Source organism: Pyrus communis, chromosome 9 (assembly GCF_963583255.1).
Source record: "Pyrus communis chromosome 9, drPyrComm1.1, whole genome shotgun sequence".
In the NCBI taxonomy this organism is placed as follows: domain Eukaryota; kingdom Viridiplantae; phylum Streptophyta; class Magnoliopsida; order Rosales; family Rosaceae; genus Pyrus; species Pyrus communis.
The window spans coordinates 4,103,587-4,166,253 of NC_084811.1; the positions used below are offsets into that span (position 1 = coordinate 4,103,587).

Sequence of the window (62,667 nt, forward strand, 5' to 3'; positions counted from 1 at the left end):
GGTGAGACCTATCTCGAGGACGAGCGCGGTCACTCGAGGTAAGGGGGTTACGACCCTTCTACATACCAATGAGTGGGCTTTTGGTTTTCCGTATATACCTATATACTTATGTTTTTCCCAGAAAATGAAATGAAACGTTTATACATTTATACGCCATGCATTATGTTTGCCGTTGATTATGCATTTTTAGTTGGATATCTATATGTGTGTTGGTGCTGCGGACGCACAGGTAAGTGCCAGGTAAGTTATGGTTTATGTTTATGTTCAGTAGTGATTTGAGATGCATAGAGAGCTCATAACCTGCACTCCCGGTGTTAGTGCTCCCGCCCAGAGTTGGGCACAATCCTTCACGTGATGTTCACCTCCCGCACCACACGCTCATCTTGGATCCAAGTTAGGTGCACAGTCCTGTCGTGCAGACAACTTTAGGTGGTTCCGACTCGTAGGTGACCCGCGATTATTTGCCCAGCCTTCACGTGATCGTAGCACTTGAGCGTACTTATTATACACACAGTCCTGTCATACATACCACTTTAGGTGGTTCTGACTCGTGTGCAGGTATAGTTAGTGAGTTGGAGATTTGAGCTCTAGATTCAGCCGTACAGGTCACGTTAGGTGACTCCGGCTGACAGATTGCATGGCATTGTTTGGCATTACCTGAGTACTTGCATTTTATTTCGAGGCATTTGGCATGACATATTTCCGAGCATGATTTATATGTATGTATATATTATATTTTCTGGGAAGTATACAGGTTTTACGGCGAGGGGTTATAACTTTGTTTATAAAATGGTTTTTGAAATTTTTTGTTTTTGCCCACTCGCGCTTTTTGTTTTGCGCCCCTCCATGTTCTAGTTTGGCTAGCACTTTTGGTGACTCCCCAGAGGATTTTCCCGGCTCATCTGACAGATTATCACTAGTGTAGGACCACCCTCGGGTGTGTTTATTTAGTGTTGGTTTCCCGGACTGCACTAGGTCTTCCGTGCTCTGAACTTTGTTTCTCACACTTTCGCTTGCACATGTATGTTATTACTTTGTGTATAGCTGGTTTTTATTTATTCGTACTTTTATTATTATTTTTAGCTTCCACATTGTGCACATGGCTACGTCACTTCCACGTGACGGGCAGCATGCCCTGATCTCGGTCGGGGTGTGTCACATACAAAGTGTGTGAACAATTTCTCTTAATAAGTGCATATTTTTTTTTAATATTACATAATTACTGTTTTGCCTTCCTTATGTAAATATTGTGTATCAAAAGTGAGGGTAAAATTAGAATAATAAGTATATGATTGTCAAAAGATAAAATAGAAAAAATAGGGATATGATTGTCATTTGTCAAAAGTACAAAATTACTATTTTGCCCTCCTTTGTCAGTAGTGTGCATCAAAAGTGAGGGCAAAATAGGAAAAAAATTGACAATGAGTGTGCATCAAATTAGTGTGTATAATTCATTAAAATTAAAAATATTTATTATTATACACATTTTAATTCATTATATTTATTTTACTTCCTCTAATTAGTGTACCTAAACGTCTGTATCATTATATATTTTACTTAATTAGTGTACCGAAATGTCCGTACCTAAATATATTGTAGTGAATTAGTGGCACATAAAAAAATATGCAAAAACATAAGTGTACCCAAAAATTTCCGTATCTAAATATATGATACTAAACTAGTATTGAAATGTCGGTACCTAAATATATTATAATAAACTAGTGTACCGAAATGTCAATACCTAAACATATTATACTAACTTAGTGTACCGAAATGTTCGTACCTAAATATATTGTAATGAATTAGTGGCACATAAGAAAATATGCAAAAACATGTGTACCAAAAAATCTTTACAAAAATATTTTCTTATGTAAGATACTTACAATAATGAGAATTAAAATTTATAATATTTTCATAAAATTTAATTTAAGAACAACATAAAATTATAAATAAAAAAGAGAGACATTTAATATGCTGGCATTAAATAGAGTTTATGGATTAAAATCAATTTTTAATCTTGTATAAGACATTTTTCTAAACTTCATCTTAATCAAGGATTAAAATCTAGTTTTTTAAAAGTTTTTTTACTTAAATTTGTAACTTTGCTCATATGACATTGCACATATTGATCCACTGTAGGTATGTGCGGTTATGTAAGATTTTTCTCTCACAAACGTAAGACCACAAATAAGGCTTGTCGATTTGCCGAACACAAGAGCCGAGTGACTGTGTGTTGCAACATAGGCCATAGCCATTGATCTGCTCGTCAAACATTAGATTTTGCAGTAATTCTAAATTGTGTATCGAAGGACTTTAGAGCATGTCTAAGGGAGTAAGTAAAGTTTTTCTTTGTTGGCATGATGGCATCTCATACCAAGAACATAATAAAATGTCTATATAAGGTCAGCTATTACTTTTTCCATTTGCTAACTGGGTTGCTACATTCGGTGAAGGTGCATGGCATAACAAATCTAACTTTACTACCTTTTTATTTTATTTTAAAAAGAGATCAGCTAGTCGCTTCGCCAACGCAGTTTACCTTTTAGGGACCGAAAAGACTTACAAAGACATTTCAACCTCCTCCTGACCACCATTGTGCGGTTCACTACTTAATTGCTACCTCTCTTAAGGATACTCTTGTATATACATTTTATAATTGTAATAGCGTTTCGAGTCAATGATATAATCTTAACTTTTTTACAGTATAAGTATGACCGACAAGCATGTTAGTCTCTTTGGGTGTTGGCCCGTCCCTCCGCTCGGGGGTGAATCTCCTAGTTACTGGCACTAGAGGGGAAACCACTAGATTTGGCCCATCCTTGTGTGTGTGGTCCAGACTCCATCACCTTGGCCGTCTTCCTTTTCCTTCGGCATCATCTGCCAAATGCAGTAAATAAAGTTTAGGGCTGCTTTGCAGATTCTGTGAAATGGTAATGGGTTGGATTTTGATCACATTTCATCTCTGTTCAAGTCTCCAACATATTGTTGAGTGCAAACCTTTTCACCTGAATTGAGATCCGCTCCAGATCTCTGTATTTAAACTGACAGACCAAGAAATCCTGACTACTCAATTTAAATCTTGCGGACTCTACTAGCCTATCACACTAGCCCGCATCACACAAAACCAAGCCTTTAAAGTTTAAACAGCTTGAATCTGTCTCATAAACTGACCGAATTTTCTGGTCCGCCGGCTACGGACACAAATCCGGTGAAGATCTCAACTGCCTTTTCACTGACCTAAAAACGAAAAACAGTGTGAAACTTTTTTCTCTTTTTCTACTTTTTAGCGCTTACATGTAAATGCTATCAACCACGGGGTTCCTTGCGACGTAAATAGGTTATTGCTGTTGAGATGGGATTGCAAGTCTCTAAAAACCCGTCTGAAAGTTTCACAAAAGTAATAACTTTCAAACTGAAATGTACTAATTTCCTTGTTCGGATTTATAAACATAAAATTTAAAATCCAATGTGAGTAAAAAATCCATGCAATCTGGAGGTCATGAATCCTGAATTTTAAGCTTCATCTAAGTAGTGTCATTTCTAAAAATCCCAAGACAGTAGGAGGCTTAGGAAAAAAATCACAACAATATATATTCTCACAACCACCCTCACCACCTTGCCACGGTCACCAATTCACCATGCCCCCACCGTCACCGCCATTGCCGCTGGCATCACCCCCGCCCGTAACTTACAGGTTGATTGCACCTCCATCATGCCTTAGAAGAGAGCAATTTCTCTATCATCAGTCCATTTTGTACCGTTTACGGCAGCATGAGCACCTACTTCTTATACGTCGTATTGGGACCGGGGGTTGAAGGGCTGCCAAGGCTTCCACCGCCTCCGATTGAAAGAGTATTGGAATTTATCACCTAGGTAGTTTCTTGATGCTGGCCAACAAAAGCAATTGATATCGTTCATCCATCATAACCAACACCAGAAAACACAACTTAATCCTGCTCTCTTGAGCTTAAGGACTGAAAATCTAGTGATGCATCAAACAAATTGTATCCATAAGCTCCTCCTGCCAGAGACACACGCAAAGATTATAGGAATCAAATTTCTTTAAGGTGAGTCTTTGTCGGAGAAAATTTCCGATTCTGTCCATTAACAAGGAGATGGGTAGGAGTAGGCTACGTCCAGAGTTTCGAACCCTGATAGTGCCCAAAATTCAGGGCTCGTTTGGTGCCTAGGATTGAACCAGATAACTCACTATACTGAAGTTGAAGGAAGAAATAATGAAATTTTGTCCGACTTCGAAGGAAGAAAATGTATTAGTCCTGAAGGGAAAATCTAATCCCCTCAAAAAGAAAAATCGTCTACATCCACCTTCATATATACATTTAATCATAATGATTTATCGAAAACGAATCCAATCTTAGACACCAAACGAGACATTAGTTAACTGTGTATCTATTTTGATGTTTTTCAACATAAAATGCACGATCTATAAGATAATTAAGAGGCAAAAGCAGAGATTATACTGGTTTCTTTTCCAGACAATTATCTACTTCAAATTGGCAGCTGCTAGCCTAATTTGTATGTAAAAACATCTAGGCATTCTGAAAAGATTATAACAAAATAATGCATGAACTTCTAAAACATCTGGCTCAACACCTCATCATTACACCGGAAAAAGAAAAAAAAAAGAGATTCTCAAAACAGAATACAAGAAGTCCACTCAGATGACCAAAGTCCAGTGAAAACGGAATAAAGGTAGAAAAGGGCATACCGTAGATGCTCAACAGCATGACCGCAATATCTCATCCAAGATGCCGGTAAATGAGGCACCCCCGGACTCAGTCATTGGATTGACAAAGTTTTAAACTTTACATTCTACAATCTACACAATATCAGAAAGAAAAGAAAAAAAGTACTATATAAAAACACAATGTATGAACGAAAAATTACAAATTCAAAGACTTTGACCTCTTCCACTCCTACAGTTGATCAAAATACACTCCTCGTCTTTCAAATGTACACCCCATTTCTTCAGGAAGCGATGCAAGACGAATGTGGTTTCCATTTGTACTATAGGCTTAGATTTGTAATCACGCGATAAAAAGAGAAGAATATGTTCTTGAAATCAAATCAAAGCTTGGTTTGTCCATCTGCTGCCTAGATGCTGTCCTAAAAGCATATATTCTTAAAACCAATGTGCACCATCAAAACCGCCAAAAAGCACGGAAACTATCATGACACCGAGATCCAAAGGCTTTTAATTTCAAAAAATCCAAACACCCTTGTCATCGGTATCAAAATTTGACATCTTCCCCGATTCATTTCTAGAAAATTCTTAACGATCATCACTTCCACACAACAAAAACACCAAAAAAGTGCAGAAATTGATAATAATATCCTTCAAATTCAATCCATTTTATATGAGGAAACATCAATATCTAAGTGGGGATTGCAATCTTTGGAATAAAATTCATTGCTCTCAACAAAAGCTCTCAACATCCCAAAAGTAAAATTTGGGTGCTCAGGGTCACTGGTCTGAGACCCCATTGGGGAATCCAGAGTTGGGGATTGCGTGAAACAAAAGTAACAACCCTTATTACCACCACCATTACCGCCATCTCCTCCAAACCTCTTACCTGAAGAAAAAGCACAAGATGACTCAAAACAGGAAGATCCAGAAGCAGAAGCCCTTGGCTTGGCTTTTCTGGGAAGCTGCTTTTTGGATCTTCCAAACGGATGCAGGACCACCTGCTTGGCCTTTCGGAAATTTCTCGACAACCCACCACCACTAAACCCTCTCTGCTTCTTTGCCTTCTCCTCACTGCATCCGCATCTTCCGTGCGACCCACCACTACCACTACCACTGCCGCCGCATTCCTCGTCATCGTCGTCGCCATCATCGCCCACCACACAGCCACCACCACCACCACTGCCGCCAACAACGCTTGATATCTCCTTTTCAACCAAAGACATCAAATTTATGTATCAATTTCGATGCTTTTCACCAAAAGCAAACTCCAAAAAGACCAATAATTTCATCAAAGCTTTGAAATCGATCAAAAGTGTTGAACCAAAGGAGGAAATGGCGACGACCCAGATGAGAATTCGAATTGAATTTCCAGATCTTCTTGAAGAACGGACAGAAACTAGAGATTTCTCCGCCAATGTTGCAGGAAAAATCTAAACTTCTTGGGTTATAAATTTTCGGTCCTCAAGTCCCCAGTCCCAACCCACAAGAACTGTAAAAAGCGGGAAGAGGACGTGTGGTGGTTTTCTGGTGGGTTTAATGGCATTTGGTGGCGGTATGACATTGATTAGTTTAGTTTTTAAAGCCCAAAAGCCTTATCCTTTCTTAAGTCTTCAATAAAGCTTCATTTACACTCGCTTTGGACCTATATTTATAGGAATGTGCTATCTACACACTATTTTTTACTTCTCACACATCTCTTGTTAATTTATGTTCGTTGATTTTTTTTAATTTATCCGATCTAAAGGCCAAAAACTAAAAAGATAACAGAGAAGTAAAAAACGATGTGTAGATATCACAGCCTTTTTATATTCCTTAATACTCTTTTTCTATTTTCCTTTCACATGTTTACTTCACGGAATACGTATTAAGGTTGAGTATCGTGTTCATTTCGAATTCGTCTTGCATTTATTAGTATAAGAAATTAAAAAATGGGTGGATTCACAAAAATAAGCATTTGATCAATCAAGTATCATTTTTTTGACGAGAGGTTTATCAATGTGTTTGGAATATGAGACGAAACATTACATGTCATTAAACAATTAGATAGAAATTTTTTTTTTCAAGTACACCTCTAATTGTCTAATAACATATAGTATTCAGTCTTGTGCTTTGAGAAAAATCTCTTCCTTTTTCAAGATTTGCCTCATTTTGATATAAATAAGAATGTCATAAAAGTTATTGTAGTGAACAACGAATTTATATCTTAAGATAAAATACTAATATAAAATTGGATGATGCTTGCATTGTCCTTTTGGGAGATAAACTCATTCATCTATGTGCAAATAACGTATCTTCATTGTAAATGTTTCATAATTAGAACCGTTCAAAAAAATAATTTGAATCAGGTTCGTTTAGTTATCCAAGTTTATCAAATAAATCAATGGTGTAGGCACGGTGGGATTGTGATTTTTTTATTTTTTTTTGTGATTCCAACAGGTATCAAGTATCATATTCATGATAAAGCATCTATTTATTTGATACATTTAGATGACCAAACAAACTTCGTGTCGAATGATTTTTTTGGGAATGATCTTCGAATAAAAACTAAGACATTGAATGGTTTTTATTATGAAATTTTTTATGATGAAGATACGTCATGCGCAATTGAAAAACACAAATATTATCTTTTAAAATTCACATGTTATAACATAGGTAAATCTTATCGTCCTAATCATTGGAACTGTTTAGAGATGTGAATTGTGATTTTAATGTGTGACCATTTCTCCTGCTATTGTTTAATTTATCAATTGGATTACCAAAAATTTTGATATGGAGATACGAGATATCCAAAAGAATACATACTTTTTTTTTAAGGCAAAAGAATATACACTTTTAAGTCTATCATTATTTTATGATATATGAAAGGATGCGGACAATCAATTGCTTGAGACATCATGAAATCTTTTTGAATATGATTAATTTTTATATTGATTAATGCCGCAAACATGTATAAGCAACTTGTAAGCTCATAAATTTTAAGAGAGTTTAATTAACCTTTAAATACTTTACATAGATTTTTGAGTGAATTTTATTTGAATTGTAATGGAGTTTGTGAGAACTTATCATAGATTTTAACAAAGATTTTGATTGATTCTCGTGGATTTTTTGGTAATCCGTTATAAAATTTCCTCTAATTTCAAAATTTAAGTAAATTTAAGTAAGAGTAATGTTATTCATACCATGTTTTTATATCACATTTTTATACTACATTAGATGGCATCTGATGTGGATAGCCACTTCATTTGAAAATTTTGCAAAACCCAAGCAAAGGAAGGAGAAAGACTCCTCGTATACCACAATCATGATTTAATTAACTAGTTTTTCTTAATTATTAGTTTATTAAACAATGAACTAAATTTAAAAATCTGATTAATTCAAATAATGTGGCTGTCCACATATGCTACCTAAGATGATATAAAAATATGATACAAAAATATGGTATGAATAGCATTACTCTTTAAATAATGCAAAGTGGCGGTGGACCTTCATGTGTGATACTATCGGTGGTAATACAGGTAGAGTCATGGTGGCAGAGGTATGGTGGTGAAGGTGGAGGTGGTGGCGGCAACACGGTAGATGGTGGCGATTTCTTGTGTTATTAGCAAAGCCAAAGTAGTTCACTTCAAACACCACTTTAACTTCAAATGAACCAAGAAAAACAGAAACAATGACAAGTTACCAGTCATGCATGAATTGCAAAAGATTTCTGGTAGAAAGGTTTGGTGAAGGCATGACGGTTGGACAGAATCAGATGAGTGCGTGCATGATTTTGTATGTCCTCAATAACATGGTGTATTTTACAGGCTGGGAGATTGGTATGAAAGTTCTGTGAGTCCACTTTTTGGTTCCAACTTCTAATTAATAATAATAACTACGGAAATTATGCAATCAAAGGATGGACTGTGGTTTCAATCCTCAAGTTTCTAACTTTCTATCACACACACACACACACACACACACACACACACACACACATATATATATATATATATATATATATATATATATATTTCAAACGTGTATGTTAAACTACTCTAATTTATAAGGAAGAAAAGCCGATATCTGATATAAGGTAATGAGCATACTATCATCATCAACTCATATACAATTCAATCTCTTAATACAAAAGAACGAGCATACTATCGTGATCAACTGACCTAATCGAAATATACTAGTCTACTTTCTCTCATTATTATTTGCAAGGGGACACATCAGTTTCATAATTCCAGGAAACCATGAAAGTTGTAGCAGACACGTAGAGACCGGCCCCATGCATCCTTTTTTCAAGATATGTATATACTTCGAAACTAGAAAACATATATACTTCATGATGTTTCAAATAGAATAAAAGTTTGGTAGGTTTGAAAAGATTATCAAACAAAAGCTGATCATTATGATTGAACCATCGCTGTAAAGAGAGCAAAGGTTATGCCTTTTGCTCCCTCCTCTTTCCATTTCCTAGCTTTCCAACTAAAACTACAACCCTAACCTACTTTCTTAAACCCACCCTCCCTCCCTCTTCTCACGCCCTACATATCTCTCTCTTTATGTACAAACGAAGAGAAGAGCATTGATTGGTCCAAGTTTATTTTTCTTGTCCAAACGGAGAGTTACAGGTGATGAACTCCGACTTGAAATGAGAAGGGGATATCGGAAATTGTGGCGGGTGGTGCCGTGCATGAGCCGGAAATATTTTCGGACAGACTCCAGGAATGACATAGAGGAAATACTCAAGAGCAAGCTAGCAACCATTAAGGAGGAGCCAGAGACATGTGAGGAAAGTGTTACGCCGCTGCGACTATGGCGGCTGGTGAAGAAGGGGCAGAATAAGATGGGATCAAAGGTGGATGTGGCAAGGCACTTTCTCATCCCAAATTTCAACCTCAAAGAGACTTATTTTCTGTTCATCACTGGTTTTGCATCTAAAAGCAGGTAGCTTTGGTGGACTCCCTCCAAATTCCAGTGCTGATTGTCTTGTGCATTAGAAGTAGAAGAGAAACTTATGTTGGGATGCGACACATGTTGTATCTTAAGTTAATCACATATTATCCTGCTTTTTAGCTTTTATATATGACAATATGTATTATATAGTTTGGAAAACCGCGGTTGTGTGTGTGTGTGTGTGTAGTCCTTTGCCTTCACATGTGATTGGCATATTGCACTTTTTATCTATATTGATCAGTTTTGTATTATGTATTAATTGAAGTGGATTATATTTTATCATCATCATCATCATCATCATATTCCCATCCACATGAATTCACTTCTTTCATTATCTCTGCCACAAAATCATTCTCTCAAATGTCATGGATTTTAACTAGGGTAGTTTTGTTTAAAAGCAACAAAATGTTACAATATGATCACAATATATTGTATATTATGTTAAGTATAAATTGGTAAATCTAAAGATTTTATGGTACACTAATGCACCAGTTTCTCTTAGACCGTCAATGTTTTCTAAAAAAAATATAAAGTTACACTAATGCACCTAAAACAAACAGAAAATACATTGATGCGATTGCGTAACAACTCTCAGCCCCTTTTTTTTTAATTTTTTGATATTTATGAATAGTTAACCCGATTTTAGACTATGCATTGCATCATCTGTTCTGTGAATTCAATTTATTGTAGTTGAATTAATAATATCAAATGTTCGGCTAAAATTCAATGGTAGAGTCGGAATGCAAGGGGAGAGTTTGAATGAGGGGACTTAAGACTTTCTCTTATTAATTTTAGACCACCCTTTAATATAAATAATATTGTTTATTCTAAAAAATATTCTTAAGGTCCTTCCCTTAAATTATGTCAAATTTGACCCAAGAAATTGATGGCTCAACCAAAATTTGGGCTGATCAGTCCAGACACAAAATGGAATAGATTCTAGATTTTCAAGTCATCCTAAAATAAAATGCAGACAAATACAACATAAGAACATCTTTAAAGAAGTTGTCAAAATTGCCACGTAGACATACAACAGTAAAAAATAGCAGTAAACTCTCTCCAACCGAGCCTTCAATTTCTTAAGTGGTGCTGAGTCATTTGAAAGCAAGACCTTTTGCTGTCAAATTTGACAGTAGATGTCATGTTTATTAAAATTTTAATAGATTAATATAATATATAATAATTTTTTTATGTTTTTTTAATATTTGATTGGTTGCCTTAATCATTGGATTTCACAAAAAAATAATTTTTTTTTTATTAAACGACGTTTATTATTTAACATATCGGGTGGAGTAAAATATTGTACAAAATGTCAAATTGTCACATAAGCTATCAAACATCATTTTGATGTTTAAAATTTAACATCTCATTTGGAAATGCTCTAACCTTCTTAATTAAACAAAAGCTGCCAATTCCCAACCACTTGTTTAATTCAATCTTGGACTAATTAGACCAGCAGATGATAGCCTTGACTAGATTATGGACTCATTAGTGTAATATAATTAAACAAAAACAACTAAACCAGCTTTTACTTAAACATCACAACTGCAAACCTCACTTTCTTTAGCAAATATTGGATTTGATTTGCAACCCTAACGTGGACATCAATCATTTGCACATGCCACTAATGTTCCCAAATCTTCTGTTGCATTAATAAACTCAAGGGAGCAAGGGAGAGCAGCAGTACTGAGCCTGATCTAGTACTGATATTGTCCATAACTTTACTGCTCAAATTCAATATTACTGTGAAACTACGCACAATGAATCCATCCAAGTGTAAATCCAGGGTTTGTATCGAGCCACACAACCCCAACAACCACTATCTATTTGGAAGAACATTAAAACCAGATTCTGTACTCATAACCTCCGTTTAGCACCCACTAGCTCTTTCCCTTTATATAAGGCACAAGAGTATTAGAAGTCTTATAATCTCACCCTTTTATACAAATCACTTTATCTTCTTTGTCCTCTCAGTGTTGATGGGTTTCCAAGACATTGTTGGGGGAAGGCTGGGATGCAACTATGAGAAGCTAGCCAAGAGCAATGAGAAGGTGGGAAGGCCAGAAAGGCAACAATGGGTGAAGAAAATGAATGGAAGGCCAAGGGGTTTTCGGTTATCGCACTCTCGGAAGCTTACTCTGAAGATTTTTTCTGTGGTTGTATGGACAAGCAGGATTTCAAGGATATGTAGTACATTGTGAACAGAATGAAGGTTGATGGAGCATATCCAACTATTATCTTCTCCACTCAATGGGGGCTTCCAGTTCTATCTCGTCCTTCTGTAAGGAGATGCAGCATCAAATACTGCAGTCCTAATATTGTACCAATTAGGAACTGTATCAAATAGCATGATGCCTTCGTTATTCATGTTATTGTATATCCGTGTCTCAGTTTATGACTTTTTTTCTTTTCTTATTTGGTCCAAAATCGAGGCACTGGCGTCATAAAATTCATATAACCGTCTCCACTTAGTGAGATACAACTTTGTTATTAATGTTTATTTGTTTCTCACATAATTAAACTTTTACCCTCCAATTAAGTAGACAAAATTTTCAGTAGGTGAATTGAATATTGTGCACAATTGTCTTACAAATGCTCCATTTAATGTGAGGAATAATTTTGTATACTCGTTTGGTGCCTAGAATTGAGGTGAATTGGATAACTCATTATGTTAAGATATGTTGAAAGAAGAAATGAAGAAATTTTGTCTAACTTGAAGGTAAAAGATGAATTGCTCATGAAGAAAATTAATCTTTTTAAATCCTCGCAAATGGGTAAGATTAGAAGAATACGTGTTTTTCATGTCTAATCACTCACCTCTACCTTCACATGTACCATAAACTATATAAGTTATTCAATCCAATCTAAACCTAAATACCAACTGAACTCATAGATTGTTTTTTCCACTTCCAACGTTATCTTGCATGTGAAGAATAGGGTATCACGGGAATTTCCATAAGGATAATTATGTTTAAAATGTTATAATATTTTAAAAAAAGAGGTATTCATCAATTTATTCTCTGAACTTGTAAGGATTAGCCAATTTTCCCCCTCAACTCTCATAATTAGTCAATTTCCCCCCTCAACTCTCATAATTAGTCAATTTGCTCCCTATTGTTAATTTTTTTTAATTTTTCATCTATTCTTCCGTTAAGTAGGTATCCGCATGATTACCTTTGAAGGCCAAAAAAAAGTCAATTTGCGCCCTACTGTCATTTTCCGTTAAGTAGGTTTCCCTACACCTTACCAGAGGTAGACGAGGCCGAGGGAGGAGGCGACGGGGCGTGGACAGCTGCAAACTGCACAAGCAGCATATCAAATGGACTGGGTTGCAAACAACAGAGGAGGGAGGCGTTGGCAGTAGTCATGGGCTCAGCATGGAGACAACGAAGAAGAAGAGAAAGTTCGAAGAAAAGGAAGAAGATAGAATGTGTAGGGAAAATGACTTTTTTGCCCTTTAAAGGCAGTCATGCGGATATGTACTTAACGGAAGAATAGATGAAAAATTAAAAAAAAAAATAGTAAGGTGCAAATTGACTAATTATGAGAGTTAAAGGGGGAAATTGGCCAAAATTAAAGTTGAGGGGGAAAATTGACTAATTATGAGAGTTGAGGGGGAGGGGGGAAATTAGCCAAAATTAAAGTTGAGCGGGAAAATTAGTCAATGGTCACAAGTTTAGATGATAAATTGATGAATACCTCTTGAAAAAATATCGACAAAATTTATGTTAATTATAAACAGATCGATTATATTTTATAGTACACTAGTGCACCCAAAACAAAAATAAATTACATTGATTTCATTGCATAACAACCGACTGGCAGCCCTTGTTTTAATTTTTGATATTTAGGAATAGGGTCAACTCGATTTCAAACTATGCATTGCAATTTCCAATTAATTGTAGATGAATTAGTCATATCAAATGTTCGACTTTGGTATGAGAGGTTTCAGACTCGTGCACAATAAAATACCAAAACCAATATTTTTTTTGTAGATTTCATTAAAAGAGGCGAGGCAAAATAGCCCCAACCCCATCCTGAAGGATTCATTACAAACGGTCCTCAAGGACAAGATCAGTGATAAAACTAGGAGGGCAGACCAGCCAATCCTGACAGCTACCGATACTTAAGCTAAATCGGGCAAGACGATGAGCTACATCGTTGACTTACCAAAGCCAATATTGAACGTGACTAATTTGACTATTAGAGCAACTTCATCCTTTAAAAATGAGATGACCCAAAGTTCATTTAATCGATCCAAATGAATAGTAATTGACTTCAATGAACAGTAATTGGCTAAGTGCATCTTTATCCCTTAAAAATGAGATGGACAAGAGTCTAGTCAATTCATATTAAATATTATTAATTTTTTTTATAAAATAATAAAAAAATAATTTCACTTTTAATTTTGGATATAATTTTTAACCAATCTTGTCATGCCACGTGTCATTTTCCGAAAATACAATTTTTGTGAAAGATGGTTAGGTGTGTGTGTGTATATATATACATATAATCTTTTATTTTATTTTCTGTATTTTTAAACAATTTTTTATTAAGTTAATTAATTTGGACCGTTGAATTTCAAAAAAATGAAATCCAACTATTGGACACGCTCCCACGCGCGTGTGTATCCCACGCGCCAACGGCTAAAAAAAAAAAAACAAATTCACATGGCTGATGTCAGCCTGGATTCATGTAGACCGGTCTCTTGCTCACTCTATTATGTGTTAGGCTCAAAGCTGGCCTCCACTTTGGGGTGAGTTTTTTTTTTTGTGGGGGCCGGGTGGGCGGGCCTTAAAAAATAAACTTTTGGCTAGCACATTTGTTAGGGGTGGATGTGCTCTTAAAGTAGAACAAAAACTGCAACATCACAGTCTAAACTCAATTCATAGTTGCTTCATAACATAAACTAAATGCAATGTCTGCCTTGAGCTTGAATTAAAACAGGCAAAATCCGATTTCTCTTTCAGCCACCATCCCAAACACCTGAACTCTTTCTTCTCCCAACCCAAAAAAATGCCCAAAAGATTCACTTTTAACGTTCCAATAACAATACCCTTTTGAGCTCCTACTCATCAAAATATGTAAAGAAACGAGCCTTGAGGCAATGCAAAGCTAGACTTGATTCCTTCTCCTTCATATGTGCTAATTTATTGCTGATCGAGTTGCAGATTTGCATACTCATTAGTCATGACTCATAACCAACACTGATCGAGTTCCAGACCTAATTAAAATATCTCTTTGATTATGTCTAAAACAAAAAAGATGGTGTTATATACACGCTCATTTTTACCTCTCACACACCATTTTTTTAATTTTTATCTTTTGATCTTCTTCAATTCATTTAATCCGACAACTAAAAACTAGGAGAGGTGTGTCAAAAATCTCATTGGAAATCTAAGGTGATAATGACACGTGGAGGATACGATCAACAAAGTATGTGTGTGTGTGTGTGTGTGTGTGTATTTTCAATGTGAATAGTATTTGTGATTGACCTGCCCTTGCATGAACAATGGCAAAACAGGTGAAAGCGCTAAGAGATCGCACATAAGAAAAGTGATAAGTTCTGCCTCAGCATCTAATCACATGATGCTTGAAACCAATCAAACACTCTTTTACTCAAATTTTAGTTGTGCAAATTTTAGATGAGCAATCAATTAGGCACTTTGTCTCTCTCATAATATGATTATAATTGCTGAGTGGCTTCATGGTCTCTCTGATATCGTATAACTGCCAAACCAAAAATTAGTCACCCACAAGTGAAAGCTTTCTATCATGTTCTAGTTTTTAGGCTGATAGCCTAAGTTTAATCCCTTCAATTATCTCAAGGCCGGAACCAACCTTAAAACTATGGTGAGCGTTGTAACCCCGCGGCGTCAGGTTTTTGAAAAATCAAAAGCTTAGTGCCAATTTCCAAGTACACTGCCACTCTATGCTCATCCCATCCTAGTAAAAATTAGCCTAGACTACCCTAACAACTCACAACACCAGTCTGTCGCCAAAATTTTTAGGTGGTTCAGAGTATTTGGAGGGTACTCTGGATGTTTTAACAGTTAAATCTTGATTTTTGTATTTTTAAATAAAGATCTAACGGTTAAAACATTCAGAATATCGAATACTCTAAAATAGTCAAGAAAGTATTTTCAGTCATTTAGAATATCAAATATTCTAGAGTACTCAAGAAAGTTTCGTCAGTCATTTGCACATATGTAACACATTGAACAGAAAATTATAGCCCACCCCTATCGAAACTACAAAATCTGCCGCATGGCAAATGTTATAAACAAAGATTTCCTCTTACCATTGCAGTTTGGTTAGATCATATATAAATTATAAACAAAGTTTTCAACACGAACTGATTTTATTTTATTTTTGCTTAGCAAGTGTGTATGTATGTTACCGTTGCCAAGCCAAGCAGTCAGTTCTTAAATCTGGTTGACTTTTGAACCCAAAACCAATAGTATAATATCGTACATGTTTCTTCAAAGAACCTTTTTTCTTGATCCGAAAACACATGCAATAAGAAGTTATTCACTTTCTATTTATTGTAATTCTTAGACATATGTGTCAAACAATTAATCAAATATATTATTAATTTAAACTAAATTAAACATCACTGCTGCCGGCCCCGTTTGTACAGCCACATATCATTTTCTTCCGCAATCTATTTTTCCAGTGTGAATTGTCAACCGAGCACATTCAGCTTCCTGATGAGTTGTCCATGAAAGCAATGTCATTCAAGAGAAAAATTTGAGTATGACAACTTGATCACGCAACCAGTTTGATTATTCTCGTAAAATCATTAGATCATTAATTCAATATTTTTGTTGAATTCAACTCCAATGCTTAATTACAGGTTAATTTTATTTTATGTAAAAGATGTCATAATCAGACAACTTTATCTAAATTTTTCTATTCACACACTTAAATTTGTATCCCAAGAAATTGGATCCGTCTTTGTCAGCATGTGAAATGAAAGATTCTTCTTAGTTCTTCCTTCCAAGCCAAGCCATAAAAAAAGATGATGAGCAATTTGGTAAAGAAAACCCTTTTATACATGTGTCCCGATACTGCAGAATGTACCTAAATATTGATTAATCTTGCCCCTTCATTTTTATATTCTTAGATTTCCACTTATCTCTGACGTTGATTCCCAATAAAGCCATTAGGCATGCCATGTGTGATTATATTTATATTCTCTTTATATAAAGAGTAGAGCTTTGCTCCACCATGCAGCCACTTTCTTCTGTTCGTAATTTATAATGCACTAAAAGATTAGATTTTAAGTAAACGGTCTTTTCGAAATACAAAATTAATATTCTAAACTATTCTGATTCACGAAACATAATTGGAATGTAGATGTAAGGGAAAGACGCATCATCCTAACTTACATCTGCATATTAATAAAATTAAAAAAGATAGGCAGCTAGCTTATAGAACACTTAAATTAGTGGCATGTAGTTTGATTTACTCTTTTATTTGGTCTCATTATCCTGCCTACAACTTTTAGTGAAGGACGGAAATACCAATGCCCCGTGAATCAAAACTATATTGTAAATTTGTAATGCCACTTAATAGAAGTTTTCCAACGAGAAATATGAAGAATCAATCGACCAGCTACTCACATTTCGTAACTATAGCGCAAGATTTACTGCCCACTAGAAAAAACCCTGCCAGCGAACCGCTAAGAGAACAGAGAAAAAAAGAAAGAAAGAAAAAGTGTAAACAGAATACAAAGAGTCCAAGCAATATGAATTTGTGATCAACTTCAACAAATGTCACAGTTCCCCAATGTTGACTTTTTTGCTTCATATCTTTCATTCAAACTTGGATCTTTGAATTGCTTGACTTTTTTTGGGTTTGCAAATCCATCGAGACTCAAAGTTCTCAAACTTTGAACTTAGATTTGCACAATGTTTCTGTTTCCATTTGCCTCTTCCAAAAATGGACCTCAAAATTTGAGTAACCTAGAAACCAAACCCTAGCTGGATGGTGGCCTCCATTCCTTTCTCCTTTGAGATTCTCAATCTCATCAGACATACACTAAAGTTTTACTATTTTGGGATTTTCACACCAATTAGATATATAGTTATTTTCTGGTGTGGTTAACTGCACTTTTAAATGTGCAGTCAAGGTTATCAATGATATATCTACAAGATCATATTGAAAGATTAAAGCATCAACAATATTACTGCTATATCTACATTTTAAAAATACAGTTAACCGCACTATAGACAAATTTTTAGACCTAAATAAATAAATCACCCAAAAACTACTAAAACTCACCCTTTTCCTAGATCTCCCCTACCCCCACCCTTAAACTAGAGAGCAAAAAACCATGTCAATAATTAACAACTACTATATATCACCAAATAATTAGAAAGAAACTTCATCATGTATATAACTGGTTCTTTAACTCCTGGAAACAACATCAAATTGTGGTGTGAATCTACTGGCATAATTCTAATACTTTTCAAGTTCAAGCACTACTTTTTTCTTAGAAATTGCATAAATACAAAAAAAAAAAAAATAACCATCGTAATTTTAACATTCTTGTTTTAACCTCCTGCGCTCATTCTGCACCCGTTGGTGTAGAAAAGATATGTAAAATATTCAATTTGGAGCGCAAATGGTTAAAAAAAAAGAGTGCGAGAAAACCGCTCCCCAAAAACAAAGGGAGATAAAAGAAGAGTTAGAAATTGACATGAGTGAGTACTGGTACTCCCTACCAGAAGCAGTAGGAGTTATCGCATTTGCGGGCATGATGGTAATTATTCAGCAGACGGAAGAGTCTTCTTCTCCGGTAGGAAACGCCATATCTGAGCCTGAAACAAACCAACTTCCGGAGCTTCCTCGCCGACCTCAGCCGCAGCCATATGACCCTCTTGACTTTGTAAAAAGACCCTTTTATCCTCTCCGTCAGGCTCTTCTTCCTGCTGAACTGGTAGCTTCTGAGAAAAAGCTGCCTCTTCTCCATCAACGTGTAGTTGCTGCTTCCCTGCTCCATGAAGCTGTTGTTGTAGGATCCATTGCTAGTACTGCTAGCCAATGAGGTGCTTCTGCTGATTGATGGGTAGGTTCCGACGCGTTGAAAGCTCTGTCCCCACAGGTCGGCCATGGAGGAGAACTCAGCCGGAGAGAAACAACTGAGAGTTTAGAAAGAGAGAGAGAGAGAGAGAGAGAGAGAGGAGAGGGCTTTGTTGTCTTTTTATTTGGGGTATGAAATATGGAGGTTGAAAAGTAAAGGCGTGGTTTAAAGAGAAATAAAAAGGTGGGTGGGAGACTCTTGAGATTGTATAAATTCGACGTACCTTGGGTTGGTTAAGTCATAAGTTGGGTTTGCTTGGGAAGGCCATAGGCCAGCGAAGACTACGCCAAAGGACTTGTCGAAATCAGGAGAGAAACTTACCTACGGCTAAAAACACTGACTCATTGCTTCTTCTCTCTCTAAACTTAGAGTCCCCTCCTCTCTCTCTTGTGCTATATATTAGTCTTGATTTAACACGTGGTTAGGAGATAAGCTCGTGGTCTTTTTAGATGGACGGTCACGTGCCCTTCATGTCTTGCTTTTCCCTTTGCTTTCCTTGTTGGACTTTGTTTCTTCCACTCTATTTACTATTGCATGAGAGGCATGGGGAGATATGGTTAGGTTCTGTGATGATATGTTATGACATCATCCCTAACTTTTGTTTTTGTTTCTACCCAACATCAACACCGTTTTAACTTTTTAGGTTAATCAATATATTAAAATAATTTAAAATATTGCAGAAAAATAATAAGAAAGGTAAGTTAAGTGAAAAATGAACGGAGAAAACTTGGCTATTGAAAAAATCAGCAGCAACTCCTACTGCTAATGAATCACGGGTGAACACATGTTCAAGTTGTGATTAAAAAAATCAATTATTTGAACACGTGTTCATTTGTGATTTGCTAACCATAGGAGTTGCTGCTGAATTTTCAGCAGCCAAACTCCGTTCAAAATGAGCAGCCGTCTACAAAACCCCACACTTACCAAAGCACATCACAAGATACTTGTAGTTTAATTAATCAATATGAAAGTCAACACAACTTGGATCATTAGATTAAATGCCCAAATACCGATTAGAGAAGAGATTAACTGCCTAAATACCAATTAGTGAAGAGATTAACTGCCCAAACACCCGATTAGGGAAGAGATTATACCTGCCCAAATACCAATTAGAGAAGAGATTAACTGCCTAAATACCAATTAGAGAAGAGATGAAAGGCTTGTTTGTAATTGGTCTTAAAATAACTGAAAAGATTTTTATTGAAAGTATTTTTGGAATCAATCTTTATTAAAAAAATGCAAGTAAATCCTGAAAATGTACTTGAAGCGCTTCTTGCAAGAAACACCAGTTATGTGCTTGTAAGAAGCACTTCAAATGCTTTTGGAACCAAAAAACATTTACTCCAAAAGCGCTTTTAGTCATATTAAAAACGCTTCCAGCCAACCCGTAACTTCCGAATTACCAATTAGAGAAGGGATAGGCATCTAAATTCTTACCAACTCATACATTTTGCAATTTCTGCCTTCACAAGTTTACCACTTACAGGTAGATGATGCAATTTGTATAGTCATGTATTGCAACTCCCTTGTTATACACAACACCTCAAAGTTCAAATCAGATGCACCAAGAGTCATTGGGAGGACTTAACGTCTAAAAGTCATCAAAATATTTTCTGTTCCACCTCATCAAACTAGAACAAAATTCTAAACTAATCCAGCTAGCACAAGATATTAACAGCAATGTATAAAGAATTATATCCAGAAGCACATCGCTTTCGTTCGCAGTCAAGAAACCTGATAGTCATGGAGTTGTTGCCAGACTAACATTAGTATGCATCATTATCTTATAAAGAACATCACCATTGTCTCATAACAGTTTTTCAACCCTTTCGTCGAATAGAAATACTTCATCCAAGACATCAAGAGAGGTGGATTATAAAGTCCGATTGCTCGGTATGAAAGTAAAGAAAGAACAAAACATGAACCATGTACCAAGTTCCAGTTCAGGAAATATTTCAATATCAAGTCCAAGACATCCAATAGGCAACAGAACTCTTCATTGTGCAACAAAAAATGCGAAAAAAAAAAAACAGATCGATTTGTGTTTCCTATTGTGACCTAGCAAGTATGACAATTAAATTTTCCATATCTACAATGCACACTGAACTAACAAGACATTGAAAACAATCTCAGTGGGAAGCCTGATATTTGTGACGAAAGTGCATCAAACCAAGTAGAGAAAAAGGAAGTATACCCGACATCATTTTCACCACACTATTAAGCAACTGAGGCTTTCCCGAAGGCCTCAGGGCCCTTTTAAAGCTGTTTTCCTAGTAAGAATATTCTTCATACATGTCTACCACAGACTATTGTTGTTGCCTAGTGCCACCTTCATTTGCTGAAGGAACCTTTGAGGGGTAACTGTTCAGGTCTAAGTCGATGAGTGACATGTCATACGGCACTGATGCAGAATTCAAGTTGTCAACAAGAAGGGAAGACTTCATTGCATCTGAATTCTTAGACTCAGGTATTGGGCCAGTATTATTCGGAGTGCTTGCACTAGAAGATGATAGACTGGAAAGCTGTATGTCATCTATCTTGTTCCCAAACATGTTCTTGTTTCTTCTGACAGCATCCATCTCTGGGCCAGTCGGCACAAAGGTGCGTGACCGATATTTCCTCTTTCCCTCGTCACCCTCACTAGGGTTGTACAGTACATAATCATGATAAGTAGGGGCAAACTGCACACAGTTCAATATTCTCATCAGAAAGGTTGAGCAAAGCTTAAAGAGAACAATTGTGCAAGGCGATAGCAAACATAATAATTTGAAAGGCTCACCTGGTGGACTGTATCATGGTAAAAGTCATTCAACTTTACGGCATGCGATAGGCTTCCAGTCAGATCTCGAGGCCCGCCAATATTTGCACCAGCATACTCCTTGTAAGGAAATGCATATAAATGACCAATAGCAGCAATAAGCATCTCAACACAAATTATGAAATTTTGATACTGAGCTGCATCCTCTGCATTCTTTATCAAGCCAGATTTCGCAGCAAGGAAGACCAACACACCCTAAATGGAAACACGTTGAATAAGTTTGAAACTTTACTTCACTATCAACAAAAAAGCAAAGGGTAACAGACCTTAAATAATTTTTTTTTTCTTTTCTATAAAATAATAGGAATAAACGACAAAGTTATCTATTTGGTACATGTTTATACACAGTTACGAGTTAGTATCATATGTACGATCCAACATTATATGCACCAACTTTTATCCACATTCTGCTACTCATGAATCTATTTCACGGTAAAGATTGCACAGTTCCGCATTTTCAAGCAGCATTTGGCGAGCCTAAAGGAAAATTTTGGCCCCGAATAGTTTGTTTAAAATAATGTGGCAATAGATGTCATCCATACTCAAAAATTGCTTCTAGAAGAAATCATCTTCTGCTCTTAATGCCTAAGAATGTGATCATACACAAGCCACTGAACCATAAGTAGACTAATGTCGCTAATACAGTGAGAAAAACGTTTACCTGCCAATAAGTGAGGAAAACAACAGATTTGATTATAATAAACTTTGGAACTGGATTGAAAGGCTGGAGTAGATCTCTGCAAGCAAAGTAAAACAACGCCAAAGCATAGAGAGCTGTTGTGTATGAGATTGTGTAGATAATAGTGAGATACAGGTATGACTGTCTTGGACTGAAATTTCCATCTGCATATTTCCCCTTTGCATAAAGTATGAGTGTAACAACAGCTAATACAGGCTTCAGGATCACAAACTGCAAACATCCTTGTTTGCACCTACGTATAAAGCGCCTGCATTAACAGTTTCATATGTGTGAGTTTATCAAATAATCATCTCATACACACAATATGATGACATATCGTCATATACCAAAATCTCAATATTGTCCAGAAATCTCCTTAGTTATGCAGGGAATCTGCCTATTATGTGGAGAAGCCTAATTTTATGCATCCAGAAATTTAACAAGGTATTCACAAGTTAAAATGAAAAGCCAAGACCACCAGCATTTTGAAAATAGTAAACAGTTAACTTAACTAGAGAAAGCGATTCCCGAGTAATACAGAATTCTGTAATTCTTACACCACAAATTCCTGGCTTGCAGATGATCATATTGGTAAATTAAGCAGAGATTGTGAACTCACCCATCCAGGGGTATGGGAGGGAGGCAACATGTCATCAGAACCACGGAAGGCTTTAGAACCCTACCGCTTAAACTTAGAACCACAGATCCTGGACCACCAACCCATGCCAAGCACAACGATAAAAAATTATAAATGACCCAAGCTTCATAGCTGAAACACAACAAAAAAAAAAAAAAAAAAATAGCATGAGAATAAAATAATATTCAGACAAAATGATAATTAAGTACCAGAGTGTAATAAACAGGAGAGAATGAGTGAGTGAGAGAGTGACAGAGAACAAGGAAAATGGCAGATGAATAAACAGAATATTCCTAACAATCATTTGTGCAGTGAAACATTTGAATAAATGAAGACATACTTACGCTTCTCTAATGGAATTAAAGTAGATTGAACCAGCAGGAATGACAAGGGATAAGAACGACATCAACGCATATATCTGTCACAGAAAACACAGTTCATATTGGTTACATAACCAAACTCAACAGAAACTATCATTGGCATAGTGGGATCTTTAGAAAATCCTAAAACCAAGACCAATAAAAGAAACAAAAAATAGCTTGATGATCAACCAATACCCAAACAAGCGAAATTTCCAACAACACAGATTACAGTAACAAAGAATGCACAAGTTCAACCGATGCTATCACAATCTTCAAATTTCAAAACTTTTTTTTTCTTCTGGCCTAAGTTTGTCCATTCTGTAATGCATTGACCATAACAGGATCATTAAGGAAAGAAATCATGCAATCACACTATCATATTGGAAAATTAAATGGCCAGCTCATATGAAGCATGTAAACTGCATTCTAAGAATCCTTTTCATTGTATTCTCATATAATTTCTTTAAATTCAAATACATTGAAAAAATCCAAAAAGGCGAGAACAACAACCTAAACTGAATTCTTCATGTGACAATGCAGCATAAGTTAACATATTTCATATCATTTCAAAGTGGGATTTTTCTTCAAGTCAAGTACTCACCGGAACCATGAAGATGATGCGGACAATGTATCTCTGGTAAGTGGGTTCAGTGTAATTGATGAGGTGCCTGTAGATATGCATGATGGCCAAAGCCATGGCTCCAACAGTACAGAAAAAAGCTATAATGCTCAAGTATATTGGGGTCGATTCCGCCATTCTGAAAACTTCTAGTCCAATCAAACCCCTTTGCACATTAATTTCAACAACAATTCAAGAGTATTAGCAAAAATCATAGAAACCCAGGGAAACAAAAACAAAGAGCTTTTGAATAATCAAAATTCAAAACCTGTGGAGCAACAGCAGTGTATATTAGTCTCTGCAGAAGAATTTTGCTTGCTAAATGTGGGTGAATTCCATCGAAAGTGAGGGAAGGGAAGGGGAATCCGTATACCCTAACCCTCACGCTATTTGAAATTGCTTGAAACGCCTGCAACCGTCGGAAAAAAAAAAAATCCCAAAATTTAAAAAATTACTAAAAAAATGAGAATTGTAAACAGCTAAATTTAATTGGGTGGAAAATAGGGTTTTGACTGAAATTAATTGGGGGAAGAAAAAATTGAAAGCGAAAGCTTGAAGAAAAACTTTACCTTTCAAGAATTCCAAAAAATTAGGAATTGGATGGTGATTGCGTGAAGCCGTGAAGGTCAAATTTTTGGGGAGATCTGCGAACCAGATGCGGAAGCCTGGTCCGATAAGATCAAAGGAAGAAGAAGAAGCAGCAACCCACAGGAAATGCTTTACTGGCTGTAACCTAATAATGGCGGCTTCCAGTCCCGCTGTACTTACAACTAATCAAAAAACCCCCACCAAAAGAATTTTATGAAAATTTAGTTCTAACCTTTTTTTTTAACTTTTAGGAGTGTGATATCTACCCATCCTATTTTATTTCTCGCATACTTTTAATTTTCGACCGTCAAATTAGATAAATTGAAGAAGTTCAATAGACAAAAATTATCAAAAAATGTGTAAGAAGTAAAATAAGATGCGTGGATAGCACACCTCCTAACTTTTATTTTGTTGCTTCTTAATAATGCCACTTATTTAATTCGATTTTTATTTTTATTTTTTGGTTATGTTGGAAAATTGCACTATTATTATCGAAGAATTTTGTGCAATTATTGCTTAAATTAAACATTTTTTTTAATTAACTTATGTCCCGTGATGATTTAACCATTTTTTAAATTATTTAATTCTTAAATTAAAATTTTTCCAAATGCTTATTAATATATATATATATATATTTTTTTTTTTTGTTTTTGCAATGTTTTAATCACGTGCCACAAATTTATACTTCAGGTTAGCAAAATATGAGCTTTGCCTTTGCCAAATCATCACTCAATAATCAATCCCACGAATTGACTAATGGTTGTACGATAAGAAAATCGTAAGACGTTATATTAAATTGAAAAACATTCTATGTATTTAAAATAGGATGAAAACCTAAAAAGATAAAATATTATTTACGCTTTCAAATTCTCAACGTACGTACTTATACTAGGTCATATAAAAATCAAAATAGTAATTTTCAAGGATATTCTTGTCATTTCCAAAGTCCAACCATTTTCATTTTGTATTTTTATAGTTCAATTTCATTTTGTATGAAGTTTTTTTTTAGTACAACGATATATATTTACACTAAGGGGAGGGGGAGTTCGTGTAACAACTCATTCGTAATTTTACAATTTTACTAATTTTAAAGGAGTAAATTGACGAAAATGTCCCTAACTGCGAGATCATTGACTTTTGTTGACCGTCATTTCGTGAGGTGTATGGGCTATTATTTTATTGTATTCTCGAAATACACGATGGTACGAACGCATAGGCTCAAGTGGAATGGAATTCGATCTTATGACGAAAATTTTAAGGACTTACGAAATGTGAAGGGTGATTTGGTAATTTCATATTTAGAAATATTTTGTGTCTTGTTTTGTGAGCCATGTGGGGCCCACACCTCACTCTTCCCTTGCGCCCATGTCCCTCTTCAGATCTCTAGGACCTATCCCTTGCTGCCACTTCACCTTTGTCTTTCTTGGCCCTCTCTCCCCTCAAACTTTCTCATTCTTTCATCTTTTTCGATTCTCTCTCTCAAACTTTCTCAGCTATTTATCTTTCCTTCTCTGCAAACAAACCACACCACCACCACCACCACCGCTCGCTGTTTTGCCAAGCACCACCCACGAAACTTCCCCCATCACGAACCTAACCCAGGCTGAGACCCCATCGTTCTCTCTCTCTTCCTCGTTGCACAGTACCATCATTGTGCAAAAACTTGATCCGACGAGTTTTCGCTATCTCCAATGAAGGTAAAGCCTGAAATCTTCCTAATAATTCATATATCGTGCCTAGAAGTACGCTTGGATTGTTTTTGAGACATTTTGGTGTTGTTTGGACGTAAAAACCTCTCGAGGAAATCTCCCCAATTTTTCCGACGAATGACCCGCGAGCTGCAGGCCATTCCCAGACCGTTTCCGGCCACTACGTACTTGACCCAATATTGGTGCAATTACTATCGAAGACACCGGCTTCCTAGCTCGAATGGCTGGGACTTCGCAAGTATTTGTGAGTGGGTCTTTTCTTTTATACAGTATATATATTATTTGAGTTTCCATACATAAATTAAAAATGCATTTTCTAAGTGACGCCATAATTAAATTGACGTTATAAGAATTGTTGCGATGATGAAAATTGTGAGATTATTACGAATCCCACAGGATGCACAAGTATGCATATTATTGTGGGATACCTTATTTATATTTACGATAATGAATAGTATTATGTCGACGTAAATTATTGATTTACTGTTGTATGATCTTATTTACGTTATATGCTCATCATTGCTGCACAATGTTAGTACTCGCACAGGCTAAGGCCAATCTTTCACATGTATGTTCACATCACACTATGCGCTCACTCTGGATCCATTGTAGGTGCTAGTCATGTCCTAAATTGCTATAGGCAATTAGGACTCGTATGTAATGCACATAGCGCCAGTCTTCACATGATTGTAATACTAAAGCATAGATCATTATTACACCAAGTCATGCTAATGTCAGAATACCTCTGCATGAACTCGTGTGTCAGCATATGTCGATAAGCACTCGATATGATATGTTATTTATGCAAAATATGTGATTATGGACGTCATGTGTTTATTTACGAAAGTTTGTGACGTATTGCATTATTTGAGATATTGTAGGTTACGGTAAGTATTTTCATATTATACGTAATATGTATATTTTGAAAACTATACTTGTTTTACGGCGAAGGGTTATAATGTTTTCAAAAAGATTTTTATAAAACTTTATTTTTAGGTCCACTCACACTTGTTTTTCGCCCCTCTAGGTTTTAGTGCTGAGCTTTCGTGTCGATGAAGATTCTTGGCAAATCTTGGTATATGTGGTTACCTTCGATGGTATAATTCTCATCTTACTTTACTGTACTTTACATTTTAGTGCTGAGCTTTCATGCCGATGAGGATTCTTGGCAAATCTTGGAATAGGTGGTTACCTTTGATGGCATAATTCTCATCCTACTTTACTTATGCTTTGATATCACGTGTGAAATGAGTTCATTACCACTCATAAGTGCATTCTTATATTTAGTTACTTTTAGGTTTAAATTTACTCACATTTTTCACATCACTACACTTTATGGTTTCGTCACCCTCCTATGTCACCCAACACAGCTCGATTTGGAGCCCAATAGGGCATCCCGGGTCGGGGTGTGTCAGTTCGGCTAAGCCACATAATGAGCAACCTAATTTGGTATCGAATTCACCATCCATGAGATTCGAACCTAAAACCTCTCACTTACAAGTGAAGATGAATATCACCAGACTGTAGTACTAAGTGGCATTTTTGTGTGAAGTTTTAGTTATTTTTTATGAAGTTTTATTTTATTTTTAGCTTCTTTTATTGTTTTTAAAAGTTCGAAGTTGAAGTTCCTAATATATCTTTAGATTTAATGAAAAAAATAGGTGGAATTACATTGTCAAAGATTAAATAAACTAATACAAAAATTCAAGGTCTAAAATTAAGTTAAGTGGAAAATTAAGGACTATTTATATATATATATATATATATATATATATATGGATATGTATAATTAAGCCAAAAAACAAAAGTAGACGAAAGAACCGGGTATTCGGGTCAAGTCTTCATTTGAAATGCTGACCCGACAAGAAATATCCGCTTTAGTACGAGAAAATATTAACCTCGGTGGAAGTTTGGGAGGCCATACATTTTCCAACGGGCTGGACTGGAGTGTGGCCTTATCTCCCTCCTCTGCCCCTCTCGCTATATAAACCCAAAGCGGCCGTTATCCTCTCCGCTCTCAATCCTCCACAGACCTAAAGATTGAGCCTCCCTCTCTCGTTATCCTCTGTCTTCCTCCTCTTCGAGGAGTTTCAGCAAACACCGTGCGTGCAAGGAGAAGGAACAAGGAAGAAGCAGAGCGAAGAGAGTTCACGGTTCTGCAGAAATTGCAGAGATGACTTCTATTGTTGGAGTTTCGTCTGTATATGCCCAGACTCCGTGCAGCGAGCTGTACAGAAGAGCGGCGGCGCCGGCTGCGGCAACGACGAGCAGTGCTACTCTTTCGTTGGCGTTTCCCGAGAGGCCTCACTTCAACAGTGTTTTGAGAGGCAAGAGTGGGTTGGTCAGGCAGGGCTCCGGTGTCGTTTGTTCGGCCATTGCCACTCCGAACTCGGTGCTCAGTGAAGAGGCGTTTAAGGGACTCGGTGGCTTTTCGAAGGACTCGCTTGACTCCGACTCGGAGTACGAGTCGGAAACTGAGCCGGGTTCCGCTGGTAGTGACGACGATGAGCTCGCTCTTTCCAAGCTGGGGTTGCCTCAGCGGCTTGTTGATAGCCTTGAGGGACGTGGCATTTCGAGCCTTTTTCCAATTCAGGTACTTCATTTCTCTCTCTGGTTTTGCTTATCTTATCTATTTCCTTTGAATTTTAGTGTTATTTTTATCATGAAATTACTGTAATTTAGTTTTTGTTGGAACCCTTTTGAGCATTATCCTTGAAATCGTGTGTGGTGTGACAAAAATGTAAGCTTCTTGTAACAGTCTGAAAGGTGCCCTTATAGCATAAACCCTGAACCCTATATATATGGATATGTAGCCGTATGAAGTGGTTTACTGATAGCTTTCTTTGTTGAAAATGTTTAGAGAGCTGTGCTAGTACCTGCACTGGAAGGTCGAGATATCATTGCTCGTGCGAAGACAGGGACTGGAAAGACATTAGCCTTTGGAATCCCAATACTCAAGCGTCTCACAGAGGATGATGAACAGAGAGGCTCTCATAGGTACCATTTGTGATGAAGTTTATTCTTCACATTATAACCAAAGACATGTTCTTTTGAAAATGATGTGATGAATTTCTGTTTTTATAGGCGGACTGGTTATCTTCCTAGAGTTTTGGTGCTTGCACCTACACGGGAGTTGGCAAAGCAAGTTGAAAAGGAGATGAAAGAATCTGCACCTTACCTAAACACTGTTTGTGTCTATGGGGGAGTTTCCTACATAACACAACAAAGTGCTCTCTCCCGTGGAGTTGATGTAGTTGTTGGAACTCCTGGTCGGATTATTGACCTGATAAACGGGAACAGTCTCAAATTGGGCGAAGTTCAATATTTGGTACTTGATGAAGCTGATTCGATGCTTGCTGTTGGATTTGAGGAGGATGTGGAAGTGATTCTACAAAAGCTTCCAGCTCAGAGGCAGAGCATGCTTTTTTCTGCAACCATGCCTGGTTGGGTGAAAAAACTATCACGGAAATATTTGGACAATCCATTGACAATTGATTTGGTAAATGCCATTTTTCCTTTCTTTCTTTCCTTTGTTAAGTTTAAAACTTTCATTATTCGTGTAATCTGTGTCATTAGAACATTGCATGGAGTGACGCCTAAAATATGTTTACTGGATTTAAACGCTTAAAGCTAATGGAAGTTGTAGTTGTTTAAAGCTATGTGGTAGACACCAAAGTTGTAATATAGGAAAAAAACTAATTAATAAATTTTGCATCTCTTATGTTTGTAGAGTGGAAAGTGAGCCTTAAATAATTCCTTTTCCACTTTTTTTTTTCCCAAAGGTTGGCGACCAAGACGAGAAGCTTGCAGAAGGGATCAAACTTTATGCTTTATCAACCACTTCAGCTTCAAAGAAGACCATTCTTAGTGATCTTATAACGGTAAGAGTTGGAACTCATTACTGACTCTTTTTTTGGCTCAAACGTATAATATGATCTTTAATGTTGTTGTGGTGTTTTCCTTCGAAAGTCATTTAGTTTATGATGAAGATGGTGACGTTGATTATAATATGAACCTGCATAGCACTGAATAATGTCATATCTTCAGGTGTATGCAAAGGGTGGGAAGACCATTGTATTTACACAAACGAAACGAGAGGCTGATGCAGTCTCAATGTCATTAACAAGTAGCATAGCTTCTGAGGCATTGCATGGAGATATATCACAGAATCAAAGAGAGAGAACATTAAATGGTTTTCGGCAAGGGAAATTCACTGTGCTTGTTGCCACTGATGTTGCATCCCGTGGACTTGATATTCCCAATGTCGATTTGGTAAGCTTAGGAGTTTCTTATGATTTCTAATCAAACTTTTAGTATTGTTGTATGGATGCTTGTACATGTGTGTATGTAACCATTACCACTCTGTTCTCTAAACATATCATTTGCCAACACCTTGCTAAGCCTGTGGCTGCAATATTAATTTTTTCTTCTTCTTCCAGGTTATCCACTACGAGCTTCCCAATGATTCAGAGACATTTGTGCATCGCTCTGGGCGTACTGGACGTGCAGGGAAACAAGGTACTGCCGTTCTGATGTTTACGAACAACCAGAGGAGAACAATTAAAACTCTTGAGCGTGATGTGGGGTGCAAGTTTGAGTTTGCTAGTCCACCAACTATGGAGGAGGTTTTGGAGTCATCTGCTCAGCACGTGGTTGCTACTCTTAGTGGAGTGCACCCTGAATCCGTACAGTTTTTCACACCAACGGCACAGAGATTGATTGATGAACAGGGAACAAGTGCTCTTGCTGCTGCACTTGCACAGCTCAGTGGATTTTCTCGTCCTCCATCATCCAAGTCCCTTATCACTCATGAGGCGGTAATAATTGAAGTCATTAAACGCTTAATTTTCCGTCTAGTAGTTTATTTTCTTGAAGTTCGGTGGAGCAGGACGATGTTTTCAAATATTCACGTATTCTGCAGCCCATTTGTGGTGTTGCTATATTAATTGCACTGTTAAATTATATGCAGGGATGGACGACATTGCAACTTATCCGAGATCCATCTTTTGCCAGAGGGTTCCTGTCTGCTAGATCTGTCACTGGGTTTCTTTCAGATGTTTATTCTACAGCTGCTGATGAAGTTGGAAAAATACATATAATTGCAGATGAACGGGTTTGTATCTACAACATCTCAGGTGTATTTTGATTATTGCTTCAATTCATTTCGCTTAAAACAAATTTTGATGTTGATGATATCAGATTCAAGGAGCAGTTTTTGATCTTCCAGAGGAGATTGCCAAAGAGTTGCTGACCAGGCAAATACCTCCTGGAAATACTATTTCCAAGATATCCAAGGTTTACTTTTGCTTTTGGTCACTTCGTCATAAGAGAAGCTTTTGCTTGGAAAGCTGCTGACATTTGTATTGTATGCATGTACTATTTTGTGTTGGCAGTTGCCAGCCCTGCAAGATGATGGGCCGGTGAGTGACAACTATGGCAGGTTTTCAGGCAGAGATCGCCGCGGAGGAGGCCGCGGAGGAGGCCGGGGTGGAGGTTTTAGGGATCGTCAAGGATCATCAGGTGGTTTTAGAAGCTCCAGGGGTTGGGGTAGTGATGGTGGTGCCGACGATTCATTTAGGAGTAGTGGCCGAAGTTATGGATCTAGCAACAGCAGACCTCGGAGTCCAAGAAGCATCGATGACGATTGGCTTATTGGAGGCCAACGATCAAGCAGGTCACCATCCCGAGACAGGTATATCATCTTTTTAGTTTCTCATCTTTTCTCGTGTCAGAAATAGCACAATAATAATTCGCAACACATCAGTTTAACATTGAAATGATATCTGAATTTGCAGTTCCAGAAGCTTTGGAGGTTCCTGCTTCAATTGTGGGCGCTCCGGTCACAGGGCATCAGATTGCCCTACCAAACAAGGATTCTAGATGTGCATCCTTAAACATCAGTTTTCCGGCACCATTGGTGGGTTCCGTGCATGTTTAACCGTCAGTTTTCAGCACCATTGGTGGGTTAGAGGCTGCTGCCACCGCGGGCAGGCATTGCTGTCTACTGTTTTGCGTTTGTGGGCAAGGTCAATGAGATTGGGAGATGTTTCTTCTGAGTGTTACAAGAACCAGATTGAACCACATACTTAAGAGTTATAGGAATTATGTTTGGACTGCTTTCTCCCACTCTCCCGCTCTCACATACATATTTTGTTTTGACATTATAATCATTAAATGTAATTGTGCTCTCAAACCCCCTTGTGTTACTGATTTAATTAGAATATCGCTCGAATTAAACTGGGATTTCATTTCAAATGCTAAACATTTCAATTTTCAACGAAGATGAAACGGAGAACAAATGAAATGAGCAAAATCTATCTACTTACCAAATAGAATGTTGATGACGGTTCTAACTACAGGTCCTCTCTTGCTCTTAAGAACCTCCCTCACTGCCTTCTCGTCCGGCATGAACCCCTTCCCTTTCATCTCCTCCAGCAACTCCCTCCCCTCCTCCACCTTCTCCTGCCTCGCAAACCCCTCAAACACCGCTGTGTAAGTACTGGCATTAGGCCGCATTCCCTTGCCCACCATATCCAGCAAGTACTTCTTGGCATCCCCAAGAAAATTGCCACTGAGGTCGGCCGCCAGCGCCTTGATCATCACACTGTAAGTGTAGGCGTTCGGGGCCACCCCAGAGGCCAACATCCGCATATATACCTTGAGAGCCTCCTTCGTCTTTCCGGCATTGGCATAGGCTTCAATGACGGCGGTGTGCGAAACTACGTCGGGCATTTGACCCTTGTCCTTGATCTGAGCAAAGAGCTCCAACGCCTCGTGGGTCAATCCGCCTTTGGACAATGCGTCGAACATCTTGACTGCATTGTTGGTGAGGCCATCGCTCCGCATTTTGTGGAAGACTTCTTGTAAGTCCTTCGGATCTTCCGGGTCCTCGACGGCGGGTTTCTTGCTGAAAGGGTCGTAAGGCGGAGGGAGTTTCGACTTGTCAACCTCATTGGCGGCGGCGGGCAGATTCGTTTTGTCATCGCCTTCGTCGTCAGAAGGGCGGGAGAAGTTAACCTTGGTGTTGATTTTGGTGCTGGGTTCACCGCCGCGGCTATGGCGACGGTGGCTTTCTGTGGTAGAATCGCAGCAGGAGCAGCTGCGGCTTCGTCCTCTAAGGGTATTATGGGAACGAAAAGGAGTCGGTGGAAATGGAAGAAGCGAACTCCTGTGACGGTTTTCTGAGATGGTTCTGGTGGAGTGGTTGGCGGCGGCTATGGCGATGAGGCGGGAGGAGACGGCGGAGGAGAAAGGATTAGACTTGGTGGAGGTAGAGGCAAGAAGCTGAAGGGCGCGAGATAGCAATGTGCCCGCCATTGTTTTTCTCTGTTCGTTTGAATCGGTATGCGTCTTTGAGCCGTCGGATTTTTAGTTTGTGATTTCTGCTTCCAATTTGTTCCAGAACGTTCCAATTTGGTACTAACTATTCTAAGTGATCCTAGCATCGGAGAATAGATTATTTCCGGATCTCTTCCACCAAGATTACTAGATCAAGTGATCTGGATTTTTGAAATTTCATCATACGGTAAAAAATTATTATAGCTTTTAAAAGGTCAAAACAGGTGGGTCGTTGGATGAAATTTCAAAGGTCTGGATCACTTGATCGGATGACCTTCTCCTAGCATTTATCATGTGATCAAAACACGTGTCCTTGCATGACTGCGGTTTGCGCTGGGATGGAGTCATCTGCAACAATTCAAGGGTGTCTGCGCTGTGAGTAGCGTGAGTACCGTTGATCTGTCGTTGACATTTGATAGATCCTCGTTCTTAAGGGAAACTTCTTGGAACATATTTATGCTTATATGTGCAGGGCATTATCAAGCATTGGCATGAAGGGGTAACTTATTGGCGACATTGGGTGACTCACTGAATCAAGATCCTTGGAATTTGGACATGGTGCAACAAACTGTCCATTTTTCTGATATCGTTTTATCCTTAATTATCACGGCATTACGAATGAATGATTTATGCACACCCTTATTCATTTAAGATCTTTGGATCGAATATATTCAACAATAATTAAGTGACAAACATAAATAAGATTGGCTGTGCGAAAATTTATTGAACTCTCTCTACTTTGTCATGGCAACAGGATAATAGAATCTGGATCACTACAAGGGCCTCTGCCAAAGAAGCTTTTCGGCCATCCAGAATTACAACGAAAGTTTTAGGGAGAACACTCGAAGAAAAACATACGTCAAAGTTTAACCGTGGTTAAAGGGCCGTTTGAAAACCATTTCTTACGAAACTAATCATTCATGTTCTCATACCTCTTGACAGGAAACTGAAAAACAACTCGTTTAACGAGACGTTGAACATGGGAGATAGCATTAGCAAACAACTGCAGCTTCTTGATCTGCAGAACAATCAGATTTCCAAACTAATTCTGGGTTATGAATACAAAAATGAACAAGTGTGAGAGTTCATGGTTCTTGATCTCTTTTGATTTCTATGATATTGTGTATGTGTTTTCCGTCACAATCCCTCTTGGTTGGCACTTTTACACGTAGAAGACTTTTCGGCAATCCGGTATGCAGTGGTTTGGGTGCCTGTTACTTTCTGTTAGTCTCCCCATCAAGCTACGAAATCTTAAATGATCAAAACAAGATCTTTCAGCCAAGTTTGACCAGAACAATGCACCACTATTTACATTCAATTAGCTTATATATATATATATATATATTGTAGTTTAAATTAGACAAAACATCGCTTGAATAAAAATATTAGAGTTTTTGACCAATTTTTGGAGGATGGTACGAAATTGAGGATCCTCTTTAGATTTCACTGTGCAGAGCTCATGATCAAGAAATCCGAACTACTCAACTTGAATCTGACGGTATTGTCTCATTTTACTGATCCACCTCACATAAACTAAGAGCCCGAATCTCTCTTTCTGTCTCTTGAACAATCTGAATTTCTTGATTCTTAAGCTCCGGACAGTAAAGTCCAAAGAGGATTTAAATTCGAAACTAAGGAGGAGGAAATGGTAACTTCCAAATCTTCTCATGATTGGATTTTATTTGAGTTCCAAGTCAACATTGTGAAATGGGGAATATATACTCAAGTCTTTTCTCTCCTTATCTTCTATGTGTTCTTTACATACGTACGATCTAATTTTATTTGATGAATCTTCCGTAGAACCAGATGGAATTTTTGGACTCGTGCTTTAAAAAGTTCCATTCCACATGAAATCCCTCTGCCCAACTAGTGCTAACTTTTGAAATAGTCAAAAGGTTCTTTTTGGTTTTTGTCCCTTCTCCTCATAGGCAACTGTAATGGAGCCTTGACAATGGTTAGACTTAGACCTGAGATATTTGGACTTCGGGAATGATTTTTCCACTTTTGTTTTTTTTAAATGATAAACACACATCATTTTTAACGTCTTACATATTTCCTTTTCATTTATAAGTGAGAAGTCTTAGGTTCGTTCAATTCTCGTTAAAGATAAATTTGAATCATATTATATGGCAAAATGTCTTAGGCTCGTTCGATTCTCGTCAAAGACGAATTTGAACCATATTATATGGCTAAAGGTCTTAAGTTCGATTCTTGTCAAAGGCGAATTTAAATCACATTATATGACTAGCCCATTGTGAGGCTTAGTCCACTCCTTCACCCCTTAGTGTAAATATCATTTGTTAAAAAAAAAAAAGGTGTGTAAGATACCAAAACGTGTGTGAAAATCACCTCTGTGTTTCCTCTACACACTCATGTGTATTTCTGATTTTTCAATAAAATAAATTTAAAAAAAATCACGGAATTGAAATTAATTAAGAGTTTATATAAAGAAGAAAAACCGTGTGTGGAAAAATATTTTTGTAGTGGTTTTGATCATTTGACGAACCCCTAACAAACACTAGTGTGGTACCGCTTATTCCATGCGCAAATGTACTATTCAATGTCATCATGCGCATGCCGATGTGATAAACTTAAAAAGTCCAACACTAAAGGGCATATAGATGAATATACTCATGAAACGGATGCAGAAATTTTTTTCTCCTTTTTTTGGGGGTCAAGATAAAGCTAACCAAGCTACTAGCTCCGAACCGGAAGCCCCTCGGGATAAACATGTTGTCTCCCGTATTGCATCGATATTGTCTTCCGTTTAACTGCACGAGCTGCATTAAAGTGATTCAAGTTGTCTCAGTAAAACTTAGAAAACATCGCACTTAATATTGTACCAAAAAACTGTTGCATATGTGTTACATGATTCATGAATCATGACCTAAAATTAGATCAAACTCAATTTTTTTTGGACAAGTGTCGAACTCAAAAGTGCTGGCAATAGCAAGGCTACTGGTTTAGGTGTTCACAGCACAGATGTAGGCCAGCAACGTTTGGTTTGGGATGAAAGGGTTCTTAGCCATTCAAATGAAAGTAGATATATTTTGTGTCAACTGTATGTCTTGTCCAGACATCAGTTTAGTCACAAGACAACTGTCACTCCTCACTTGGATAAGAACAATAGTTATTGCGACATGCTTATAATTAGGAGAGCAATTTACAAGGAATGAGTTTATAGCCAGCTATCGTGACGTTCCGGTCTAAATAATGCATTCTCATTCCTGGATGCCATATAACAGTGCACTCATTCCATGTAAATTCTCTTTCATAATCAACCATATGTACAGAGGGAAAGGAATATGCTTTTACGTAAGTGGTTTTTAGGATGGTGAGTCGAACTCAAAATCTCAGTTACGTGAGTGAATATTGCCCATCTGGTGGCTCGGTTTAGAAGTAATATCTTGCTGCTATTTTGTGAACTTATAAATACTGAGACTCAACTTATTAATTTAAAGAAAACCTAATCATTTGATAAAACAAAGCGAAATGCGGCAAAAGGAAGAAAAACTCATGGATAGACCCCATCGTCTCCATCCTTTAGGAACTATGAGATCACCCCAAGGACACCTTTGGTGTGATCTCAAGTAAGATCGGTTTAGAATCATGGGATCCATCAAGCTGTTCGCAAGGGCCAACTTGATCATCTTCCTCAGGAATCCTAGATGAAGGAACTTCAGAAGAGCCGCTGACTCCAACTACCGCCCATGTACGATCCATACTATCACCTATAAAACCTATCACTAAAACACCCCTAAAGAGAAATAGGGTTAAGCGGAGTGAAAAGGGTTTGGCAGAACGAATCTTTGTCCAAACGATGCCTAAAAGTCAACAATGATTGATCCTCGGCAACGGCGTGCTGAGATATTTGTGGTTTAATTTGATCATTTGACATAAAATAAAACCTTTAGCAAATAGTACAATGGTAACTGCACCACTTATTGATCTATGCCTCTGTGCAGTGTCTGTCTTTGGCTTCCATGTGCAAGTCATGCCACCCAAAAGTCTAGAACTATAAGCCATACGGATGAATGTGAGACTCATTTGCGGGGCACATTCTCTTAGTATTAGCTTGGAATTGCCCTCTCTAAGATAATGAGGTCAAACTCAATGTTAGATACGTTAAATAAGTACTATTCGAACTAAGTAGGCGTTGAAAAGGAAAGAATCAAACTCTAAGTTGTCTACAAATTTAAATACCCTTAACTATTTGAACTATAAATCTCTTACACAATGTTGTGCCTTTGGTTCCCTTAGCTTGCATTTTCTTTGTGAACGAAAAAAAAAACTTTAGTTGGAGTTGTTATTGGTGTTTTTTCTCCCCAAAGCCTGAGGTATCTCACACCCCGAAGATTAGGACTAATCCCTACTAAGGCGGAAGCAGTGTTCTTCTTCGTTGATGATTGCTTATGGTGGCGATCATCGTGAATCCCAAAAAGGCTAAAAGTATTTCAACCGTACCTGACCACAATCAAATGACACACGTCATCTCAAAACTTTAGTTGGATTTGTTAGACAATTTGTACTCTATTAGTTTGTGAAGTTGGATGTTTTCTAGACACAATTGCACTCTAGAAATGATGTGGATCTCACCTGTAATTATATATGCTTGAATGCTAAGAAAAGAAAGGAGGAAGAAGACCCTACCATGATAAAAATGGCCTCAACCGTCACCACCTAGTGGAGGCAATGACATCAATTACACACACCCCCATAGGCATAGGTCGTCTTACTTCCTACTCCTCTTATCCATTTCTTACGAAAACTGGTTCCTAATAAATTAGGGTTTAACTTATATGTTGTTTAGATTCTCATGCAACGACGCTAAATTGGCAATATCCATCATCTTTGATTGTGTGTAAGTTTTTCTCGTATTAATTATACAATAATTTACAAGTAAGAAATAATGACTTCAAAGACGGCTTACCATATAAAAAAGAACATATTTTGAACTCTTTACATGCAAGGAGTCTTCTTTCTTCAATTACGACGAACATCATTTTACTTACAAATTAGCATTTGACAGTTATAAAATAATACATTTGATTAAAATTATCATTTATTATATCTCAATTAGTAAGATGATTAGTGTTTATGTTCTTAACATCTGATCGCTATATCATCATATTTAGTTGTTATGTCATCGATATTAATTTCAAGAATTAATTGGACTTAATTTTCAGATTACTTGAAAGAATTTTCCAAATAAAACGACCGAACATTGTTCATATTCCATTCAACAAGAAAAGAAAATGGATCAAACCAGGAAGGGTCCCAGGACCCAGCCGAAGGAGCCCCATCGCCTTGATTCTCATGTCAGTCAGCGTTTGGGACCCACTTCCACCTAAAGCCATCTGTACCCTGAATCTCTTGTTTAATTCGCAAGCTATAATCTTAATTAATTTTCATAATTTAATCATCGTGAGACCCTTTGGGTTGTATATTCAAAAGATGCTTGCTTTGTCGGTTGCTTCCTTCACTGTATTTGTCTTATGGTAATTGTCCGTCAGAAATTGCGCGGGCGGGCGGAGGAAACGGTAAAACCTCCCACCGTATTTAATTAACGTAATCACTTTGTTTAACTAAGTTTAGCCTTAATCCAATATTTATGAATTAATGATCCCGACAGGTAGTGATGAGGTGAGGGTGGTTTTTGTTTTGGACTAACCTGAAAGCTATGATGATTTCGGTTGTTGGGTTTAATCAATTGCTTTGGCTTCTAAGACAAGGCTTAATCATTTAAAAGAAGCTGTAGAAAGCCAGCCCTAACCTTTTTCCTCGTCTCTCTCTGTCTCTCTCTAGATTCTCTCTCTAGATATTGGAGCCTGCAGGGCCTTTTTTGGAGACAGTTGAAAAAACCCAACTCAGAAAATCCAGCTTCATTGATCAGAATTAAGCAGAGCTTCCAAGAAAAGCACTTTTTGGTTGCTTGGTGGGAACATGGAGATTTAGCATGTACTTGCATGGGTGGGACTCCAGATTTTCCTCTTTAAATCAAAGTCCAAGTGGTGTAGTAGTTGGTTTGTATGGTGGAAGAAGAAATATTTGAAAAGTGCTTTTTTTTTTTTGACATTTGAAGGAAGTAGAATTTTGCACAAATGTGCTTTTGGCTTCTGCTTGTTAGCTGATCGGCCTCACAGTTTGATACACCATTTCTGCTGATTTGCTATGGCAACCATGCGGTTACTGCTGCTCTTTCTGGCTTTGTGCTTTTCTAGGCTTCATGTGATCTCCTCTGTTACAAACCCGGATGATGGTATGTATAGTCTTAACTATCAATGATTATTTCTCATTTAATTAATATATATATATATATATATATATATATATATCCTAATTCATGGGAAAATTGGGTTTTGTGTAGTTTCTACTTTTGGTCTATAATTTGAAAGCATACCTTCATATCCGTTGACTTGGGAGATTATCTCTCTCCTAATTCATGGGAAAATTGGGTTTGTAGTTTCTACTTTTGGTCTATAATTTGAAAGCATACCTTCATATCCGTTGACTTGGGAGATTTTTTGTGATATCATGTTCATCCTCCTATTCGTTGTGTCAGTATTCCAAACTAACAATACCTTGTTATGTTGGAAAGTAAAAATTGATGGCAGTGTGTGATTGGTTTGGGATACGAGTACAATGACATCGGTCCTTGGTGTAGGTTCTCTCTCGGGCGTGTATGGATACTTAGCGATTAGTCCATTTAATTTAGGTTTAATGTGAATTATTTTGAAGTTTTGGTTAAACTTCGGTCTAAACCCTCATTGTTTCAATTAAGGGTAGTTGATTGACGTATAACTGTGTTGGTTCAGCTAGTGCACTCCAATCCTTGAAGCAGACATGGAGCAATGTTCCACCCAGCTGGGACAAGTCAAGCGATCCGTGTGGGGCGCAATGGGAAGGCGTCACTTGCAACGACTCGAGGGTGACTGCATTGTGAGTGTTGTTCATCCTTGAATTCTGATGTGATCCTTGTAATTACGAGCATTCTCGCTTACTTTCTTAATCAAGTTTTGAACCAGAACCTCTTCTGATTTTTACCGTGCAGGGGATTATCAGCAATAAACGTGAAAGGGAAAATTGAAGGCGACATCGGGGGCCTCTCTGAATTAAGATCCTTGTGAGTATGATTGTTCCTCATTTCGTACCAGCTTTATGTTTGCAGCATATTATGAACTGAACAACACACAACAAATTTGATGTCTAATTGTAAAAGTATGCATAAAACATATTTATTTTGCAGTGTCAGTTGTTTTGTTTAGCTAAATCTTGATTAGGGATGGAATTCTTTTTGTAACGAATCTGAAACGTTAACATTGCAGGGATCTTTCATTCAACAAAGGTCTCACCGGTTCTCTCTCTCCGCGATTAGGGGATCTGAGCAAGCTAAACATCCTGTAAGAACAATTTCACAACTGCACCTTTTGAACTTCATATATGCAACATGAGTTTTTATATCAGAAAAGTATACGAGACTGTTTTCATCGTTTAGGATCCTAGCTGGTTGCAGCTTCAGTGGAAGTATTCCGAGTGAATTGGGGAATCTAAAAGAGCTAACCTTCTTGTAAGAATCGGACTGATAATTCGTACTGTTATTGCAAACCAATATGATGTTTTACTTTTCAGAAGTTTATATAACTTTTGTTTCTTTCAGGGCTTTGAATACGAATAACTTCACCGGTAGCATACCTGCTTCTCTTGGTAAACTCTCCAACCTCTACTGGCTGGACCTGGCAGACAATCAGTTGACTGGACCTATCCCGGTTTCAACCGCCGTTGCTCCCGGCTTAGACCAACTGGTGAAGGCTAAACATTTGTGAGTGTTTTACGTTTTGAAACTCTCCTTTCTGAATAAATAAAAAAAAAAAAAAAAAAAATTCTAGTAAGGATTATGCCACTGCTTATTGCGTAAACATTAAACTGTTATATGAACTTGCAGCCATTTCAACCAGAACCAGCTTTCAGGTATCATTTCACCCAGACTTTTCAGCTCCAAGATGGTACTGATCCATGTGTAAGTCGCTCCGAACAATCAGTTTTTAGTTTTTTCGGGTCCTATCTATCAGTTTATGTTCTATACTTGTACTCATCAACTGCGTGTCATTGTTTATTTGCAGATTGTTTGATGGAAATAGATTCAGTGGGACTATTCCATCAACAATATTTTCTGTTCAGACTCTTGAGGTTCTGTGAGTAAAAAACCATCTTGATTTTGCTTTTTCTTCTACATTCTAAGTGTTACCGCTTCTTGACACTTGTTGGACTAAAACCGTTCTTGTTTGCAACAGTCGGCTTGATAGAAATGCTCTGACGGGACCAGTCTCCTCAAATATCACCAACCTTATAACTCTCGGTGAACTGTGAGTACAAATTCTCCAAGAAAATACTTTGATGTGCTTTTACCATGATCTCAGTGATGGTTAATCAGCTTTTACACGGTTTTTATATTCTCATCCAGAAATTTGGCCTACAACAATTTGAATGGCTCTTTACCCGACTTAACTGGATTGGATTCCCTCAATTATGTGTGAGTACATGGCATAGAGCTGTCATTTGCAATTTCAGATTTCTGTGGGTTGATCACTTGTCCTTGTGTTGTACTGATATATCCTAACGGTTTTTCTTCAGAGACCTTAGTAACAACTCCTTTGATCCATCAGAAGCTCCGCGTTGGTTCTCAACCTTACCCTCGCTCACCACTATGTAAGTCTGTAGGAGTTACACGAAAATGTCGTAGGAGGTTCTGAAAACTTTATTGTAATATTTATGTTTAAATTCTCTACTGTTACGACGCCAGCGTTTTAGAATATGGAGCACTTCAAGGGACCGTGCCAGAGAAGATGTTCAGCATCCCGTCATTGGAGCAAGTGTAAGTGTGAGGAGAATAGGGAATACTACATTGAGGTTTTACCGTAATTTTAGTAAACTGACCATACATCCTTTTTCCAACTCTTGACAGGAAACTGAAAAACAATGCGTTCAACGATACATTAAACATGGGTGATAGTATCAGTCAGCAACTGACGCTTGTTGATTTGCAGAACAATGATATTCCCAGAATAACTCTGGGTTATGCATACCAAAATACATTAATGTAAGACGGTTTATGCGCCTTGATCTTCATTTTCTACGATATTGTGCATCTTCCCGGGACAATCAGTCTTAGTTGTCACTTTTACATATTGCAGACTTGTGGGGAACCCGGTGTGCACCAATGGGTCAAGCTCAAATGCTTTCTGTCAGCTTCCACAACCAAATACGAGACCATATACTACCAGCACGAATTGTCCATCTGCTACATGCCCTGGGGGTCAGCAGCAAAGCCCTCAGAGTTGTCAATGTGGATATCCTTTCGAAGGAACATTGTATTTCCGAGCACCCTCTTTCAGGGATTTGACAAATGTGAATCTGTTTCACTCACTAGAAATGAGCATATGGGTGAAACTTGGCCTCACTCCCGGTTCAGTGTCACTTGAAAACCCTTTCTTCGACATCAATGACTATCTTCAAATACATCTGGCACTCTTTCCATCTTCAGGAACACATTTTAATAGGTCAGAGGTTATCAGGATTGGTTTTGATTTGAGCAATCAGACTTACAAGCCGCCGAAGGAGTTTGGACCCTACATTTTTATTCCAGCTCAATATAATTTCCCAGGTAATTTTTAATCGCAGTGTTACTTCATATACATTCTCCCTGCATTAGAAGATCAGTTAAACTGACAGTAAAAACCCCGAATTGTTTCAGACGCGCATAAAAGCTCTATGAGCACTGGTGTTATTATTGGGATATCAGCTGGTTGTCTCGTTCTTGTTCTGGGCCTCGTGGTAGTAGGCATTTACGCCATTCGGCAAAAGAAACGTGCGGAAAGAGCCATTGGATTAAGCAGACCTTTCGGTTAGTAATCATTCCTGTTGTGGTTAATTGGTAGACTGAAATTCTGTCATTAATACTATACACTGGTCAGCTTACATTCACTACTCTTCTCTGTCGTCCAGCTTCTTGGGGGCCAAGCGGAAAAGATAGTGGCGGTGCACCACAGTTAAAGGGAGCAAGATGGTTTTCGTATGACGAGCTTAAGAAGTGCACCAATAATTTCTCCGACAGTAATGAGATAGGATCAGGTGGCTACGGGAAGGTAAATATTAAACTCGTTCAGTAACATCTATGAAGTTCTACTTGAAGTTAAAAGATTATTTTCATATACCTTTTGGTTGGTTATCCCTAGGTTTACAGGGGCATCCTTTCTGATGGACAAGTAATAGCAATCAAAAGAGCTCAGCAAGGATCAATGCAGGGCGGCCTCGAGTTCAAGACTGAGATTGAGTTGCTCTCGCGCGTTCATCACAAAAATGTGGTTGGTCTTTTGGGATTCTGTTTCGAACAAGGAGAGCAGATGCTGGTTTATGAGTTTATGCCTAATGGAACGCTTAGGGAAAGCTTGTTGGGTTAGTTCTGCATTTTTCTTTTATTTCATACTTTTTAGTTTTCAATCTGTGCGTCATTTGGCACTAACTGTAATGACGAGCTTTGCTTGAATATGAGTTGCAGGGAGATCTGGTATTTATCTCGATTGGAAGAGGAGACTCCGAATCACTCTTGGCTCAGCAAGAGGACTGGCTTACTTACACGAGCTTGCGAATCCTCCTATAATCCACAGAGATGTTAAGTCCTCCAATATTTTATTAGATGAACATTTAACTGCAAAGGTTGCAGATTTTGGCTTGTCCAAGCTGATCTCTGACAGCGGAAAAGGACATGTCTCGACTCAGGTCAAAGGCACACTGGTAAGCTTTACAATTTGCATTTCGAAAATTATGATTTGTAACTGCCTGAAATGTGATCTGCTAGGGTAAGCGCAAAGCAGGAAAATCGTGTTTTCCAGTTCCAACATTTCTTGTATTGTAAGCTACCGTCTCGACTTTCAGGGATATCTGGATCCTGAGTACTACATGACTCAACAATTGACCGAGAAGAGCGATGTATACAGCTTTGGAGTCGTTATGCTTGAACTGATAACTGCTAGGCAACCGATTGAGAAGGGAAAATACATTGTCCGTGAGGTACGATTAGTGATGGACAAGAATGACGAAGAGCATTGCGGTTTGGGGGACTTAATAGACCGAAGCATTCGAAACTCAGGGACTCTCATCGGGTTTGGGAGGTTCTTGGAGCTAGCCATGCAATGCGTCGAAGATTCAGCTGCAGATCGTCCCACAATGAGTGAACTTGTGAAGGCTATCGAAACCATTCTGCAGAATGATGGGATGAACACAAACTCGACATCAGCATCTTCATCAGCCACAGAGTTTGCAGCATCAAAAGGTGCTCCAAAACATCCCTACAACGATGGCTTGCCGAAAAAGGATGTCAATGACAGCTCCGGCACCTTTGATTACAGCGGTGGATACGCAGTTTCAGCGAAAATCGAACCCAAGTAGTAATTATAAGGAGTTCTGCAGAGTTTGGTGTTTATTAATTTCTTCTTTTGTAATTGTAATTTTTCCTATTTCCAGATATACATAAATATAGCTAAAGAATATGTAATGTTCTTCGTGTCAACGGTCACATAGAAATGTAATCTTTGGTTGGTCTGTTTGAAATTGTTTTTTTGAAACAGTTGAAAGTGTTTTTTGACAACTAAAAACGCTTCTGGCTACGTTTGACATAAAACTTAAAGTTAAGCATGAATTGCATGCACACTTTCTCGAGAAGTACCTAGATGTTTTTTCAGAAAGCACTTCTAAGTATTTATCCAAATAATATCATTTATATAACAAATATTTTGAAAAGTTTATAGTAAAGCCGGGCGACATAAGCGTTTGTTAGCAGAAATGCTTTCTGCAAAAACGGTTTCAAACATGTCTTATGTTTCATAGGGAAGCACTTCCAACTTCAAGCACTTGAATTTCTAACAAAAATTTAGACACTCTTCTAATAAAAGCACTTCTAGCACAAGCGCTTTTGAGTTTTGAGCATACAAAATTACACAGAACCCCGGCAGCTTACAATTCAATCCTCAGCTTCTTTAGAGAAGGAAAATATGAGAAACAAGCAAAACGGAACAACAAGAAATGCAGAAATCTTCAGCAACTCCTCACTCTCTTTTGAAATCGCTCCAATCCTCGACCAGTCTCCACTGTATCCTGCATCGATGAATCCCAACCCGAACACCGCAACCGCAGCCCTCGCAAGAACCGTGTTCGAAACCCGAATCCTCAACGGAAAGACCGACTGTTGATCCGGCGATCTCCTCGAATCTTCAGGCATATCTTCCCTTTTGGCTAATAAGAATGTGCTTCCAAATTCCCTGCCATTTTTTCTCTTCAGCAACAGATAAGGTGAGAGGTTGCGGCTACTGCTAAAGATAAGGCTCTTTTCTGCGACCAACATTTTTTCGCTTTTGCTCAACTTCTCAATTGGGTAGCTTATGACTCAGCTACTTTTCCGGAAGTTTACCAAAAGGGTTGTACCCATTTTTTTTTACCAAAACGGTTAAATTAGTTTTGGTGCTAGGCGCCGAGAGATTTTTCAATATGACAAAATTACAGTTTAATATATTAGGGAAATTTTATTAAAATCTATTCAATCTCTTTTTACATCCAATTTTAAAAATGTTTTATTCAAATTCCTAGTTCACCACTTTTAAAATTGAAAAACAAAAAACAAAATCAAAATATCTTTTTACACCCGCGGTCACTTCCACCTCAAACCCCACCAGAGATTTGCAGGTGATTTTTCATGGCAACTTATGCCTTCCATAGCAGCCCATTTACCTTCCACAAGTTTTGACATCTAACGTTCTCCATACAACACAGAGGCACTCTTGGTCGAGATTCTCCACATCACCGACTCTGTAACATTTGAAAACTGTGTAGGCCTCAATTTGCTTTTGGCATTTGTCGGTTGAAGGAAGTGAGCAATAAAGAGGAGGAGGAGGGGGAGGAAGAGGAGAAGAATATAGGATGGGAACAAAGAGAACGGAAAAAGAGCTTGAAAAGATAAGACGCTGACACAAAAGATTTACCCGCCTCATTGAAGAAGACGCCGGAAAGCAGGGCTTTGGTGGGGCTGATATGAGTTCATCTCCTTTCAATGTATTTTCCTTATCTCACATTAATTTAGGGGGTAAAGTGAAGACTTTAATAGCAAAAATATTTAAGTTGGGTGTGGATAAAAGTTCTTAGGGTTCAAATAAAATTTCTCGATATATTAAATGTTTTAATATAAATGGTTGGATAAAAAAAATTTACAAGCATTTGAATTATAATATTTGATATACCGAAACGTGTTTTCGATGGACTGAAAATTTCTTCTGGACGTGGAGTCCATGCATGTTATTGCGACAGAAATGTTTTGCACGGCCACAAGTACTTTTCGTAATCTTCGTAAGTAAGAATGTAAGATTGTTTGAAAACTCAACAGTCATTTGAAATGAAAATTCGACTAACACTCAAAATTTATAGTCGGGTTGTAAATTTATACAAATACAATTATGAAATTGATTTTGTGTCATATTTTCGCTGCAATGTAAGTCCGCTATGGTTAGTTTATGAACCTCATTGAAAGCTTGTTTGGATATACTTTTAAAATGACTAAAAGTATTTTAATGAAAATATATTTTGAACCAAACCTTAATAAAAATGCAAGTAAATTCTGAAAAAATACTTAAAGTGCTTATTGGAAGAATCACATAACTAGTACTTCTTACAGAAAGTATTTCAAGTGCTTTTGAATTCTAAAAATATTTTCTCTAAAAACACTTTTAGTCATTTTAAAAATATATCCAAACGAATTCTAATATTTTTTTTAATTTTTATGTTGAAAAGACTAAATACATATTACCCGTATAAAATACAAAACAATTTGCCGAGCTTAGTAGTGGAAACTTGTAAGAGTATGACATTAAAGTGAATTGTTGCTTAGCATTAATTAACAATTCTTATATTGAATATATTCATCGTCATTTGCATCTCAATCCAATAATGTAGAATTATGTAAAAGAAATTTAAATATGAAATTGTATTACTGAATTAGAACATTACGATGAACTTATTTTATGTAAATTAATAAAAAACACAAATTATATAACATATTATTTCACGTCTTATTAAAAATTGAGCAAAGTAATTACAATATCATACTTGTATAATGCAAAATAATAACACTACCTGATCGTGTATGGAACCAAAAATAAAAACAAACAAAATAAATAAATATCAACCGAATGGGTAAAGAATTTAATCCCACCAAAAAGCTCGAGACTACGGTAAGCTCTTCTCTTTTCTTTTCTCTTTTTCTTTCCCTCAGAAAATAAGAACAGAATCGCAGTTTGTAAGTAGCAAAATCCAATCGGTGCCGGACTGTCCAATCCAGTCCAATCCCGTCCCGTCCTTGATTCGGAATCGCAGTGGGAGAGACTCAGCTCAGAAGCAAGCAATCAAATCATTGGAAGGAATGATTCATGCCACAGAGGAAGCACCGCGTTTCGCTTGTTGATGCGACGCCGACCGCGACGGCGATTGGGAGTGCGAGTGCGGGTGGGACTTCGCATTTGATATCGGCACTGCTACAACAACCGGAGGAGGAGGAAAAAGAAGGAGGAGGAGGATTGGTGTTGATTATCGTTAATTGTCGTGGATTTGGTGCTTAATTGCTGCAATGAGATCGGATTAGGAGGGGTTGGCGGAGCAATGAAGGGCGGGGTTGCGGGCGGTGGTCATTCCGGGAAGCGGCGATGGAAGGGGCTGGTGATTGGAGTGTTGGGTCTGGTTTTTCTTTCCATGCTCGTTCCTCTTCTCTTCCTTCTCGGCCTTCACAATGGCTTTCACCCTCCCGGTAACTTCCTCTCTCTCTAGATCTGTTTCTCTCCGATCCGATTTTGCTTTTGCAATGGTAGTTTTGGATCTCTCTCAAATCTCGATTTGTTCTTTTTGTTCACAAATGCAGGTTATGTACCAGAACAACGAAGTTCGCCTTCAGTAAGAACTAGAACTTTTGTTTTGTTAATTTGGAATTCTTTTCTGTTTCCTACATTCTTGGTGTTGATCTGTTTTTAATCCGTTTTTCGGTTTTTCAATTCGGTGTCAGATTGGAGTATATGGTACAAGAATCATCATAAACGCTTCTAATATGTCAGGGGTATACCATACTAGCCACCTTTGTAAATCGAATTCACGAACAGAAGCACATTGGTGGAGATAAATTAATGATTTTTTGGTTTCTTGCAGGGGGTTGGTTCGAAGCGTGTAGATGATCTCGTGAAAAAGTTCGCACCAACCCTTTCAAAGGTTTGATTCGTTGCACACTGCTCTGATGTTTGTTTCTTTATGGTACCCCTGCTTTCCATTTGATTACTTTGTGTTTGGGCGATTACAATGCGTGATTAGTCAAATGAAAATAGGCTTCTAGATGAATCATCACTACGCTTTCAGACGACTTTTACTGAAACGTGTGATATTTGTTGATAAAGGGAATAGTTTCGTGTTGATATTCTCTGGATAGTAGACCTTGGGCCTCATTTTAGATGAATTATGCTAGGAATTTGTTCAGCTAATTAAGGGTCGTTACCACGAAAAGTCTAATTTTTATTAATGTGTAAAAACCTAAGGGGTGACAGAATTTACTGGCATATATTCTTCTGGCCGTATGCCTGTGCCTACGGTATTCATCAGCTTCCTCATCCACCCTGGTCATCTAAGGACTTTTAAGTGTTGGCTTGGTCCTCTAAAAAGTGCTAAGAGCAGTTCCACCGTGGGAAAGGCAAAACACCACCCCCCCCCCCCCCCCCCCCCCCCAAAAACAAAAAAAAAAAACAACAAAAAGGCTATTATGCTATCTACCCAGTGAACAGTAACTACCCTTAATGAACAGTAACCACCTTTTGCATCTCCACCGTTGCACTTCAATAGTCCTGGCAATAGGCAATAAAATATTAGTATTTTTTTATTTATAAAATAATACAAAATATTTTACTTTCTTCAATTTCCTGAAAAATATTTTACTTTCTTTCAATCCTTGCATCCCCACAAAAATCCCACTTCTGTGTTTTCTTTTCCATTCACTTAATTCCCCCACCAAGCTCTCAGAGCTCTCAGTCCTCAATTTCCCGTAAAAAAACCCGTATCTTTTAACCCGAGCTTCATCTCCAGTCAAAGCCTCTCCTTCTTGCCGTCAAGATCCCTCTCCAAGCTCTATTCCCCCACCTCCTCGCCCTCCAAGCCCCTCTCCTCCCCTCCTTCTTCCCAACCGCGACTGCTGCAACTCGCCGCGTCAAATCAGTCTCTGACTCGACCGACCAAGTCCCAAACCCTCTACGAGATGATGTCTGACGACCAGAACCGAGACTCCAGGGTCACTCCCTCTCTTTCCACTCATCTTTCTTACTTCTCTCCATTTTTCTGAAGTTCCTCTCTCTCTCTCCCCCTCTCTCTACACTCTCACTCTCTCTAGAGCTCTGAGAGCTCTCACCCACTTTCCTCTTCGAAAATCAAACAAATCAAACTCCAAAGCCATGAAACCTTAATCTCTGGGACTAAACGATCCTAGCTATACTGTTGCATGCGTCATCGGACCATCACGGTGTAAACCTATAGGAACCATTGCAGCAATATTTTTGACTCAGAAACGTTTGGCATCTAAGACCTATAGGAACCATTGCAGCAATATTTTATTCATTTGGTCTACAAACATGGTCAATAATTGTAGGATGTGATGCAGGCATCTAAAGTCATCAGTGACCTGATTTTTTTCTCTACCGTTATTTATTTTGTGCCAGGATATACTAAAGAATATTTCGCATAAAGCTATTTCACATCAAGCTAAAAATGAAACCAAAAATGTCAGTGCCATCCATAACAATGAACAAGCCAGTGCCGTCCACAACAATGAACAAGCAAAAGGTCTGTTAATGTTGAATGCCTTCTAAGGTTTGTCTATCCTTTTTACTCGCCATGTAATAGATATTAAATTGAATTTTATTTTTAATAACTGCAGGATATTCAGTGCCACCTCATGATGATCCGCAATCACAACCCATTGAAAATGTATGTACGAGTCAGTCGTATTCTTTTCTGAAGTACTTGTATAGTTATCATCTTCTGCTCTGTTTAATGTGAATCTTTTTGGCAGAACTCTAAAGCTGGTGACTCAGCTCAAATCATTGATTATGCCAAGGGTGGTGTGGATCAAAGTGGAAAATCATGTGAGTTGAAGTTTGGGAGCTACTGCCTTTGGCGTGAACAACATAGAGAAGACATGAAGGATGCTATGGTGAAGAGATTGAAGGATCAACTATTTGTGGCTCGAGCATATTTTCCTAGTATAGCGAAACTTGCATCACAGGACAAGTTGTCTCGTGAGATGAGACAAAATATTCAGGAGGTAGAGCGTGTACTTAGTGAAAGCACTACAGATGCTGATCTTCCCCCACAGTAAGTTATGGAAACTATTTGTGATTTCCCCATTTTCCACTCGATGACAACATAAAAGGGTTTTGTACTTGCAATTGATGTTTTAAGATCTACCGGTTGAATTTTGTTCTCGCATCGCCTTGAAAATGCGGAAGTTCTTATAATTCATTTTTTATTTCTGGCAAAATTGTGCTGCTGTTTAATTTTTTGAACCTTGTTCTAGGGACAGTCCTATACTGGTTTTCTTAGATTTCTTTTTTCATGGGCATTGACAATGTTTCCGGCTTCCCCACTGAACTAAGCACAAAGCCAATTGTTTCACCAGGATTGAGAAGAAGCTACAAAGGTTGCAAGCTTCAACAGCCAAAGCCAAAACATTCCATGTGGATTGTAATAACGTTGACAAGAAACTGAGACAAATATATGACATGACTGAGGATGAAGCTAACTTCCACATGAGACAAAGTGTCTTTCTCTACCAACTTGCTGTCCAGACGATGCCAAAGAGCCACCACTGCCTGTCAATGAGGCTGACTGTGGAATATTTCAGATCTCCTTTTAACGATACCGACTCCTCTCTGGCTGACAAATACATTGATCGTACATTGCAGCACTATGTCATATTCTCCACTAATGTACTTGCATCGTCAGTTGTAATCAACTCAACTGTAATGCATGCAAAAGTATGTATTAGTTATTCTCTCATACGTATTTCGCTGCTAATTAGCTTCGCTTCTAGTGATGATTCCGATTAAAAAAATTTCCATGTTTCAGGATAGCAGGAAACTTGTTTTTCATGTGCTGACAGATCAAGAGAATTACTTTGCTATGAAACTATGGTTTTTCAGAAATACTTACAAGGAAGCCACAGTTGAGGTGTTAAACATGGAGCAGCTTAATCTGGACAACCGCAAACTATATCTTTCACTGCCTTTGGAGTTCTTTGTCTCCTATAGCATTGATGCCCAATCTAGGACCGAATACTTATCTACTTTTTCTCATTCGCACTATCTTCTCCCTGAGATATTCCAGAATTTGGAGAAAGTTGTGGTTCTGGATGATGATGTTGTTGTCCAGCAGGACTTGTCTGCACTATGGAGCCTCAACATGGAAGGGAAAGTTAATGCTGCTGTGCAGTTGTGCTCAGTGAAGTTGAGTCTGCTGAAGAGCGTTCTTGGCAAGAACAGTTTCGATAAAAATTCATGTGCTTGGATGTCTGGATTGAATGTGATTGATCTGGTAAAGTGGAGAGAGCTCGATCTCACTGAAACGTACAAAAAGTTTGTAGCGGAGGTGAGTGACATTTTAAGTTCACCTAATACCTATAATCATTGCAATTCCTTTAACAATCTTTGGAACACACCCCAAAATGTTATTGTTATTCAAAACCTTTTCAGCAATTTTTATGTTTACCTTTTGGTTTGCTAAAACTATTGTCCGTGAGTTATTTGCATTTTCTGATTTATGTGCAGGTGATGATGCAAGAGGGAGTAAATGAAGCCGCTGCACTACATGCGAGTTTGCTTACCTTTCGGGACTTGATTTATCCTCTTGATGGTTCTTGGGCTCTCTCTGGTCTAGGTCATGACTATAACGTAGATGTTTATCTGATAAAGAAAGCTGCAGTGTTGCACTATAACGGGAAGATGAAACCTTGGCTTGAGTTAGGGATCCCAAAATATAAACGATACTGGAATATTTTTCTGAGCCGAGAAGATCAGTTCTTGAGCGACTGCAATGTGAATTCATGATGAGCTGATTGTCCATGTTCACTACCAGATTTTATATGAAGCATGGGGCTCCAGAAGCACTTACCGATGGATGCCTTATTTTACGGGTGCTGAGAATTTTTCATCAAAGCTTCGAAGGCAGAGGAAGTGATAGCCGCGCCGAGTTTCACAAACACACAAGTGTAATTTTTTTGGTAAATAAAAGACTCAAAACATTTATTTTTCTTTCTGGAAAGAGCAGAAGGACGAAGCTCCCGGGATGGCAGCTTAAGCTTCCGAGGTTACCGGATTAGGAGAAAGAAAGGTGATTTCGACGGGCAAATCCGGTGGACGTGATGATTTGAAGGGGAAATTTTCTGCTTAGGGGAAAGCTGTGCAAATAATTGTGTGCACACAGGAAGGGGTGGCTAGCTATTATTTCTTCTGAGATTGTATTTTTATTTATTTATTTTTTTTCAATTTTTGTTTTTCTTAGGTGATATCAGTGGACTAACTACTTTATAAATTGTATCAGTTTTGTTGTTCTCTGAACAAATCAATTCAATTATCATTAGTAAAATTGTGTGTTGTCATCTTCCTCTTTAGATCTTACTTTTTTTCGTTCTTTGTGTGTTTGTGCTTGTTAAATGAAAGATACGTCAGAAATGAGAATGATACTCATAATGAGGTCTCACAACAGGGTTTGGGTTGTGTGTTAATGCAACATGGTAAGATAGTAGCTTATGCTTTTCGACAATTAAGAAGCACGAGTTGAACACGACCTGACTCAGAAGCGGCAAAGTTTTCGACTAGCAACCTTTGCACTTATATTTACATTCAGACCGTTTTACTTCATTAAACGTCGTGTTATTTTTTACACAAAAACCAGACATTTAACCTCTTTGAAATTATATTTTATGCTTTTTGCATCTTTAATCCCTAGCTGAAATCATTAAAATGTCTTGTTTTTATGTACGAAGTGATACATAATATTTGATAAAAGTGAAAATGTCTAAATGCAAAAGTTAGTCCAAATGTTACTAGCGCTCCCATAAAAGACTAGTGTTCCAAATTGCCCTGGACGGTGAATCAAACATAACATGTTTGTTTTGTAAATAGGGTATTGAACGTTGAATTATTAGTTTAGTAGTATTTCTCCATTAAAAATGATCAGTAGTTGGTCCCAGAGGATCTTCAAACCACACTAGGACTGAGATACATACTAGACTCCAACGCGATGCAACAGGGTTGATTTTTTGGCAACGGTCCAAAGCCTGACGGAGCAAGAGCAAGGCTCACCTGAGCATTATTTTAGAAAAAAAGGAAAGGTTGAGATTTAACTATAGCTTATTTAGTTAAATCTCAACCGCTCACTGATAAAAAAAATGTGCGATAAATAATTTTCGAATATATATGTAGAAGGCCTAGCCTCTCCCTCCCCAAGGCCCATAGACCCCAAACCTAAGTTTTCTTCCAAAACTCAACATCAATTTCAACTAAAAAAAGATTAAAGTAGGGCAAGCACAACAAGATAATACATTCAAACTCATCAACCGCCGACGCCAAGCATCATATTCATGCATACATGGACAAAAGCATCTCAATAGTGTAGGTTTGGATTAGCGGCGGCATGAAACGGCGGCCGCCATGCAGAAGCGGTGAGCAAGCAGAGATCCTTCCACCCCAGTTTAAGAGTCCCATTGTCCTCCACCAGAGTGTACCCATCGGAAGGGAACATCCCGAGCAGCAAGGAGGCCTGATTTGCAGCATTTCCCGCCAGGGAAATCCCCCTGAACCCGGTCTGCTGAAACTTCTCCCTCCAGTTGTGGAACTTCACCTCTCCGCTCCTCGACGGCCCGCCCACTGCCAAAACGTTACGAATCTCTCTGGAGAGCAGCTGCTGCTCCACCACGTGCCTCTCCTCGCTCTCCTCGCCGTAGCTCGCTCCCAAGGAATCAAACAAGGCAGAGTAGTAGTGTATGGCCTCCACAAACCGGCCCAAGAACGACCCCGCGTGGCTCAGGTCTTGCTCCACCACCGTTACCACTTTTGGCGCCAATCTGAATCAATATATAGTAACAGAAAAATAAAAAAAAACAATTTATATATAAAACATGTGCATTGTAATATCTAATAAAACATGCGGACATGAGACATAGTCCGACCCATGTACCCAAATTTGAATCTTGCATGCGGAATAAAATGCGGAAATTATTTCCAAAAACTCATTTTCTTTTGATGCACACTCCTATTTAATTCTACTCATAAAACCTCTTTCGATTTATTCAATCTAGGAACAAAAATGTATCCAAGTTTGAATATTGCCGTTGATTAAAACACGGAAAATTATTTTTGAACACTCATTTCTCCTAAGCACACTTATGTTTAATTCTATTTCTGTCTTCTTCAACTTTTTCTATTTAAAGATCAGAAATAAACGGAATAAAACGAAAAGTATGAAATCTTTAATTTTTGCTTCTTCCCCACTACGAAGGTGCAGCTTTTTGCAGTTACTAGATTTGGAAAGTGCATGAAAGTTGCAGTTGATCTAAACCCAACGTAACACTATTTGTTAAATAATTAGTCAGCGCTGTAATAGTGCTATAGTGCTTAATAAAGTTTGATACTTTGATCACCAACAACGATCAAGGACACCAAAAAAGCAACCCAAAAGAAACCCAGTTCGAATTTTTCATGATATATAATTATATTAACCAGAAAAAGTGGTAAAGGCCAGAGCGTGTTGGAATCGGATTGCAGTGGAATGGACTGGGTAGAATTGAAGAGACGTTACCTCTGCAAAAGCCAGAGCGTGCTGGAATCGGAACCCGTGACGTCGTAAAGCGAATGCTGAAGCCAATGCACCGCCACAGCCTCTCTCTTGCTGATATTCAGCCTCTCCGGGTCCAAGTTCGCAACTTTCTCCGCCACGGGGAAGAACTCAAATGGAAGCCCTAGCTTGTCCGCGAAGTCGGACAACCGCTTCCCTGTGGCCTCCAAGGCCTCCATTGAGGTTCCGAGGCCGGTGAGTCTCACGTACGGAGGCCCACCAGGCCTGGAGGCCAGGATGTGAAACAGCCCGGGCCATTGGAGACCCTGCATTATGTCGAGATCGACGATGTGAACCCTGTCCTCCCGCTCGAACGCCTCCTGGATCGCCTGATTGGCTGTGAAGTGGGAGAACTTGATGAAGGGGCTGATGCCGTTGAAGACTTGGAAGGCGGAGACCATTTTTTGTGTGTGGGTGGTGGGGACGGAGGAGCGAGGGAGGGAGGCGTAGATGCCTAGGCAGGAGCTGACGAGGCGGGCCGACATGGCTTCAGAGAAGTAGGCGGCGACGCGCTGGGCTGAGGTGCCGAACGGGGTGGAGAGCTCCGAGATTTCGAGGAGGATTTTTGTGGCTTCGTCGAAGTTGTCGGCGGAGACGGCCTCCGCGCATTTGAGGAGGAGGGTGAGGAGGTGGAGGCCTTCCTCGTCTCGCTTTTGCTGCCGTATCTCTTCTTTTTTCTCTCTGAGTAGGGATACTGCTGAGGTTGTTGGTTCTGGCGGGGCAGTGGCGGCGGTGGTTGTGGGTGCGGGTGCAGCTGTTGGGGTGGTGGACTCCGCCGCAGGGGAGGATGATGAAGAGTTTTCCAACTGCTTGTCTTGTGTTTGATGAATTGCCTGATTGAAGGAAGGGCTTTGGTGATGTGGGTTGGTTTGGTTGCAGGTGATAGGGGCAGCAGTAGGGTTGGGTTGGGGTAGGGACAGCCCAACTCCTCCTCCGCCAGCTCCTCCAGACCACGACTGCAAGTACAAGTCATTGTTTTCCACCGTTGATGGGTTGAAGATTGCAACGTCATGTATTGCACCAGAGTCCAGATTGAGCTTAAGAGCCCCAGGGCCAGGACCACCTTGTTGTCTCCTCCTCATGTCGGGGTTTGGGGTTGGATTAAAGCTTGGAACTGGAAGAGGCAGAGGAAGCGGCGGCAGCGGCTCGGATATTGACCGGAGTCTATACTCCAGAAGAGCGGCGAGGCTGGGGTTGCAAGGGAAGATAATCTCCCTAACATTATGAATGAGCTGGGGGATGGAGACGTTGGTGGAGCTGTGGACGAGGTCCTTTATGATCCCGTCTATCCACGCCGTGGCGGCGGAGGACCCGTCTTCCATGGACACGGACGACGGAGTAGTAGCAGTAATACTAGTATTCAAAGGAGTAGTCTTTTCCGGCGGAAACAACGGCAGGCCTGAAAACCCACAAACGGCAGGAGTAGTAGTGGTCTGGGTGGTCGTCGTCGGCTGAACCGGAGGAGGACGATGAAAAGACAATGGATCGATAGGATCCCAGGTGCCGGCTGCTGCAGCGGAAGAAGGAGAAGGAGAAGGAGAAGTAGGTGACAATAAAGCCCCACCAGGTGACGTCAAAGCGGCCAAATTTGTGGAAGATGGTACTGGTAACAGCATAGTGGAGTGGTTGGGATAAAACATACTACTATTCACTTTACTGGCGTTTGGATTTTGACTAACCGGCTGGACTGGCGGACTATTATTAATAATCCCGCGGCGGGAAAGCCTGAAATAGTCCGAACCGGCGGTTCTGCTTGTCAGGGTGGTTTGGACTTCGATCTCAGATGCCATTCGCTTTCTCACCATCTTGGGTGGCTGCTGCTCGACGCTGCTGCTGTTGGAATTGGTAGTGCTGTTGTTCATGGGGTAAGAAGGGTTTCCTCCACCGCCGCCGAGGCTATCGCTATTGTTGTTGTTACTACTGCCATTGCCGCTGATGCGATCGCCACCATTGTCACCGAGGAGAGCACAAGCAGCCATTGGGAAGATTATTGGAGATCCTGGAGGACCTAACGGGACTAAATAGTACTGGGACAAAGAGAGAGGAAGGTGTTTGATGTTCGGGTTTCTTCATGGATTGGACCGATATAATAAAAATGGGATCTCGGCAATGGGAGGAACAAGGGGGATTGCAATGTCCCAAGCAGATAACGGTGTAAAGATTGGGACAGCGGCTTTGGGATTCCTTCTTCTCTCTCTTAATCTCTCAGACTCAGTGTGTCTTTCTCTCTCTAGCTCGAAGTACTTCAAAGCAAAACACGAGGTCCCAAGTGGAAGGCTAGTTTAAATAATATAAGTACCCCGAAGCTATGCCGTTTGGAAGCATCTGGTTTTTTCCAGAACCGAGAAGGAAAATGTGGGAGGGAGGGAGGGTGGCGAGAGGGTTGCTCGTGGTGGGAGAGTGGGATTAATGGCGATTAGCTAAACGTCTGTTTGTGGATGGATGAATTTAATCTCTTTGTAACGTTTGTTTTTAACTTTTAATTTGTTTCTGATGGATTAAATAACTAGGGTTGGTTTACAACAGCTTGTGCCGGAAATACTTTATGCTTGTAAATACTTTTATTCGAACCAGGTTAAATATTTTGGGACTGCTGTCGTAGGAAGCATTTTTGCTCATAAGCATATTTTGAAATTCATAGTTGGTACTCTTCATAGGACATGGGCTTTCTCTGCTCGTTGTTGCTTCTATAGGAAGTATTTATTGTTCATAAGCGCTTATGCTACAAGTGCTATAAGAAACCATAATCACATATACAGATTAATAAGGCTCGTTTGGATTTGATTCTTTAGAAAACACTTACGAGAAGTATTTTATTAGACACATGTTGAATTTTTATTGAAATTCCAAATGCTTTCTAAAAAAAGAGTTGGAAGCGCTTCTTCATATGCTTTTTGAGAAAACGTTCTACAATTCATAATGAAGAAAATTGAGGTTTTACCATAAAACCAATTGACAATATGGGTAGTTGCCCAACTTCCTATAAGCTCATACAAGGTCTATTCTCCCATCAATGTGAGACTTCATTCTCAACACGCAACATGCCCCCTCACGTATGACAAAATTTCAAGCCTAACATATGGATAACACAACGGGGTGACGTGGAGTACGTGTGGCCGTTTGGCTTCACATGTGGGACAACTTGCTTTGATACCATGAAGAAAGTTGAGATTTCATCATAAAACCAATTGGCAGTATGAGGAGTAGCCAAATCTCTTATAAGCCCATGCAATGTCTATTCTCCCATCAATGTGGGACTCATTCTCAACTTAGACCTTGCATGGGCTTATAAGAGGTTGTGCTACTTCCCATATTGCCAATTAGTTTTATGGTGGAACCTCAACTTTCTTCATAGTATCAGAGCATGTTGTCCCATGTGTGAAGCCAACAGCCACACGCGCTCCACGTCACCCCTTTGTGTTGTCCACATATTAGGCTTGAAAATTAGCCACATGTGAGGGGGCGTGTTGAGAATGAGTCACACATTGATGGAAGGATAGACCTTGCATGGGCTTATAAGAGGTTGGTCTACTTCCCATATTGTCAATCAGTTTTATGGTGAAACTTCAACTTTCTTCAATAAGCACATTTAAGTTACAATTCATAAGCACATTTAAGTTTTTTTTGTCAAACGTAGTCATAATAAATAACTTTTATCCCTTCGTGAAGCAGTCTCAAACATGGCTCAATTTTTTTTGTCAAACGTAATAAAAAACGTTTTTGTTGTCAAAAAGCATTTTTAACCATTCTAGCTCAAAACAGTCAGAACGCAAGCCCCAAGTGCTTATGAAAAAGGCACTTCTATACCCAATACCCACTTATAAATTTACAGAAGCAGTCTCAAACACACACATAAGGACTAAGGGAAGCCATGCAGGCTATAGCGATAGAAACAAACATATGGAAGAACTGGAAAAGAACGGAAGGGGGTGGGCTGTGGCTCTTTGCATGGCTTGTCGTAAAGCGTTTGACGTTTTCATTGGCGTTCAGAAATTGGAACGACCATTCCTATGATGTCTGGCGATGCACATTGATGTCTTTGGTAGACCAGTCCATCGTTATTGTTACTCTCCACAGTGAGAAGACAAAACCCTATTACCAAACCTAATTTCTTCCATTTAATTTATTACCTGCCACAAATTAAACGTGCTAACCTCTTTCTTTCATCAGATTGTAATTGGATGGGAGCAATTATTTTCGATGAAATTGTTGCATATTTTGGGGGACTGCTAGTACTCATGGATGCAGCAACCATTCTTAAATGAGAAAGGCCAAGGAAATTCTCTTAAAATGGAACTTTCTATGGACTCTCTGTCATCTAATTCTTTTGGTGCAAAGTTTTATAATGTTGGCACAGGAATTAATGGTTTTATGGTGGAACCCCAACTTTGTTCGTATGAGAGCAGGTTGACCCACGTGTGAAAGCTAACGGTCACACGTGTGAAGGCTAACTGCTACACGTGCTACACGTCACCCCGTTTGTGTTGTTTATGTATAGGCTTGAAAATTCGCCACATGTGAGGGGACGTGTGAGAATGTGAGAACAAAGTCCTAAATTGTAGGGACCAAACCATGCAAGGATATAAGGAGTTTGACTCTACTCTCAATATTGCGAATTAATTTTAATTATGGTGGAATCTCAACTTTCTTCGTATTGTTTCACTTAAGTACCATGGTCTCGAATAACAAACATTTTCATTCAACGCCTATTGAGACACATGACCAGTTCTCTTGCAGCACCAAGTACTCGATTGAGGAGATCTCATGTTTGGTCTAACATACGATCACAACATATTCATAAGGAGTACTAAAATTTAATATTGTAGCTTATTATGGATAAGTTATTGGCAATGTAAAATATCTTTCTACATATATCCTATCAATTTTCCGAAAGAAAAAAAAATATTGAGAAACCTTAAGAACCCAAGCCATTGTAGACAAATTCCTTAAGGTACCGTTTGGTATGTGGGACGGGACGGAACAGAGTGGGACAAGACGTTTCGTCCCACATTTGGTGCACCTAAAACGGGTGGAATGAGCTGTTCCACGGGACGAGTTTTGGGTGAATTTTCGTTCCACCTCACCCCCTGGAACGACTCGTTCCACATCCGTGGAATACAAAATTATAACCTCTTCATCTCCTTCTTCTTCCTCCTTGTTTCCATCCGAGGGCATCTTTGCTCCCGCTCCGTTCGGTTCCGTTATGTCCCATCCCATCCCGTCCCATCCCGTCCCGTCCCATTCCGTTCTGTCCCGTCCCGTCTGCATACCAAACGATACCTAAGGCATGTTTGGGTAAGGAACTTTCCAAATTCCAAGGAATTTATGCACAATGAGGAAGAGATGGATCACAAAAAAATTAAATAGGAGGAATTAAAAATGCACCATATAAGCATCACAAAGTGTACAAATTTCTCATGTTATGTTATATTCATGAAGATGCATTTATAATCCCTCCTATCTAACTTTTTGTGATCCATGTCTTCATCACTTTGTCTAAGTTCCTTGGAATTGCAAGGTTCCTCACCCAAACATACCCTAAAGAATCGATTTTTATATATTGCACACTACTTAATTAAAGGGTTGCTTGATAACTAATTCATTTTCAAAATTTTATCTTTATTTTCATTTTTTTAACCAAAACTGAAATCTTATTTGATAACTGCTTTTAGTTTTCAAAAACATGAAAACTGAAAACAACTTTATTGATTTTTGAAAATGAGAATTGTTATTAGCACTTCAAAAATTTTAATGTGCGCACCTCAAGTGTATTTTTCTTTCTAAATATAGAAAGTTTAGAGTGCATAATGAGATTTTTAAAGTCCCAATAACAGTTCCCTTCAAACTAGGGCTTGTGTTTTCACATTTTAGTTATGAGTTTTCATTTTTTTTTTTTCAATTGAACACCGAAAGTAGTTACCAAATAAATTTTCAATTTTCAAAAAAAGTAAAAAATAAAAATAAAATGGTTATTAATCGGCTCCTAAGCTTTGATCATTGAACTTGACAAAAAAGAAACAAGACAATAAGCTGAAAATGGACACTTATTTGCAATAAATATTTTGCCACATCACTATATATGACATGAACGTCATGCATGAGTCATGACAAACCATCCAATTTCCATGTTGCCAAATTTCATTGTGACAAAAATTACAAGATTTTACTCTAAGAATGGCTATACATATGACAACACGAAAGATTGTGATGTATCTTGTATTTTAATCCATGCAGATGCATGCTACGCATGAAATGTTTGTTGTTTCTTCCGCCAAACGAAGTGTCTGAATTCGTCCTTGTTTAGTCAATTCATATATATTTGTTTTGGAATTTAGTTTTTGGTCCAAGAAAAGGACCCGTAATTCCAGTAATTGTATGCTAATTAACTACTAATTAACATTTAATAACTATTTGACCTCACAAGGAAAACTTTTCATTGTTTTCAAAGTCTTCGATTCCAATATTCACATGGGGGAAAACGTTGCTATGGCTAAGCTAATTAGCTACTGATTACTTAATTAGTGATTACATTACCAAGCAAAACATATATATCATGCTCGTTCCAAGGCCAAACCCTAAAGTAAAGTAATATTTTTGTATTGCAGCTTCGTTAACAGCGAGGAAAATAGCTGCATTGATATCGTAAACTAGCTTGTGTGAATTACATCTAGGTCCTTCCCTAATTAATTTATTAAGCGAAAATGATAAACACGCGTTCTTTTTAACTTTTCACACTCTTGTTCAATCTTGGTTATTATTTTCGTTTGATTTTTTCATTCAGTGGCCGAAACCAAAGAGGAGTGTAAGATCATCTATCATATGAAAAGGTAGAGAGGAGAAGGGTTTCAATTTAGGAATACTCCGGCGTGATGTTACTATGTTTTTCAAATTATAACATATTTATTTATTTTTTATTAATATAAACGAAAATTGAGATATACATCTATGATATCATTTACTTATATTCTAACCTATGAAATAATAATATAAGAAGTGTCAAAAGTTTCCGATATAAGTAAGAAAATGAATATAATACAAGGAAGAGGGTAAAAAGCTGTCGACACGCACTAATAATGTTGAACCCTCGTGACCGACCCAGTGAGAGAAGTATCTCTCAGTTCCTGAAAATTGAAGCCTAGTGGTTGACATTTTGCTTTCATCTGCATTACCACCATCAACCTTTTCCTCTTGCTCTTTTTATATTTGTATAGTATCTCTTCTGTATA

At 38.3% G+C, this 62,667-nt stretch overlaps 7 protein-coding genes across 9 annotated transcripts; 3 read left to right on the forward strand and 4 right to left on the reverse strand.

Moving 5' to 3' along the window:
* Window positions 1–18,042: 18,042 nt before the first annotated feature.
* On the reverse strand, window positions 18,043–19,071 carry LOC137746219 (uncharacterized). The gene has a single exon (XM_068486294.1). The coding sequence runs from the start codon at window positions 18,765–18,767 to the stop codon at window positions 18,375–18,377; it is 393 nt and encodes a 130-aa protein (XP_068342395.1). The 5' UTR covers window positions 18,768–19,071; the 3' UTR covers window positions 18,043–18,374.
* Window positions 19,072–20,839: 1,768 nt separating this feature from the next.
* LOC137745184 (uncharacterized) lies at window positions 20,840–24,611 on the reverse strand. The gene is made up of 8 exons (XM_068485090.1): window positions 24,422–24,611; window positions 24,121–24,261; window positions 23,835–24,018; window positions 23,216–23,289; window positions 22,854–23,003; window positions 22,217–22,502; window positions 21,517–21,750; window positions 20,840–21,418 (listed from the first exon to the last, which is right to left on the reverse strand). The coding sequence occupies exons 3-8, from the start codon at window positions 23,988–23,990 to the stop codon at window positions 21,044–21,046; spliced, it is 1,275 nt and encodes a 424-aa protein (XP_068341191.1). The 5' UTR covers window positions 23,991–24,018; window positions 24,121–24,261; window positions 24,422–24,611; the 3' UTR covers window positions 20,840–21,043.
* Window positions 24,612–28,086: 3,475 nt separating this feature from the next.
* Window positions 28,087–32,265, forward strand: LOC137744777 (DEAD-box ATP-dependent RNA helicase 3, chloroplastic-like). Its single transcript, XM_068484575.1, has 10 exons — window positions 28,087–28,742; window positions 29,010–29,146; window positions 29,234–29,648; window positions 29,932–30,030; window positions 30,197–30,421; window positions 30,589–30,966; window positions 31,119–31,262; window positions 31,349–31,444; window positions 31,543–31,841; window positions 31,945–32,265. The coding sequence occupies exons 1-10, from the start codon at window positions 28,323–28,325 to the stop codon at window positions 32,027–32,029; spliced, it is 2,298 nt and encodes a 765-aa protein (XP_068340676.1). The 5' UTR covers window positions 28,087–28,322; the 3' UTR covers window positions 32,030–32,265.
* Window positions 32,266–32,442: 177 nt separating this feature from the next.
* On the reverse strand, window positions 32,443–33,521 carry LOC137744778 (pentatricopeptide repeat-containing protein At4g38150-like). The gene has a single exon (XM_068484576.1). It carries the CDS (start codon window positions 33,464–33,466, stop codon window positions 32,468–32,470), a length of 999 nt encoding a protein of 332 aa, XP_068340677.1. The 5' UTR covers window positions 33,467–33,521; the 3' UTR covers window positions 32,443–32,467.
* Window positions 33,522–38,878: 5,357 nt separating this feature from the next.
* Window positions 38,879–45,103, forward strand: LOC137745416 (leucine-rich repeat receptor protein kinase HPCA1-like). 3 transcript variants are annotated; one of them, XM_068485373.1, is made up of 21 exons: window positions 38,879–39,027; window positions 39,120–39,457; window positions 39,570–39,746; window positions 40,303–40,426; window positions 40,539–40,610; window positions 40,813–40,887; window positions 40,983–41,054; window positions 41,145–41,306; window positions 41,430–41,504; window positions 41,608–41,679; window positions 41,779–41,850; window positions 41,949–42,017; window positions 42,119–42,193; window positions 42,288–42,359; window positions 42,450–42,584; window positions 42,679–43,148; window positions 43,239–43,388; window positions 43,490–43,629; window positions 43,720–43,939; window positions 44,043–44,278; window positions 44,420–45,103. In XM_068485373.1, exons 3-21 carry the CDS (start codon window positions 39,659–39,661, stop codon window positions 44,930–44,932), a joined length of 2,892 nt encoding a protein of 963 aa, XP_068341474.1. In that variant the 5' UTR covers window positions 38,879–39,027; window positions 39,120–39,457; window positions 39,570–39,658; the 3' UTR covers window positions 44,933–45,103. The 3 variants fall into 3 exon arrangements, with proteins under 3 accessions (XP_068341474.1, XP_068341472.1, XP_068341473.1); XM_068485371.1 differs by having other exon boundaries at window positions 39,120–39,746; XM_068485372.1 differs by having other exon boundaries at window positions 38,905–39,027; window positions 39,293–39,746.
* A 2,632-nt stretch (window positions 45,104–47,735) lies between these two features.
* On the forward strand, window positions 47,736–53,202 carry LOC137745167 (probable galacturonosyltransferase 7). Its single transcript, XM_068485068.1, has 10 exons — window positions 47,736–48,329; window positions 48,441–48,472; window positions 48,582–48,632; window positions 48,722–48,781; window positions 50,269–50,392; window positions 50,487–50,536; window positions 50,622–50,923; window positions 51,228–51,585; window positions 51,677–52,195; window positions 52,375–53,202. Exons 1-10 carry the CDS (start codon window positions 48,185–48,187, stop codon window positions 52,651–52,653), a joined length of 1,920 nt encoding a protein of 639 aa, XP_068341169.1. The 5' UTR covers window positions 47,736–48,184; the 3' UTR covers window positions 52,654–53,202.
* A 692-nt stretch (window positions 53,203–53,894) lies between these two features.
* LOC137745036 (protein SCARECROW-like) lies at window positions 53,895–57,562 on the reverse strand. The gene is made up of 2 exons (XM_068484888.1): window positions 55,406–57,562; window positions 53,895–54,671 (listed from the first exon to the last, which is right to left on the reverse strand). The coding sequence occupies exons 1-2, from the start codon at window positions 57,418–57,420 to the stop codon at window positions 54,212–54,214; spliced, it is 2,475 nt and encodes an 824-aa protein (XP_068340989.1). The 5' UTR covers window positions 57,421–57,562; the 3' UTR covers window positions 53,895–54,211.
* Window positions 57,563–62,667: the final 5,105 nt, after the last annotated feature.

Bases quoted from the DNA above. Each gene is read 5' to 3' on its own strand.
- LOC137745184 (XM_068485090.1), bottom strand. From the start codon at position 23,990: ATGGCGGAATCGACCCCAATATACTTGAGCATTATAGCTTTTTTCTGT. The intron at 23,004-23,215 runs GTAAGTATGTCT...GTTGTGTTTCAG, and splicing joins TTTAATTCCATTAGAGAAGC to CTATGAAGCTTGGGTCATTT. The intron at 21,751-22,216 runs GTAAACGTTTTT...GTTTCCATTTAG, and splicing joins TTTTCCTCACTTATTGGCAG to GGTGTGTTGGTCTTCCTTGC.
- LOC137745416 (XM_068485371.1), top strand. From the start codon at position 39,659: ATGGCAACCATGCGGTTACTGCTGCTCTTTCTGGCTTTGTGCTTTTCT. The intron at 42,585-42,678 runs GTAAGACGGTTT...TACATATTGCAG, and splicing joins GCATACCAAAATACATTAAT to ACTTGTGGGGAACCCGGTGT. The intron at 44,279-44,419 runs GTAAGCTTTACA...CTCGACTTTCAG, and splicing joins CTCAGGTCAAAGGCACACTG to GGATATCTGGATCCTGAGTA.
- LOC137745036 (XM_068484888.1), bottom strand. From the start codon at position 57,420: ATGGCTGCTTGTGCTCTCCTCGGTGACAATGGTGGCGATCGCATCAGC. The intron at 54,672-55,405 runs GTAACGTCTCTT...ATATTGATTCAG, and splicing joins ACGCTCTGGCTTTTGCAGAG to ATTGGCGCCAAAAGTGGTAA.
- LOC137744777 (XM_068484575.1), top strand. From the start codon at position 28,323: ATGACTTCTATTGTTGGAGTTTCGTCTGTATATGCCCAGACTCCGTGC. The intron at 29,649-29,931 runs GTAAATGCCATT...TTTTTCCCAAAG, and splicing joins ATCCATTGACAATTGATTTG to GTTGGCGACCAAGACGAGAA. The intron at 31,263-31,348 runs GTTTGTATCTAC...TGATGATATCAG, and splicing joins ATATAATTGCAGATGAACGG to ATTCAAGGAGCAGTTTTTGA.
- LOC137746219 (XM_068486294.1), bottom strand. From the start codon at position 18,767: ATGGCCGACCTGTGGGGACAGAGCTTTCAACGCGTCGGAACCTACCCA.
- LOC137744778 (XM_068484576.1), bottom strand. From the start codon at position 33,466: ATGGCGGGCACATTGCTATCTCGCGCCCTTCAGCTTCTTGCCTCTACC.
- LOC137745167 (XM_068485068.1), top strand. From the start codon at position 48,185: ATGAAGGGCGGGGTTGCGGGCGGTGGTCATTCCGGGAAGCGGCGATGG. The intron at 48,473-48,581 runs GTAAGAACTAGA...ATTCGGTGTCAG, and splicing joins AACAACGAAGTTCGCCTTCA to ATTGGAGTATATGGTACAAG. The intron at 48,782-50,268 runs GTTTGATTCGTT...ATTTTGTGCCAG, and splicing joins TCGCACCAACCCTTTCAAAG to GATATACTAAAGAATATTTC.